Here is a 72,089-nt window from a genome sequence, read left to right on the forward strand (position 1 = left end):
TGCATATCGCCCCCTGCTGGGATGGGAGAAGAACTTCTAGTAAATAATGACTTAAATATTGATCTGTTTCTCACCCTATAGATTACTTTTATGGTGCCTACATTTGCTTTTTGGAGCATCAAAATTTTGGCACACAATCACTTGCATTGTACTGACCTACAGAGCTGAAATATTCTTCTAAAATCATACACATCTGGGATGGAATGAAAGTGAGTAAATGATGAGAGAATTTTCATTTTTGGGCGAACTACCCCTTTAAAGTGATAGCTCAGCCATCAATATATATTCTGTCATAATTTCCCTAAACTTATGTTGATCCAAACCAGTGTGACCCTTTGTATTCTGTGGAAAGCAACATATGTTAGAAAGAATGATAGGGACTGACAGTCTCGGTCACCATTCACTTTCAATATATATATATATATATATAAGTCAAATTTAACTTAAGCTAACAACCTTTTTGCACTTGAGTTTCTCCTGGACTGACGGATCCCCCAGCATGAGTTCTTTAATGCGCACAGTAATTAAAAATAAATCTTACCTTACACCTCCCAGCAGGTGCACTGAAGGTCAGATTATATTTATCAAACATATAATGTGGTTTTTAGATGTTTATAATGATTGATTATTATTGATAAGTTGAGCTTGCCAGCTATGCGTGCCACCATATTGATCAAACTGCAATGCAAGTTGGGAGTGCGCCATAGAAGCATAGAAGTTTCTAAAAACATAGCCCTTCCACTTTCTCAGCACTGGAAGTGGTTAGAATGAATGACGGATGGAATGGGAGAAGGTTCGTGTGGGCTGACTAGTTTGTATATTCTTTGTTTGACATTAGAAAACATGATTGCATATCTGCAGCAAAACAGTCAGCTCTGTCAATAACAGCTTTAAACTTTTATGTAGTTTGAATGTTTGTAGCATATAAGATATTGTGATGTTGAAAAGACTATATGACAAACAGCAACACAAATGCAGAACACACAGGTTTAATCGTACGCATCTGAGCCCAGTCTAGTGTAATCGTATCGGTTTGAACGATGTTCGAAAGGTTAACTTTTCAAGTATCGTCTTGCAGATAAGGAACACTTTAGCATTTTAAGCACTTCAAAATGGTGCGTTTTGCCATCAGACTGATGGTGGGTGGGGAGGTGTTCCCCTCAAGCATTCAGCTGCTTAAATAAGGGACATAAGGCATCTTGTAAAACACGTCTTCATTTCTGCCAAAATATGGGACATCCTGTCTAATACAGGACAATTGACAACCATGGGACTAAGGCTGCACGATTTGGACAAACAGTCATATTGCAATTATTTTTAGAAATATTGTGATCGTGATTTGAACTGTGATTATAGACAAAAAAAAGGAATGTTTTTTACAAGTTCAACTGCCAAAAAACTACTGGAGTTTTCACACTTGAGTCCTCTTAAAAACAACCAAACTGAGACTTTTTTTTTTTCAATTCACCCAAAAAACAGACAAATATATAAACAGTGAAACAAAGAAAAAACACTCTCAAATTGTACCCATCCACTGTGTACCTGTTTTTGTCAATTATGTGATAGGGTCTCAGCCCACTAATAATCATCATTAGGTTTTGAAACCTTGAATATTAGGGATGCTCCAATCAGGATTTTTGTAACGATGAGGGTCTGGCCATTAGGAGTTTAGCACCCAAATGCAGTACATTTATTAAGTTAAATGAAAACCAAAAACCATTTATCAAAATAAGAGTTCACACATAACACCATGTATTTTACAATTTTAACATACAATACCGATCTCCAGTTTTATTTTCATCTAATCGTCCTATTCTGATCATTTAACTTTTTATCAGCAGCTCTGTCAAAACTGGTTATATGTAAGCTTTCTGCTCAATGTCACTGTTAACTGAATTTCCCTGTTAGTCATACCATAGTTTTTGCTGTCAAAAATACTGTTGGTTGGTTGAACAATTACATAAACTTTCAACCTTCTGTCACTGAATTGGCTCAGTGTGATCAGTCTATATGAGCAGCACAACACCTCCCACAGATCAAAGTGAGATTTGCTGTTGATTTTTGGTTCGATAAGTAGCGGTAGTTTAGATATTGGGCTGTTTTAAAAGTGATGTCAGAATTGCTCAGTTTTGTGAAGAGGGTTCGATCTTTGATTCAGCTCAGTGGAGTTGTCTGCTGGGCTTCAGTGACTGTCTGTAATGTGTGAGGGAGGTTGTTGATCAGCATGGATACCAACAGCAGCAGTCCTCCCCTGGTGTACTGTCACTGCTGTCCTTAGCTGACACTTCATTTGTGTGTGTGTGTGTGTGTGTGTGTGTGTGTGTGTGTGTGTGTGTGTGTGTGTGTGTGTGTGTGTGTGTGTGTTAATTAGGGAAAGTGAGTTGAGGTTGGAGTCGGGGTCTCTTTTTGTGTCTGGAAGGGAGGGGGTGATCAGATTTACTGAGTGGTCCAGTTGAGCTTTTATTAAATGTGCCACCAAATGTACCCACTCGCCATTTCATTGCCATTCCAACTTTTAATAGAAAGTGTCTGATTCCAGATCTTAACTGGTTCAAAAATGTGGAACCATATTCACAGCAGGCACATATTTAGAGACTATTTAGAGAATTATATTTCTCTCTTCTTTTTTTCACCTCTATATCTCTTTCTCAGACAAACATTAACACACATTAATTAAGGATTACTTTTCTCTCTATTAAATTCCATTTTGAATCTCTGGCCCTATCTTTGTAATAACAATAGTATAAAACGTGTACAGACAAGCTGACACCTCCCTGAAGAACTGAATTGAGATATGCCTCTTTTGTGGTAATTGTTGGCCAATTAACCTACTTCTGTGTATTTTAGGGCCATTATATGTCAACTAGATATGCATCAATGTTATATTATCCTCATTTTTGGAATTAATTACTGTTTCTTTTAACTTTCAACAAATTTCTTCATCTACTCTGAAAAGTGAAGCGCTATAGGCCATGTCCACACTAATGACCCTAGTGTGTTACAATTTCTCATTGTAGGAAATTCCCTTACAAAAAAATCAGGAGTTCTGACAAACTTGCTGCAAACTTAAAAAGCTGTAATTTCCCACTCATTATTTTCACATGCAAATGAGCTTGTGATTCGCCACAAATGTTTGCCAAATGTTTTCAGCTCTTCACTGGTAGCAGTAACCCCATAGCCTACCTGATATTGACAATCAAGAGTTTGCAGCAAAGCTAATTTGCATATTAAAATAATGCGCAGCAAATTTGTCTGCATCATTGAGTCATTTCATGTTCTTGGGGCCATCTCCTGGTTGCCATATGTAACAGTCACCAATCACGTGTCTTTCTGACTAAATATGGATGATATTTACACCGATCATACACTATGCATCATACACTATTCACGGCATACACTCTGCGTGACTGCATCGTGCAGAGCGGATTACAGCTACTACATTATTTTTTACTTTTAAGCACTATGGAGAATGTCAGACATCATGAGGTCAGACAGCTCCAACATTATAAACAGCACTGATGTGTAAAGACTAGAAAGAATAATGTGTGCCATTACTGCAATGTTATAGATTCATATTAAAACTTTATAAGGGAAGCAGAAGTCTACTTTGGTATTATTATAACTTCAGCAGTTTAGTTCCTATGATGTGTTTAGGCAACTGTTCTCTTTAAAGTTGGTCTCTCAATGCTGCATCAGTAGTTGATTTTATGAGAACTCCTGCAAGAGTGACGATCTCTAAAGCATGTCTGGAATCACGCAAATAAAAAGGATATAAAATTAAAGCTAAATCCACTGTAGAAAAACTATCAACCAAGGGCAATGTCAAAAAAATATTTCACTGCATTGTGGCATATGAGTGGAGTGTTAGAGGTGTGTTAAAACATATCAAAGTGTTAAAACAGATCTCACCAAACAGTTTTTGACTTTGTCATAAATTATATATTATCTCAGCATATTACAAAGTTTAAAAGGTAAGGTGGGGAAGTAACATGCCTCCTTAAATTTAAAAATACAGTAATTGTCTTGAGAGCATTTATAATCTATTTTTTTTATATTTCATTTAAGATGATTTTCTTCAAGGACAGAAATGGCACCCCATGCAAAAATTACAAATATGAACCCTGCAATATACACTGTAATTGACAATATAATAATATTTTATTATTAAACTTTCAATATCATCAAGCCAGCTGATATGAGAAATGAAAGCATGGTCAAGTTTAATTGACATGTGACAGAACCTGTGGTTCCATTTTCTCTTCTCAAAAGGGGTTCACAGAAGTGACAGGCTTTATAAACACTCATAGAAACATGATATGGGATAACATCCTTCCTTATTCTTAGGAAACTGTATCCAATAGAGCAGACAACCTGAATACCATTATTCTCAAAATGTAATATTTGGAAACTTTGTTAGATTCCTTTAATGCTAGGTTAAAGGATTTTCACAACAAAATAGGTGCACTTACTTTATTGTGTTCTAAAATGAACACAATTAAGGCTAGCCTTATCTCATAAAATTTACGTGACAATGGCAACATTTTTGCAAACCAAAATTGTGTGCTTCATTACATGTTTGGCTGCAGTTTCCAGTAAAATGCCCAGTGAGGGGCCGCCAAAATCAAGTGAAATTATGTCATAAACAGACCAGTAAAACGTACCTCCCTAACTTACATTTTTTACCTAAACCTTACCAATAGTGTTCCAAAATTGTTTTTAAATTAGAGGAGAACAAAACAGACTTGGCTGAGCTCGAGGTCTCTGAGTCCAGGGTCCAACACTCTATCTATCAGGTGAGGTAATCGCAAGCTAATCATGTTGCAATAAGTATGTACATGTAGGTTGGTCTGTAATACAAGTGTTAAAACATGTTGTTTTTCATATGATGTGTTAGAGTAAAAGTTTTTTGATAGAATAGCATAGCAGGGTGTAAGTAATAAAAAAATAAAAAAGAGTTTGTAAAGTCATAAAAAGACAAGTAGTACCCATGATTTGTGTGAAAGTGAATAAAATGCACAGTTGTTGTAGCGCCTCTATTCTACACCCCTGCATTTCTCACAGTCATTTGTTGTTTATTTCACTTTTCTGTTTCATACACAATGAGATTTCTTGCCATTTACACCTTAGTCGAATTCGACAAGTGGTGATGTCATTCCACCCCCAACCACCACCCACAAACAGCCAATGTAATGTTTTAAACATTTCTAGTATTAATACAATGCTGTGGGCATGTGCAATACAGATACAGAGATATGAGATTTTTGTTAAACAGTACATTGATTTATTGCATTGTTGAGGAGAGCAACAAAGAAAATGAGCTACCCAGGTGAAAAAGACGTACAATTAAGTGTATTAAAAATGCATTACATTATATTTGTATCGTACTAAAAACATATTTAAGTACATTTTTAATACACTTAATTGTACGTTTTTTGGAGCTGGGGTGGAGGAGGGTTTCAGAGAAAACTCTCACAGTGCGCTGCTGTGAAACCGGCTTACTTGTAAACTGAGCTAATTTAAACATTGGTCAAAAAGAGCTGGCGCCATTCAGAGTTACATGCCTGAACTTAGTCATGTAGGTTTAAGATTAAGGTTAAGGCTGGAGTTTGGGCAACATTATTATCAACCTATCATTTTTTCTGACTTTATGGTAGTTAAAGGAATAGTTCACTCACTATTTCTCTCATCATTTACTGTGGAAGGCATTTTGAAGAATTTATTATGTGTTTTTGTCCTTATAATGTAAGTCAATAGGGTACAAAACGTTCAAACTCCAAGGTCATTAAGGTCATAAATATTAGGGTAGTTCAATCATAATATATCCATGTTTTTTTTTCAACACTGAAAGTATAAAATATATTTGAACATTTAATATATATTCTACATTATATTTTATATATAACTAACCCTAACCCCATAAAAATGTTGTCGTCTGAGTGGTGCCCCTATGCACTGCATACATTGCATACCCCGTTTTTGCACCACTGGTTCTAAAGGTGTTTTTTAATGTCACATCAATATGTTTGGTGAAGGTTTGAGCCTCTTACAGTGTATGGCGAGATATTATATCTTTAGATGTTTGTTCCCTCTTATCTTCATAGTCTTGTTGGGTTCTGTTGATTCAGCTGAGAAGTTAACCTGGTCCAAAGGCCCAGAGAGAGAGATGGGGGACGGGGAATATACAGGCTCTTTTCAGAGGCAAAGAGGTGACTGCTCATCCCTGTCTGAAGAGAATGCCTGCTGGTGGGCAAGTGAGCTGAAACTGAGAGGGTCAGGCGTGACAGAATACATTCAATGACTCCATTGTCTCACTCTCCTCAAGGTCTTGGCTCAACACTAGACTGACTTTAAACACAACAGGTGGGGGGACACAAACGCATACGATTTTAACAACACAGCCTCCCACTGACTGTCAAAAGCCCCAGAGGAAATATGTGTACTTCCTGTGAGGAGATTGTTCAAGACATAAAACAACAAACATCAGTCTGCATCACATTTAATTTTTAATGAGGATGAAAATAAAGATCATAAAGATGAAGATCCATAAAGATCCATATTCTGTTTTATTCTATTGTTATTTGCCATAACATTCTTATTGTGCAATTACAATTTTGTGGTTATATTTTTAGCATTGTTATTTTTTTAGTATTTAAATTGCTGCAAGCAGTTTCACATCATGTCCTAACCAGGCTAAGTGATAAATCTTATCATATTCTGCAGTACTGGGTGTAATATGATTACAAAGTAATTATTTACTTTTAATATAGTAACTTTTTAAGTCAAAAAGTAGTGTAACACATTACATTTTAAATTCTTGTAATTAGATTACAGTTATTGACTTTCAATTAAGGTCATTACATTTAAAGTACATTACTTGGGTTATACATATTTCGAAAATATATTTATGTATAATACATTTAAAATATGAATGCATAAGAACAGTAAATCTGTTTTTGTTTCTGTGACAACTGAATGCTGTGCAACAATGGACAATGAGGAGAGAAACTATTTTGAGTTCATTGAGTAGAAAAACAATTTATTTTATGGAAAATATTTTAGAACATATTAATGTGATTACTTAAAAGTAATTTGATAAAAAAAATTAAAGAAGTAATTATTAATTTGTAGTGGATTGCTTTTTTGAGTAACTTGCCCAACACTGTTTATCTGACTTTTTGTCAGCTGCGACAAGTGGTAGTACATTTTGTCACTATCTTGCTTTCTATTTTTTTATGTCATGCCTGGAAGACCCACCTACACTGTAAAATATAATTAGCTGACCTTAGATATTTTAATACAATTGGTTTGTGTGCTTTTATAAGTAAAACCTCTGATATATGCGAGATATTGCATATAAGGGAGGACCTTATACTGGTATGCCCGACCCTCAAAGGCAAACAAAGAAATGGTCTGTGACAAGGCAAAATCGAGACTTGAAAGTATGCGTCCTTCAGGTCTACTGCCAATCTTAATGTCAAACGCATGACAGAATGCATTTCTGCGTAAGTAGGGGCTCTGTTGCGTCCTTCTCTGGAAGGACTGCGATTTCTACATGCAGAACAATGGCTGCGATTGTCCGATGTATGGCTGTCATGACAATGACGGCCGTAGACACCGAGAGTGTGACCCAGAGAATGAGGAAACCGCTCTTTTTCTGAAAATGAGAGTGCCAATTCCCTCTGCGCAAGTGGCGAAATCAAAGAAAAAGGGAACAGGGACGAGGTCGGTCACCAAGCGTAGCTCCTGCATCAATCCCAGGGCAGGGTGGAGGGTTCCACTCCAGCCCAACGCTCGTGGCAGCCCGGGCAAGCATGGCCGTCAGCTCCATGCTGGCCTCTGACTGGCTGATCGCACCAAACGTGGGAGCCCGGCCGAGTCCTTAGCATCGGAAAGCAATCTTTTACAGTCTGACACTATGATCGGTACCTCATCTTTTTCTCGAGCCCCTAATGAGACATTAAGCTCGCCCTGGGGTGAGCCACCTGACCCATCCATGAACTCAACTGGTGGAAACGAGCACATTGAGGAATTGGAGGTTCATGGGGATTCACCTGGCGGAAATGCTCCCATTGAAGCCCCCAAATCACCCCCAGCGCTAGCCGGCGTAGCCAGGGGCGTTCTCTGCACTTATCTGTGCGAGAAGGGAGAACCTGCTGTAAAATGCGCTGTATATCCAACAGCCTAGCACTCGTAGAGGTGAAAGGAATGCCAGTGGATCAGCTTTCACACTGAACGAGTGAATGCAAGCCAGCTCCTTTTATGAGCTGGCTTGCATTCTCGTATGTCTGGGGGAGTGGCATGTAAATTCCACTCGCCAGTTTTCAATGGCCTTTTCTTAAAGGGGACCTATTATGCAAAATTAACTTTTACATGCTATTTGAACATAAATGTGTGTTGGCAGTGTGTGTACACAACCACCCTATAATGATAAAAATCCACCCAGTCCTTTTTTTAATCCCCATTAATCATAAACACTGTCTCAGAACAGGCCCTTCGCAGATTCTGTACAAAGTGACGTGACTTTGTACAGGCCCTGTCCACAACTGTTGACGGACACTGCTGGCGGACATGTTTGTTTGTGTGTGTTGTTTCGTTATAGCGCATAGCGAACATTGTAACAGTATTTGTGTGTGTGTGTTTGTTGCTTATCCATCGTTGCAAAACTGCTGAAAAAACTCTACAACAAATAAATACATTTATCAAATAAACATTCAGAAACTTCTTATTTCATTCTCAAAGTTGTTACTTCTGACAGAGTCTCTCCCTCATCAGTGTCTAAGGTTAAAAAATATAGGGCTGAACACCACTATATTCGCTGTCAGTCATATTGCTTATGATGTCTTGTTATCTGAAGCGGAGATGTCAAAACTCCGCCCTATTCTGGATACAGGGCGGGGAGCACAGGCTCATTTGCATTTAAAGACACGCACACAAAAACAGCTTGTTTTTTATTCCCACCCAAAAATTGGCATTTTCATCATGGTATAATAAATTATCTGTAGGGTATTTTGAGCTGAAACTTCACAGACACATTCTAAGGACACCATAGACTTAAATTACATCTTGAGAAAAGGGGCATAATACAGTAGGTATTGGGGCTCCCAAGTTCAACTCCTAGTGTCACTACATCGACACAACTCTGAGTGAGTGACAGATAGGGAACTTAATTATTTGACTTGTGATTCCAAAATGTGACATTTCAAGTACTGTTTAATTAGAACCACTTAAATGTTTTTATTAATGATAACATGATTAATGATAAATGAGTTTAGAGAGTAACAGTAATTTAATTTAAACTAGTAAGAATAATCCAAATTAAGCTTAAGTTGAGTAAACTATTTATTTATTTATTTTTACAATATGATATAACAATTATATTAACAGTGTACAAGGAAACCTCACTGGTCCAAAATCCTGATATACTATAATAACTATAATATTAATAATATAAGATATCTAATGGCTCATTTTCTGTCACTGAGGAAAGTTATGTACTATGTATAATGTATTATGTACTACATTTGCTCCTAAGAGGATTGTTTCAAGCTAGCTGAATATTTACACAAAATTGAACAGATATTTGAGCATATATATTTTCAGTCATTTCACATTGCTATGAGAGGAGACGTGTTTTTTAGTGACCCGGCATGTACAGTATATCTATCACAAATGGATTGACAAAATACCCAGATATTGTATATAGTGTATATAGATGCTGTATATTCTATTCTATAATTTTGTTATATTTTTATGTTAAATTTTTCATATATTTACATTAAGAAGCATCATTTTCTGTAAAGCTGCTTTGAAACAATGAGTATTGTAAAAAAGCTCTATACAAATAAAAATGATTTGACTTGATATATCAAAGCGATGATGCAACAAATCATAGAACGGGATTCAGTACATGCATGCTGAAATAGTTTGTGATGACGCTGTCAAACACATACAGAGCTACACATAAACTACACATTTGTTTTTTCTCAGGAACTTCTTGAGATTAAATAAATGTACAATTTACAGAATTTCAGCAGTACACCAAAATGGCAATAGCCTTATCATACTGTTCATGTGTTACACTTTTGTGTTACATGTGTTTATTATTTGATGAAGATTTAATGTGGAAGTAATGTCAATTTTAAATCAAGTCAGTCACTTAAACAACAACACAACCTTGAAGAACATACTGTAATATAGTAGCAGAGGTGGGTAGAGTAGCGAAAAACTCAAATAAAAGTAAAATTACTTCAAAATCATAATTACTCAAGTAGAAGTAAAATTACTAACATAAATAATGACTTGAGTAAGAGTAAGAAAGTATCCAATTAAAAGAGTACTTAGGTAATGAGTAACTCGTTACTTTCACAAATGACATAATAGACGTTCAATCCCCTTTATTCCATTACATAATACACATTGAATTATGATTATTATTAAAGGAAATTCTGTCATCATTCACCATCATGTTGTTCCAAACCTGTATGAATTTCTTTCTTCCATGCAACACAATAAGGAGATATTAGACAAAATGTTTGCCTGAGTCACTATTTACTTTCAGTGAATGTTTTTATATATATATATATAATTTTTTTTTTAAAGTGAATGGTGACCGAGACTGTCAGTCTCTAACATCTTTTGTGTTCCACATAATACAAAGCTTCACACTGTTTTGGAACAACATGAGGGTTGAGAAATGATGACAGAATATTAAATTATGGCTGAGCTATCACTTTAAAGAGAAAGTTTACCCAAAAATTAACATTTACTCACCCTCATGCCATCTCAGATGAGTATGACTACTTTTCATCTGCAGAACACAAATTAAGATTTTTAAAAGATTATTTTATCTCTGTAGGCCAAATATTTGATTCTCCAAAAAGCACATAAAGGCAGTATAAAAGTAATCAATAAGACTCCAGTGGTTACAGTGAGGAAAATAAGTATTTGAACACCCTGCTATTTTGCAAGTTCTCCCACTTAGAAATCATGGAGGGGTCTGAAATTGTCATCGGATGTGCATGTCCACTGTGAGAGACATAATCTAAAAAAAAATACAGAAATCACAATGTATGATTTTTTAACTATTTATTTGTATGATACAGCTGCAAATAAGTATTTGAACACCTGAGAAAATCACTGTTAATATTTGGTACAGTAGCCTTTGTTTGCAATTACAGAGGTCAAACATTTCCTGTAGTTTTTCACCAGGTTTGCACACACTGCAGGAGGGATTTTGGCCCACTCCTCCACACAGATCTTCTCTAGATCAGTCAGGTTTCTGGGCTGTCAGCTGAGAAACACGGAGTTTGAGCTCCCTCCAAAGATTCTCTATTGGGTTTAGGTCTGGAGACTGGCTAGGCCACACCAGAACATTGATATGCTTCTTACAGAGCCACTCCTTGGTTATCCTGGCTGTGTGCTTCGGGTCATTGTCATGTTGGAAGACCCAGCCTCGACCCATCTTCAATGCTCTAACTGATGGAAGGAGGTTGTTCCCCAAAATCTCGTAATACATGGCCCGGTCATCCTCTCCTTAATACAGTGCAGTTGCCCTGTCCCATGTGCAGAAAAACACCCCCAAAGCATGATGCTACCACCCCCTGCTTCACAGTAGGGATGGTGTTCTTGGGATGGTACTCATCATTCTTCTTTCTCCAAACACGGTTAGTGGAATTATGACCAAAAAGTTATATTTTGGTCTCATCTGACTCACATGACTTTCTCCCATGACTCCTCTGGATCATCCAAATGGTCATTGGCAAACTTAAGGCGGGCCTTGACATGTGCTGGTTTAAGCAGGGGAACCTTCCGTGCCATGCATGATTTCAAACCATGGCGTCTTAGTGTATTACCAACAGTAACCTTGGAAGCGGTGGTCCCAGCTCTTTTCAGGTCATTGACCAGCTCCTCCCGTGTAGTTCTGGGCTGATTTCTCACCTTTCTTAGGATCATTGAGACCCCACGAGGTGAGATCTTGCATGGAGCCCCAGTCCGAGGGAGATTGACAGTCATGTTTAGCTTCTTCCATTTTCTAATGATTGCTCCAACAGTGGACCTTTTTTCACCAAGCTGCTTGGCAATTTCCCGTAGCCCTTTCCAGCCTTGTGGAGGTGTACAATTTTGTCTCTAGTGTCTTTGGACAGCTCTTTGGTCTTGGCCATGTTAGTAGTTGGATTCTTACTGATTGTATGGGGTGGACAGGTGTCTTTATGCAACTAACGACCTCAAACAGGTGCATCTAATTTAGGATAATAAATGGAGTGGAGGTGGACATTTTAAAGGCAGACTAACAGGTCTTTGAGGGTCAGAATTCTAGCTGATAGACAGGTGTTCAAATACTTATTTGCAGCTGTATCATACAAATAAATAGTTAAAAAATCATATATTGTGATTTCTGGATTTTTTTTTTTAGATTATGTCTCTCACAGTGGACATGCACCTACGATGACAATTTCAGACCCCTCCATGATTTCCAAGTGAGAGAACTTGCAAAATAGCAGGGTGTTCAAATACTTATTTTCCTCACTGTATATCCATGTCTTCAGGAGTGATATGATAGGTGTTTGTGAGAAACAGATCAATATTTGTAATTATTTGCTAGACAGCAGGGGGCGATATGCAGAGAAGAATGTGAATCACCAAAAACACAAGAAGAATGTGAAAATGACCTGTTTCTCTAGTCAATGCAATGATGCAAAATGTGGAAAAAGTCAAGCTTGTGAATACTTTCCGGATGCACTGTGTGTATATATATATATATATATATATATATATATATATATATATATATATAAATCAGTCATTCATTTGCAAGCAGTTAACGTATTGCAACAAACAAAATAGCTTTTCAGTGGAAACGTGCATGTCACATACGGTTAGGATACAGGTACTGCCACATAACAGCATACAATCAGAGTCACATCTGCAAATTACCAAAAAAAATTATCAAATACTGCAAAGCCACCAGGCAGATTGCGCATCTATTCACAAGTATAGTATAAAGGAATCTTAATTTTTGAGCAACAAATTACACATGAAAATATTGAGATATGTTTGTCAGGGCACAGCATGAAAAATATAGTGGAACTGCATCTTATATCAATCATTTCTAAATTCACTGAACGACATGAATTCTTTATAAATATATGCATGAATTATAAAACCTCATCATACATCAAACCAAATAAATATGATTAATATAGAAGAACTTAAATCATTAACACTAATTTATCCTCCCCTCTGTATTTAACACCGATATTCAGCAATCCTCTCCTTTACCATCTCTTTCCCACCATTTCAACCAATCTCTAACCATTTCCTGTTTGGGTTATACGATTTAATTTTTGACATTTGGAAGACAGTCTCTGACAAACTATTGTGTGTTAGAAACATTTGTTTTAATATAAGGTCAAAAATGTCCACAATTATCAGGCTGATTTCCACCTATTCCACACCCTGGGTCAAAACAGAGACCATGAAGTGCTCACTCAAGGCCACGTGTGTGGGACATTTTGTTATAATACATTTCAATGACCCACAATGACTATTTGGGAGGCCACACAAATACTGTACAAATCGTACTGAAGAGTTAAACATACTAATAGAATAGGTCACCCATACATGAACATTCTGTCATTGTTTACTCACCCTAATATTTCTCCAAATCCATATGACTTCCTATATATAAAACACAAAAGGAAAAATCTTCCCATTGCCTTTTGTACAATATATTGTAAGTAAATTCATACTCTGGGCTGTCAAGCTCCAAAAAGTACAAACAAATCAATTGAAAACCGCAGTAAAAGTACCCAATTCAAAGAAAAGTCTTCTAAATCCAAATTATCACTTTGTATAATAAACAGGCTAAAATTGAAGTTGCTATTCAATCGTATTTTCCGATGACACCGCACAATTCAAATATGGCACAAGTTTCTAGTTGTGGCTAAAGAGTTTTTTGACATCCAACATGATGTCCAAAAAACTAATATATATGTTTGTTAGATTTACCCTGTAAAATAAACAGAAATGCATCATCGCTATCTGTGAAAAGGGTCCTTTGAATTTTAGAAAGGACTTTAATTTTGAAGTGTGGCACTGAATTAGAATATAGAAAGAGAAAATTAAATTAAATTAGTTTGGCATGCCGGTCGCGGCCACGCCCCCTCCACTCTCGTTCTTCCTAGAAGTGCATGACGAGCTGACGCAATTGCGGAAGGCACTTTTTTACTGCCCGAACCTGGTCTTTTGGCTCGTCTGCTCTCACTACCCTTGATGGGGGGATGGCCGAGGGTTATGCTGTGATACCCCAAGTGGACAAAGTGATCGCAGCACACCTGTGCCCGCTGAGCGCTACCACCTGGCGGACTCACCTGGCACTCCCTTCCCGAGCCTGTAGGACAACGTCTTCCCTGACGACAAAAACCCTACAGCGCTGCCGGCAGGCCACATCCACCCATCATGCCATGGCCCTCTCACAGGTCCATCAGGCTGTAGCTCTGAAAGAGTTACACGAGGGTAGTTCTGATCCCCCATAGGGCAGACGATGTCCACATTCATGGTCCAGGAGCGCTACCTATGGCTGAACCAGGTCAAGATGTGGGAGGCAGATGAGGCACAGTTCCTGAATGCCCTCATTTCCCAGGCTGGCCTCTTCGGTGACACCGTCGAGGAATTTGTCCAGCAGTTCTCTGTGGTGCAGAGCAACAGACAAAGGCCATACAGCACATCTAGCCCTGGCACGGCTCAGGAGTGCGCACCCCGTCTGTTCACCGAGGGCGTTCCCCTGTGGAAACCCCAGCTCGAACCTACTACTCGCCCATGGCTTAGAGCCCCCCGCAGGAGAGCAACACCCCTACTACTACTCCCTGAAGTGGAGTATCTTCTCTAAGTGGTGTTCTTCCCAGAGTGAAGACCCCCAGAGCTGCGCTGTCGGGTTAGTGCTTTCCTTGCTGCAAGAGAAGTTGGATGGGCAGCTGTCCCCACCCTCTCTCCAGGTTTATGTAGCTGCTATAGCAGCACACCACGACATGGTTCAAGGTAAGTCCCTCGGTAAGTACGACCTGATCATCAGGTTCCTGAGAGGTGCCAGGAGGCTGAACCCTCCACCTCTTTCCCTCAATTGACCTCTCCGTGGTTCTCTCAGGCCTACGGAGAGCCCCCTTCGAGCCCCTCGAGTCAGTTGAGTTAAAGGAAATCTCTCTGAAGACTGCCCTCCTGACCGTGTTCACTTCCATCAAGAGGGTAGGGACATGCAAGTGTTCTCTGTCAGCGAAGAGTGCCTAGAGTTCAGTCCGAAAGACTCTTACGTGATCCTGAGACCGCAATCGGCTATGTGCCCAAGGTTCCCAAAACCCCCTTCAGTGATCAAGTAGTGAGCCTACAAGCGCTGCCCCCGGAGGAGGCAGACCCAGCCTTATTGTTGCTGTGTCTGGTGCGTGCTTTGCAAATAGGTTTTTAAATAAATAAAACCTATTTGTATCGCACGCAGAGTTTTAGATGCTCTGAGCAGCTCTTTGTCTACTTTGGTGGACAGCGGAAAGGGAACACTGTCTCCAAACGGAGGCTTGCTCACTGGATTATGGTCGCCATAGCGTTGGCCTACCAGGTCCAGTCAGTGCCCGCCCCTTGCAGGTTCGAGTACACTCCACGAGGAGTGCGGCAACCTCGTGCGCACTGGCCAACGGCACCTCTCTAGCAGACATATGTAGGGCAGCGGGCACCAGATTGAGCCGGTCTCATCTTGTGTTCTTTCAGGTGCGAACAGTAAGTAAGTTTCATTACACGGAAAGCTAGCCGGGTGTACCGCTTGTGCATAGCGCCTTTCCCCTTCAAGAAGTTGAAGCCACATGCTCTTCTCTCCCATGCATGTTCACGACTTGTGAACCCTGGATGTTCTTCCTCCTAGCCCTCTGACTCTCGAATTCTTTGAATTTCAAATTCTCTCGAATTTGTGGTCAGACTTGTGCTACGTGCCCTGTACCAGGAGAAGTGCTCCACAGGTTTTTGGTTTCCTTTTTATCCTCCTGTGATGTATCTTCCGTGGCACGGTCTCCCCCTTCCTTGTGGTAGACCAGCGTCTCCCTTGGCAGAGCCCTCTCTGTCCCGGTGGCTGTGTTGTATAATCTCCCCTCCTACGAAGGGCAGGACTTCTAGTAAGAACACTACTGTTCTTTCAAACATTACTCAATTCTGCCAAGCAAAATAATCCCCAGACTGAGCTTCAAAGATTGAACACATAACCATTTTGATTTTTGCCTTTGTTTAAAAGTTACAGCATCACAAATGAAATGTGATCGGTGTAAAACCAGAAATGAGGCTATAACTAAGCAATGGTTTGTTGTATCGAAACTAAACTTGGTATGCTTCATGAGGACCATGAAATGTACTTGTAAATGTTGGTTGAAGTGCCACCTATGGATCAAGAAATAGAAATTATGTCTGTTTTTGCCTGTAATATTTGGACCGTATGTCCAAAAATCATAGGGTAGGTGTCTGCAGATTTTAACAATATCAGTTTGTTCCCATATCTGCCATACTGACACTCCACCATATTGATATTTATTTAAAAAATGATATATCTTTTTAATATATTGTATGATTTCAAAGAAAATTAGTATGCCTCATCGATATCATGTCCTGATGCTACTTCAGCAGTTTTCAGTGCCACATATAGTTCAAAAGATAACCTACACTTGCAACACATGCTGACTCTAACCTCAGGACATCTCTTTGCCACTAAATGGGCATGTCAACTGAGTGGCTCTGAGTGTTAAAGCACTGGTTTATAGTTTCATGGCCACTTTAATCAGTGTTAGAGATGATGTTATATTGTTCTGGAGGTATCTGTATTGTGTTTATTGAATAGTTGCAGAGCTTATCACAGATCATGCCATACATTTTGTTCTGCATCATCTTATCGTTGTTCTTCTGATTTATATATATATATATATATATATATATATATATATATATATATATATATATATATATATATATATAGTATTGATATGTATTGAAGGCATTGTCAGATTTAAAAGAAAATCGTAATGTGTCATCTACATCATGTCCTGAGGACATATTAGCAGTTTTGTGGAAGTGCCGCAATACCCAAAAATCATGGGGTTAGTGTCTGTGGATTCCTTGGGTCATGCAGATTTCTCAGATATCAGTTTTTCCCATATCTGACATACTGAAGCTCCACCATATTTAAATGTATAAAATATATATATATATATATATATATATATATATATATATATATATATATATATATATATATATATAGTTAGATTTCAGAGAAAATTGTTATGCCTCATTAACATCAACTCCTTATGTTACTTAAGCAGTTTGGAGTCAGTGCCACCTATAGTTCAAAAGATAACCTACATTTGAGTGCTGACTTTAACCTCTGGAAGTCTATTTGCCACATCCTAGGCACATCAACTGAGTGGCTCAATGTGTTAAAGCAATGGTTTATAGTTTTAAACCTTGCAGGTTTGAATCCCAAAGTAGTTCTGGAGACTTTTGAATATTGCTTAATGAATGGATGCTGGACTGTTGAAAAATCAAATTCTGAATTTGAGCTCTGTTGAAAAGTTGCATAAAAACAAAGGCAATCATTGACTGTTGTTCTTGGCTGTAAAAAAAAAATCTTAGCATGGTTTGTTCCTCTGAGTGGAGCAGTGGGTAGAGTCCTGAAATGTCAAATGGAAAGATCCTGGTTTGATCCTCTTCTAAGCAAGCCATACATTGGTAATGTGTATAGTTTAAAAGATGTTTGTATTTTCCTTACTGAATGGAGGCTGGCCTTTTCCCCAATCAAATGCTGATTAGCATCTTTGTTGAAAAGTTGCATGACTATAAGTTGATCAAGGTAAATGCCATGTTCGGCTTGGTGTGTCCCTTTGTTGTCTGACAGTGTTGTGATTCTAAAATTGCCATGTTTCTTTGACAACAGTGTTGTGGCTGTGTGGTGCATTGGATAGCACACTAAACTGTGGAACAGATATTTGTGGGTTCAAATCTATCCAAGGACAATGTGATCTATGCATGCTCTGTGAGATCTTTGGGTAGTGCTGTGCTTTGTCCTGTAATTGCTGCTTGCAGCTATATTATTAGGGGTTCAAACCCGAAGGACTGAAACCCTATTGTAATTGTAAGGATTTGTATTATTCTGCCTAATTTATTTTTGTGCTAATTTGCATAATTTGAAAAACCTACTTTTAGTATGTCCGATTCGCCGTATGTCCGATTCGCACACAAATTGGGGTGTGTCTACTATGAACCCTCCTGATAAAAAGAGATCTAAGGAATTTTGATTCGTTGAAGCTTTGTGAAAATATAAGCCAAGGAATTGGTCAGGCGCCGTCCATTTTGTATGTATTGACCAATATCTACCAAACGAAAAGGACAAATGTTACGAAACTTGATAAACATAGACAACAGGACACTCTGAGAATGCACGCAAAGTCACAAAAAAGTTTGCCTATAGGGGGCACTACAACAAAAAAAAAACAAATAACTCTGCAACCGTATGATCAATGATGATGAAAATTGGTATGCATCTTGTAGGGGCCAAAAGGCCAACATATCCTACAATATCAGTCTGACAAAAAAAAAACCAAAAAAAAACATGGCCGCCAGCATTCAATCAAATTTAATGGGCTAATAACATCAAATCTGAATGGTCAACCATTACGAAACTTTAGATATTTGTAGACAGTTGTAGAATGAGGCTGTGTACCAAGTTTTATGAAAATGGGCAACAAGGTGGCGCAATAACAAGGACATTTACGTTTTCACCAATAACTCCTCAACCTAGTTGAATAATCTCAAAGTTCTTTTTTTCTCCAATTCCTTGCACCAAGACCAATAAAATGTATATCTTCGTTTTCTGGCATTAAAAAACAAAAATCGCTATTCTAATTTTAAAAAAAAATTTACTTTTCGAACTCCTCCAAGGCCCATTCTCACAAAAATGTGTGTGTGTCTACTATAAACCCTCTTGAAAAAAGATATCAAAGGAATTTTTATTTGTCGAAGCTTTGCGAAGATATAAGCCAACGAATTGATCAGGCGTCATCCATTTTGTGTGTATTAACCAATATCTACCAAACAAAAAGGCCAAATGTTATGAAACTTGATACACATGTACAACTGCATACAAAATCGCTACAACTAAAAAATGCTCATAACTCTGCAACTGTATTATCAATGAAGTTGAAAATGTGTGTATGCTTCTTGAAGGGATCAAATGCTTACATATTCTACAATATGACTCAGACAAATAAAAAAACATAGCCACCAGCAGCCAATCATATTTCAGCAAAATGGCTGTATAAATGTAAATTATTGTATATTATCCAATGTTACCTGCTATTGTGAACTACATCTAGGACTCCCTAGGTCAATAATTATCAAAGAAAAGTTGAACTTTAGTTATTTATGGCTTGCATGTATCATGTGGGTTTGACCAAGTGTATCCAAAAGCCTATAATTCCTAAAATAAATATTCAATTTCTAAAACCTTTTTGGAGATTGAGTGTGTGGCAGGGCGGAGGGCGGGGCCAGGTCGTGATTATACACACATGGTTCCTTATCAGGCTAATCAAGCCTCCAAGAGGGATAAAGGCCGACTGCGGAGGATTGTGCGGGAGAGATAGATCGTTTACGGACATGTTCGTCATATGTGTGTTTGTGTCATTTGTTTAAGTTTATAATTAAACTATTATTTATATTGTCAAGCCGGTTCTCGCCTCCTTTCCATTGAACGTTACAGAGTGCTTTGTGGCTTTATAAAGTAAACATTTTAAAATCGTTAAAAAGTTTTAAAAAATGATCACCATAGCAATTATCCTGTTTCAGGATCACTGAACACATCGTTGAAATATCAGTCATATTTAACACCTGTTTGCAAATTCAGCAACTTACAAAGTACATATGCATATATACATTAATTTTTTCCATAATTTGAAAGTTCTTAAAAGGCTTGAACCCTGTTAATTGCTATGTTTCTCATTAGTTTTGTAAAAATAGAAGTCAGCGGGACCTGTACTAGCTTGAGACAACATATACCGATTGCAGGAACAAAATCGAGTGACCTGCCCTCTTAAGTCAGTCCATATAGCTTTCTCAAAATGCAAGTTCTCCATGACCTTTCTCATGTCCCCACACAGCTGGCTTAAACTTACCAGACCAAACCTCCTCTTCCCTACTTTGTTTTATTTTCCTATCCTGTCTCGAATGTCAGATCTCTGAACACCAGCCCCACCAGTTTGGACACTCAGTATATCAAGTGGGCAGAGACTCAGCCAGTAATGGTCACGTTGTATAGTGCACTGTGTGTACTCACTTATATTTTTATGTGACCGACAGGGGCTGGCAATGGGAAAAGTTCAATTTGATCATGGGAGGACAACCAATTTCCTTTTCTTCCCAAATGTCAGACATTGGTGAGTGCTATTAATATATATTATGGGGAGGACAGTTATTGCAGTGGCTCTCAACTGGTGGGTCATGAAAAAAATAGGTTGCAAGTTTATTCTAATAAGGTTGCAAACAGCAGGAAAAAACAATACCAGATGCAAATGGTTAAAATCAACATACCATATAAATAGGTATATTAAGGATCGCAAAATAAATAAAGTGTAATTAGCTTTTTAAAGGGAGGAAAAAATGCTCCCTAAGCATTTTTTCCTCCCTTTAAAAAGCTAATTACACTTTATTTATTTTGCGGTATAGAATGCTTGCAGGTCCCCGACCCTCTTGATGGAGGCGAGCGCGATCAGCAGGGCAGTCTTTAGCGAGAGGCCCTGAGTCCAATTGATTGTAGCGGCTCAAAGGGGGGTCTCTGAAGGACCAAGAGGACCACTGAGAGATCCCAGGAGGGGAACAGGCTTGGCCGGGAAGGATTTAACATCCGAGTGTCTCTTAGGAACCTAATGATTAAGTCGTGCTTACCCAAAGACTTGCCATCTACTGCGTCGTGGTGGGCCGCGATAGCAGCGACATACACCTTCAAGGTGGACGGGGACAGCCTCTCCTGCAGGAATAAGAGTACTGACCTTACTGCACACCTCTGTGGGTCTTCAGCCCCGGAAGAGCACCAATTCACGAACAAGCACCACTTCAGGGTGTAAAGTTGCCTGGTAGAGGGGGTTCTGGCCTGGTTGATTGATTCTACGACGGTAGGTGGTAGACCAGCTAGATCTTCCGCTTCCCATCCAGGGGCCAGTCGTGGAGGTTCCAGAGGTCAGGGTGCGGATGCCAGAGCATGCCCCGTCCCTGAGAAAGAAGGTCTTTCCTCAGAGGAATTCACCAGGGAGGGGCTGTCGTGAGGAGAATGAGGTCCGAGAACCAGGCCCGGGTGGGCCAGTAGGGAGCCACTAGGGTGACTTGCTCCTCGTCCTCCCTGACCTTGCACGCTCACTGGGGGAAATGCGTACTTGCGCAGCCCTGAGGGCCAGCTGTGTGCCAGTGCGTCTGCCCCGAGGGGAGCCTCTGTTCGGGCATACCAGAGCGGGCAGTGGGAGGTCTCTCGGGAGGCAAACAGGTCTACCTGGGCCTTGCCGAATCGTTCCCAAATCAGCTGGACCAACTGGGGGTGAAGCCTCTATTCTCCACTGGGCAAGCATTGTTGTGACAACACGTACGCTACCACATTGAGGTTGCCGGGGATGTGAGTGGCTAGCTGCAACTTGAGTCACTGCTGGCTCCAAAGGAGGAGACGACGGGCGAGTCGTGACATGTGGTGGGAGTGTATGCCGCCTTGGAGATTTATGTACGCTAACGCAGTGGTGCTGTCTGACCTGACTAGGACATGTTTGTCTCGAACTAACGGGAGAAACTTCCGCAGGGCAAAGAAAACAACTCTAGGCAATTGATGTGCCCCTTTCCAACGGCTGCGTGCCTGTTGCACACAGCGGCCCAACCCAATCTGGAGGCGTCGGTTGTGACCAGGAACGCAGAAAGCAGAGGTCTGTCCAGGGTTTGAATGTGTGGCGGCAGGCGGGGGTGACCATCACACGGTGCGTGCCGCAGCGCCATGCTCTTCTCTGGACTCGAGTCTAAAGCCAGTGCTGAAGCGGTCTCATATGCATCAACCCCAGTGGCATGACCGCTGCGGAGGATGCCATATGCCCCAGGAGCCTCAGGAAAAGTTTTAAAGGACCGCTGTGCCCGGCCTGAAGGTGGTGAGGCATTCCAGCACTGACTGCACACGCTCACAATGTGGGGAGGATATAGGTTTCCAGTCCAGCCCCACGCTGGCGGCAGCCCGGGCAAGCATACCGGACATCTGCGTGTCAGCCTCAGCCTGGGCGTGCTGGCCCGAAAGCGGCAGCCCAGGGAAGTCATCCGCATCAGACGCTGCGCTCTCTGATGCAGCGGCTAGCTCATCCACCTCGAGCTCCAGAGGATAGGCAGGCTGGCTGTGAGGCGAGACGCTGTTGCCTCGAGCACGGACGGGAGTCAACGAGCATGCCGGGGGCGGGTGGTCCGAGGGGGCGTACCCGGCGGAGCTGCACCCGCTGCCATCCCCAGATCGCTTCCATCGCCAGCTGCATCTTTCTCAATCCCGTGGGAAGGAGCAATGCAGGGGGTGGCTGGAGTGGCATGCTTTCTGTTGAAAGTGAGCTGCGACCACAACATTGCCATGGTCATGCTCTCACAGTGAGAACATGAACCATCCACAAACGCTGCCTCAGTGTAATCGCAGCCCAGACACACGAGACAACGCCAGGAACTACACAGGGGTGGAAAGGCATCTTTAAAAAGACATGTCCAGAAAAGGACGTTCAATGCCACTGTGCAAAGCTCTTTTAGAGGAAAATCCTCTTTTATAGAGAAAATTACTCTTTTAAATAAACTCTTTTTTTTGCGCTGTTGAAGCGCCCTGGGGAAAACTGCACTGCCATGTAGAGAAGGAGAGAAGCCGTTGAAGTGCGCCGTAGATCCAACAGCAGGCAAAGCTCAGAGGAACAGGAACAGGTGTGTGACTCGCAGCTGACTGCATACACGACCATCGGCTCTGAAGAAAATTTCTGAATGAACTCGACGTATTTCCCCAATTTTATACCCGTATGTCCGGGGGCGGGGTATGCAAATACTGTCTGCCTACTTCTCATTGGCCTTTTTTCATAGAGTCATATTCGGCACTCAAGAGAGACCCCTAGTGTCGTTTTTCGACACAACGTCGACGTGAACGACAGACAGGGAACTGCTGCTCACTGAATGTTTACATTTTTGGCACCATTCGGAGTAAATTCTAGAGACTGTTGTGTGTGAAAATCCCAGGGTTTCAGCAGTTACAGAAATACTCAAAACAGCTCGTCTGGCATGAACAATCATGCTACGGTCTATGTGGTTGATGTGAACATTAACTGAAGCTCCTGATCCATATTTGCATTATTTTATGCATTGCACTGCTGCCACACGATTGGCTGATTAGATCATCGCATGAATTTGTAGGTGTACAGGTGTTCATACTAAAGGGCGCAGTGAGTGTATTTACAGTGTGTGTGTAAATTTAAATATATATATATATATATATATATATATATATATATATATATATATATATATATATATATATATATATATATATTCCGATTCAAATGCATTGCAATATAATTTCGATTTTCTGATTCAAATGCATTGCATTATTGTGTCAGATGAGTAAAACATTGATTAGATTACAAAAAGTGGCTTTAAGAAATATATATATTGTTTGTTTCATTTACATTTCATTGAACCAATAGTCCACACCAATCTGTCCTGTTCTCACAGGATGTGTTCTTGGGTGTTTGGTCTGCTCTATTTTTAATTGTTGGTCTATGAACATATGCGTCAGACTGACACTTTTGGAACATATCATTGGTTTACTGCATCACAAACGCCTTGTTTTTAGGACGCTGTTTGAAGTCAAAAGTAGTTTTAACATTTGAAAATTGCATTTAAAAATCCCTATATTCTGTTTTGCTTCATCCAGCTGTCAAGAATGCATCCTTTGTGACAGGCTCTCATTCTGTGGCTGCGCTACTTGTGAGCTTTATACTAGCGCGCTGACTGCCCCCTGCTGATGCAACTCATAAAAGCACAAAGTTACTTCGAGTTTGAAGTAAGAATTATCTGGGTTATGGTAGGAAAACGCATAATTTTATTGCAGAATGTACATATAGGTCAGGGAACATGATTAAATGCATAATTGTTTTATGTGTTATTTTATATATAATTAATCACACTAAATCAACATGTTAAAACAACCCTAGTTTGAACCATTGAATTACAGCTTGTCTAATTTGCCTTTGCACAACTGAATGGATGGTAAGACAGAGATAAGTGAAAACTGTGTGAGATGGAGAAGAGGCAGTGGCACTCAGATGGGAGGTGTGTTATGTGGAGTGGGTGTATGCTGGGGTGGCCTTAACAGTCCCATATTGTGGACATACAGACATGAGATGTGTTTTCAACCGGGAGGGGGGGGTTTGGGGGGGGGTTCTTGTTTCACATCATGTTATTCTACTTCAGTATTAGGGCATTTGTCTAATGTTACAACTCTTTGGTTCAGAGTCTGAAACTGTGATTTTCATATCCACTGCTTCAGGTAGGACCCTTCTAGTTAACTTATGTATATATTTATTTGTTTTACATGTGAGTTGGTATGTAAGTTAAAAGAATAATGTGCTACAAGCTCATTCTGTTTAATGAGCATGTTTGATCAAGTAGCCAAGAGAGTTTAGATAAACTAATATCGTAGAATTATAGAACTTATTGAATCCGCAGCACAGTGAAATTCTTTATTAGTAGCCATTTCTACAATCATGTACAATACAATTTTTATTTGCCAGTGTATGTTAAGGCAACCATCACTATTATTATTTTCTTGTACTTATGATTAGGAGTTTCAAATGCAACTCTCAACTGTAGGTTTTAAAGTTTTGTGCAAAACTCTTCCCACCATTTGTGGTGTGTACATGAATGATCTCTCAAATTGTACAGCTTATTGGCCAGAGCTGTGCTGTTACTTTCTAAGACATCAGACTTACACTTTTTGTATGGTGGACAGATTGAATGAGGGACCCGTGTCATATCTAGGGACCAAAATATCATGGGGGGGGCTCTTTTGACTTGGGCCAGTTAGCAACACCCTAGCAACCACTTAACAATACTCTGTATTTTTGCTTAGTGGATTTCAACAGAAAAGGTGGAAGTGTTTGTGTTTTTATCTGAACATGACATTAACTCTGTTATGGGAATTGTAACATCGAAAAATATTAACTCATGCACAAAGGCAGCCGGACTAGACAGCATACCAGATACATTTTTATCAGATGATTATTGCCCCAACCATAACATATATTGTGAATCTATTACTTGAAAAAGAAAAAGTACCATCTAAAATTAAGGCCACGTCCACACTAATATATTTTCATTTGAAAACTGATCTTTTTCTCTGTGTTGGCCTTCCGTCCACACTGAGACTCCATTTTTCACAATGAAAACTGAGATTTTCGAAAACACTCTCCCAAGTGAGTAAATATGAAAATTGTTTTCAAGTTGTAATGTGGACAGGGAAAACGGAGATGTCTGAAAAGTTTTTATTTTGTATTTGTTGTCATGTGACGCAGTCATGTTATCCATTTAACCCAAAACAATCAAGATAACGGCCCTCGTTGTACTGGCTTTGTTGTGCCTGCTACCCATTTTGATAGCATTGTTAAAGATTAATGTTACTTTGTACAACCTTGACACTGCATTCCTTCAAAGGTGACAGAACACAAGACCGTACATGAACTGGAATATTTGGTATGCGCAGTAAGGGGATTTAAGAGTTTTCATACGATTCAGTGTGGATGGTAAACCTTTGGAAAGCATTCGAAAATGGCAGTGAGGACGGAGAGCATTTCGAAAACATAAAACACAATTTTTAAATGGATCTGGATTAATGTGGACATAATAATATAATAAATATAATAAAAATAATTATATTATACAGAAAGGGAATAGACATGATCTAGGGAAATATTCTCCTCGGGAAATGTACTGGGTCCTCTTTTGTTTTTGTTATATGCAGTTGAAGTCAGAAATTTACAAGTTTGCATACTTCGTTTTTCACAACTCCTGACATTTAATCATAGAAAACATTCCCTGTCTTAGGTCAGCGAGGATCATCACTTTATTTTAAGTGAATGTGAAATGTCAGAATAATAAAGAGAAAATTATTTATTTTAGCAATTATATATTTCAGCTTTTATGTCTTTCGTCACATTCCCAGTGTGTCAGGAGTTTACATACACTTTGTTAGTATTTGGTAGCATTGCCTTTAAATTGTTTAACTTGGGTCAAACATTTTGGGTAACCTTCCACAAGCTTCTCACAATTAGGAGTTGGAATTTTGGCTGATTCCTCTAAACAGACAGAACTGGTGTAACTGATTCGGGTTTGGAAGCCTCCTTGCTCGCACACGCTTTTTCAGTTCTACCCACAAATTGTCTATCAGACTGAGGTCAGGGCTTTGTGATGGCCACTCCAATACCTTGATTTTGATGTCCTTAAGCCATTTTGCCTTTGCTTTGGAGGTATGCTTGGGGTCATTGTCCATTTGGAAGACCCATTTGCGTCTGAGATTTAACTTCATTGCTGATGTCTTGAGATGTTGCTTCAATATATCCACATAAATTTCCTTCCTCATGATGCCATCTATTTTCTGAAGTGCACCAGTCCCTCCTGCAGCAAACCTTTCAGGTTATGTCCATATAGGACTTGTTTTACTGTGGATATAGATACTTGTCTACCTGTTTCCTCTAGCATCTTCACAAGGTCTTTTGCTGTTATTCTGGGATTGATTTGCACTTTTCACACCACATTACATTCATCTCTAGGAGACAGAATGCATCTCCTTCCTGAGTGGTACGATTTCTGAGTGGTCCCATGGTGTTTATACTTGCATACTATTGTTTACAGATGAACGTGGAACCCACAGGCATTTGGAAATTGCTCCCAAGGATGAACCAGACTTGTGGAGGTCCACAATTTGTTTCTGAGGTTATGTTGGTTTCTTTTTATTTTCCCATGATTCTAAGCAAAGAGACACTGAGTTTGAAGGTAGACCTTAAAATACATCCACAGGTACACATCCAATTCAGTACACCTCCTATCAAAATCTTATTGTCTAATTGTCTAAAGGCTTGACATAATTCTATTGAATTTTCCAAGCTGCTTAAAGGCACCGTTGACAATGTAAGTAAACTTCTGAAACATTGGAATTGTGATATTGTTAATTAAAAATTAAACAATCTGTGTGTAAACAATTTTTGGAAAAATGACTTATGTCATGCACAAAGTAGATGTCCTATATGCCTATAGTTGTCCTATAGATGTCCTATAGTTGCCAAAACTATAGTTTGCTAATTACAAATCTGTGGAGTGATCAGCATAATGTACGTAAACTTCTGTCTTCAACAGTATAAATTATATTTAAGTTGTTTGAGATTGTAACTTGTTTTTATATGCTGATGATTCTGCACTATAGGTTCCAGATAAGGATGCTTGTAAGGTTCAGAAGTTAGGTGAGGAACTAAATAAGGTAAGAGTTTAACTCTCAGAAAATAAACTTTTACTACATTTAGGAAAAATATTTTGGCTCTAAATATAAATTACATATGGCTGCTGAGCTGGCTCTCAATGTTGTTGACTTTGTAATTTCTAATAGAACTTTAATTATATTGGTTGTGTCTTTATAACAGCTTAAGTGAAGTATGGCCATAACAGTGTTAGGCAGGGTTAATGCCAGGAACAAATTCCTTTCTATAAATGTTGGATTTCTGGCTAGGAAATGTTTAAGATTACTTGCATCACGTTTAGTGCAATATCATTTTGATTATGCCTACAGTAATTATTGACAGTTTGATCTGTCTCAGATATGGGAAGTTACAAGCATCTCAAAATAATTTGATCTAAGGTGCATTTCCCAAAAGCATTGATAGCCATATTGTCGCAAGTTCCATCATTACCAACATAATTCAACAATTTGTTGTTTCTCAAAACCATATTTCCAACAAACATTCGCAAACAGTATCGCAAAGTGATTGTTGGAACTACAGCTCTCCAACTGTTGTTTAAAACAGTTCCTTGTTAGTTTGCTGTGTGGACATTATTTAACTTCACTGAGGCTTCTATAATTTTTATTACATATATCTTTCATTCTGTAAAGACTTTGATCACATTTACATGCATTTAAGAAAACAACTTATTGGGGGCCTGGGTAGCTTAGCGAGTGTTGACACTGACTACCAACCCTGGTGTCGCGAGTTCGAATCCAGGGTGTGCTGAGTGACTCAAGCCAGGTCTCCAAAACAGCCAAATTGGCCCGGTTGCTAGGGAGAGTAGAGTCACATGGGGTAACCTCTTTGTGGTCCTGATTAGTGGTTCTTGCTCTCAGTAGGGCACGTGGTGATGTGTGCATGGATCGCAGAGGGTAGCATGAGCCTCCACATGCTGTGAGTCTCTGTGGTGTCATGCACAGCGAGCCACATGATAAAATGCATGGATTGACTGTCTCAGAAGTGGAGGTAACTGAGACTTGTCCTCCTCCACCCGGATTGAGGTGAGTTACCGACCCACCACAAGGACCTACAAAGTAGTGGAAAAACAGTGTGCAGACACTTCAGGGATTAAAGGCTGTTAAGAGAAAGAGCTTTAACACATGTTTTAACATTTCAATAACGATGCTCAGTACTATCAACCACAGATTCATTTTAGGGATTCAGCAACACACTTATGTGGATAAAATCAATTTCAAAGAGCCTAATTGGTTGCCAGTAGAATATAGAGCAGTTCACCTTAAACTTAATATGGTACATACAATAATCATCAAGAGTCCAATCTGTTTTAGTCATTTTAGTTCTTTTAGAGTTAGAGAATAAATAGTTACAATCCCAGGCAGATATGGCAGTTTAAAACCATTTATGGCCAAATGTCTTTTGAATTCACAGGAACACATGAATGAAATATATCACCAATGCATATTATAGGTGTATAACAAATAATATAAAATATTATAATATATATATATATATATATATATATATATATATATATATATATATACTGTATATATATATCGTGTGTGTGTGTGTGTGTGTGTTTTTAGATAACATTTCTTAATGATGAAATTGACGTTTTAAATGATTGTGTACTCAGTGTAATTATATGTGTTACTATATTGTATTGTAAGCACCTCTCACCAAAAATCTTGCTTTTTTGTGAATTAAAGCGTGACTATAGAGTGAAATAGTCTGGTTTTGGATGTGAAAATCCCATTCATATTTTATCATAGGGGAATTGAATTTTAATGATATCTTATAAACCTTTAAATACAGACCTACCATGAGCTCAGAGGTTGTTAATTTATGGTATGTGCTTTTGTTGATGCCATCAGTCACTTTATTTTAAACATATTTTTTTAAGTAAAACTTGTGGTAAAGAACTACACTACTCACTCCAGCAGAGAAAGATCCACTAATCAGAGAATCCTGGTAAACAAACTGCAGCAAAAGAGCACTAGGTATTAGCCATACCACTTCCTCTGCCTATGCACACACACATATGCACACTCGTGCGTGCGCACACACACACACAAACACACATTCGCACGCAGGTTGTGTCATATCTTGTTAAATTTTTTTAGAAATAACATTAACATTGATTTAGCTCAAATAAACGCAATGTTTTAGTGTACTACAGGATGACTAATATTTGTCAGGCGGCAAATTGAATCTATTTAATGAAAACGCAAACACGGCAACAGTAGCTAAATTGCTGCGTTGGGCTTATGTTTGTGCTCAGCTAAACAAAATGTCCGACAGATGTCTGTGTCATTCCATCTGCTGTTAATCGAAACAGCCATTTGCCTTAAAAGCCCAGTCAACAGAAATATATAAACTGTGTCTCTGCCGTCCCAGCAGGAGAGGAGAGATGATAATTGTTTTTTTAGTGGCCACAGTTGTGCTGATGAGGTGGATTTTAGAAGGCACCTCTCAGAAGTGAGAGAAGAGTAGACTAAATGAATCATTAACTAGATCATTAACTGAAGACTTTTAGTGGCCAGTCTTACCCTCTGCCAGATGGTGGTGCTCACCATACAATTCTGTTTTCAGTTCCTGTTAGAAAGTTGTGTTCCTCGAGCGAGTAGCAAGCACGTGGGTGAATCTCACTAAAAAACATGTAGGGGGTCACATTTTTAACCCCAAAATCAAAAGGGAAAAAAGAAGTAATGGTAACACTTTACAATAAGGTTCCATTTGTTAGCATAAGTTAACAACATTAATTGATATGAACTATAAATGAACAATACTTTTACAGTATTTAAATATTGGCTAATGTTATTTTCAACATATAGTAATACATTTTTTTTTAAATCAAAAGTTGTATACTTTAACATTAGTAATGCACTATGAATTAACATAAACTAAAAATTAACTATTGTATTTTTATTAACAACGATAAATAAATGCTGTAAAAAATATATTGTTTATTGTTAATTCATGATACCTAATTCATTAAATAATGTTAACGAATTGAACCTTATTGTAAAGTGTCACAGAAGTCATTATACTACTTTTCAAACATATATGATGTTTTTTAATTGTGACATTTTCATTATTATTTTCAAACTCTCACTACCATAATGCACATGCAAACATTTTGCTTTTGAGTTTATTTTTAATTCCTATTATTCTTAATGGTGATTCTCATTGCTGTAATAGATAATATTGTAATATATATATATATATATATATATATATATATATATATATATATATATATATATATATACACTTTTTACAGGAAATAATTACTGTTATAAAATGATTTTAATATTTTATTTTAATTATGTAATTTATTAATTATTTAAATGGTTATAAATTAAAGGCAGTACAAAAAATAGTACCAAGATGTATAAATACTTTACAATATTAATAATATATAATAATTTATATATATATATATATATATATATATATATATATATATATATAATATATTATTATTAACTATCATGTTAAATTCATATTTAATCATTTATTATATTTAAAATATAATTATGCAGTGGCTAGAAAAAGTATGTGAACCACAACCCTGGGACAATGACGTCAACAAAAGCTAATTAGAGTCAGGAGTTGGCAAACCTGGCATCCAGATAATTCAACAAGATTGGAGGTGTGGGTTACAGCTACTTTTACTTATTTAATACTAAAATGTTTTGAGTTTGTTATTCACAAGAATCATCAGCTGATGTGGATCATGCCTAGCTGAAACGAGATCTCAAAAGACATTTGATCAAGAATTGTTGCTTTGCATAAAGCTGGAAAGGGTTACGAATTTATCTCGAAAAGCTTAGATATTAATCTGTCCACAGATCGACAAATTGTCTATAAATGGAGATTATTTAGTACTGTGGCTACTCTTCCTAGAAGTGGCCATCCAGCCAAGATGACTCAAAGGACACACTGCTGAATGCTCAATGAGGTAAAAAAAACCCTACAGTGACAGCTTAAGTCCTGAAGGAATCATTAGAACTGGTTAACATCTCTGTTCATGAGTCCTTCCATGGCAGGACACCACGAAGGAAGCCGCTGCTTTCCAACAAAAACATTTCTGCACACCTGATATTTGCCAAAGACCAGCTTGACACTTCACAACACTACTGGTAAAATTATTTGTGGACTGATTAAACTAAGGTTGAATTATTTAGGACGAACATACAGCACTACACATGGCGTAAAAAGGGCACTGCAAAGTGACCTCAAGAGAGCTGTTCACACCAGACATCTTAAGTGTATGTCTGAGCTGAATCAGTTTTGTATGGAAGAATGGTCCAAAATTCCTTCTGAACATGTTGCAGGTTTAATCTGAAGCTACCGGAAACACTTGGTTGAGGTTATTGCTGCCAAAAGAAGATTGACAATTTATTAAATCCAAGGGTTCACTTACTTTTTCAACAGCACTGTGAATGTTTAATGGGATGTGTTCGGTAAAGACATGAAATATTATAAATGTTTGTGTGTTGTTAGCTCAAGCACGATGTGTTTGTCTATTCATTGTAACTTTGATTGTATGACCAATTGATTTTACTGCAGAAAAAAAACAGCTAATTCCAAAGAGTTAACATACTTTTTCTTCCCACTCTATAATAACTTATAATAATTTAAATAAATATTAATAATATATTACATTAAGATTTTCTCTGCATGCCGATTGGGCCAGTAGCTTATAACTGTACTTGAACCCACCACAAAAAAATTATACATTTTATTTGAGCAATTATTTAAGGAATATATATATTTTGTATTTCATACAAAGGTGTAACTACAGTCTTCAAAGACAAAGAACAACTGGCTCTAACAAGGACAGAAAGAGATGTGGAAGACCAGATGTTCAACTAAACAAGAGGATAAGAACATCAGAGTCTCTAGTTTGAGAAATAGACACCTCACATGTCCTCCGCTGACAGCTTCATTGAATTCTACCTGCTCAATATTGCTAACAAGATATAGTGACATCTTAGCATTGGCCCAAAACTCTCTCACACTGGGCCCAGGCTAGCGGGCTGTCTTTACTTAAGCAAAAAAAAAAAAAGATTTTTGGATTAAATATGACCCTGACATGACGTTTGATATGTTGTGAGATTCACCCAAGACGTCATGTACTACAAGTCGCTTTGGATATATTTATTACAGGGAGGAAGTGGTCAAAGCCATAGGGAGAATGCTCATAGCTTACAGCTTGCTGGGATTGAACCAGTAACCTGCTGTTACCAGTCCAAAGCATTAGTTTGGAAAATTACTGGTGGTACAAAGAACTTGGTAAATACATCCATGTTAGTTTGTAGTTTGTTCTAATTTAATTTGTATGGTCATAGCGATTTATTTGGAGCAGTGTCGGTCAGCGTGGCCTGATTTACTTTATTTATGGTGGTCAGTCATCTTTGGAGTGCAGGGTTTTGGCGAGCTGCGGACAATGACGCTTTCTGCCTGTCAGTCATTTTGCATGTTCTCATAGTATTGTAGTTGCAGTGAATCATTGGAGCATGATGCCAATTTTATGCCATGTTGCTCATAACAGTTGCCAGTTGAGGGCGCTATTTTGCTGCTGTTTTTTTTTTAAAACAATTTCTGCTCATGTTGGTCTCAATAAAGCTCATTAGGTATATTTAGACAGTGGGATTTTGGGGGAAAAGGGGGCATGGCTAATCCAATGGCTCAGTTTGACAGATTGTGGAAATTCCAGAACGGCTAATACCGCTTACAGCACCTTTAACCTCACTATATCATTTCTGACTTTCTGACATTCTGACTGTGTTTTGCAGTGTATATTCCTTATTGAATTACCATCATGACAACAGTCATACCATACTGTCTGTAAGAACATGTAGACCTAAAGTATCCATGACTGATCAAATATACTGCATTTCCACAAAAATAATTAAAGAAGTGAATTTTTGCAGCTTATGTCAATAATAAGTATTTTACCATTTAGACAAATTTTATCTGGGTATTTCTATTAATTCTGAGACTCAATATTGTCTTCTCATGTTACCAAAGCAAATCCAGATAAAGAGCATAGGAACACATGCACAACTTTTCAAGAAGTCTCGTCCAGCACATTTAGCTTCTATGTTCCCTGTACAGTGAAATTTACAGGCGCATACTCTTACACTCATTAAAATGAAAACAAAACAGGGCTAAATCAAGCGGTGACATGAGCAGAACTGCTTTATTGCAGACGGCCTGAGGAGGAGAAATGCAGGGCTGATATTTCATGATCCTCTTACCCTTGGCACCCTGATGCTGGTCTCCTCTCAAAATGAGCTGCACATCTGCAACTGATATGGCTGTTGTTTTTACAAAAGAATGCTGCTTTTTAATAGAAGCTCTCGTCAGTGAAACCAAAGCTCTATAATGTGGGCCTGTGCTTTAACACAACCACTGTAAGGGTCAGAAATGTTTGTATGGTCACTAAACATGCCAAACCCTCCTTTGTAGTGGATTTGGGATCTTTAAGGGGATAGTTGCAATAGATACAATGCAAGCGAATGGGTTCCAAAATTGTGAAGCTCCAAAAGCACATAAAGGCAGCATAAACGTAACCCATATAACTCCAGTGACATGATATGTGTGGATGAGAAACAGATCAATATTTAAGTCAATTTTTACAATCAATCTTCACTTGCACAATCTTCTTATTTTGTTTTTGCCTATTTGCATTCTTGTGCATGTACTGGGCAGGGAGGATATTTATAGTAAAAAATGACTTAAATACTGAACTTTTTCTCACCCACACCTATCATATCACTTCTGAAGATATAGATTAAACAACTAGAGTCTTGTGTACTATTTATATTCTGCTTTGATGTGCTTTTTGGAGCTTCAAAGTTTTGGTACCCATTCAATTGAATATTTTTTAGCTCTGTAGGTCCTCACGACCTACAGAGCTAAAAAATATTCTTCTAAAAATCTTTGTTTTGTTCAGGAGAAGAAAGTAATACACAAATTGGATGGCATGACAGTGGGTATATGATGAGAAAACTTACATTTTTGGGTGAACTATCCGTTTAAATATTGCAACTGTGCCCTCTTCACCAAACTAAATAAATTAGGAAGAACAAGTTTTATCATTACAGAGTTTTTGGACATTGATAACAACATCCAAATTGATATATTTTTCTCATTCTATTCCAGCAGCAGCAAGCTCATTTTTAACAACAAACAGGTTTGATTTTCTCACAGGCAGTTTCCACAGCCTAGACCTCTGTTGACCTGTTTATTTAGGTGTGTGCTGATTAGAAATTCTCATGCTGAGCTCCTTTTTTGGTCAGTGTGCAGGAAAATAACAGCTCTGCATGTCTGTGATTACTCTGCATTTTCTCTCTCTCTATTTCTGCCTTTTTTATTTCCTACCTCACTTAATGGCGTAGAAACAAAGCATGCACTTACATGCTGCCTTCATTTGCACAGGTAGTAAAAACAAGTTGTTTTTCGCCCAGGTGCGTACAGTATGTCCAGATAACAGGGTACCGAGCAATGAATTGCCATAACATTTCCATGACTTTCCAGTTGTTGGTGATTACCATCCATAGCCACTTGTCCTGTGCAGGGTTATGGGTAGTGCTGGAGCCTATCACAATTGGCAGGGAAACACACCAGATAGGTGGCCAGTCCATCACAGGACAACACACACAGACATACACATTCGCACTCTCACCTATGGGGATTTAGAGTCTCCAGTTCACTTAACCCGCATGTTTTTTAGACTGTGGGGGAAACCAGAGCAAACCTGCACAAGCGGGAGAACATGCAAACTCCACACAGAAAGGCCCAGTTGAGCCGGGACTCAAACCGGGGAGCTTATTGCTGTGAGGCGACAGTGCTACCCACTGTCAAATACAAATCCTTGCAATTAACATATTTAAATGGTCATGCTTATTAGTGTTTAAATGTCTAAATAATACAGTTCAGTTGAACTATTTAGCTATCTAAACCCCTGAGTCCCTGCCTCCCTTTCGAATTTACGACATTGTGTCTTATAGGAAACAGTTATAATAACATGATAAATAAATTCATATTTATTTGGTCAAAATGATTACTGCTAAAACCACCATAACTCAATATGTCAGACAACATATATTTCATCTTTGAAAGAAACATCTGTTCTATGTCCTGACAGAAGGTTCATTTCTATAATCTTCTATAGGACTGGTGTCCCTGCTTATTGTCAACACTGTCAGATATTAATAATAATAATAACAATGTAAAAATTAAATCATGAAATATCAATAAAAAGTCAGCCTTCATCCTAAAGGTCCTTTTACCATTTCATTGTATTTTCTCCCAAAACACTAAATAGCAACAAACATTACCACAGCACATTCCTAAATATCTGTTTGTCACTATACACAGCAAACCTTTCCTGATCCATGAGGTCATCCCATGCAGTGTCTAAAGGTTGATTTTGATTTAAATTGATCTAACGTTTAATAATTTTTTAATGTAGCAAAAAGGAATCCCTTAAATTATTAAATATATTTTGAGTCAAATTACTTATTTCATATATTGCTATTTGTTCAGGGCATTTAAATTAAAAGTTTTCCAATAACTGTTTAATAAGTGAAAGGGTTAGGCATGGCTCCATGTGACATTTCAAACAATATATACACACACTAGTGGCCAAATGTTTGGAATAATGCTCTTATGTAAAGAAATTGGTACTTTAATTCACCAAAGTGGCATTCAACTGATCAGAATGTATAGTCGGGACATTAATAACGTGAACAATTGTTATTACTAATTAGAAAAAACTATTCAGAACTTCTTGAACTACTTCAAAGAGTTCTCATCAAAAAATCCTCCACTGCAGCAATGACAGCTTTGCAGATCCTTGACATTCTAGCTGTCAGTTTGTCCAGATACTCAGATGACATTTCACCCCACACTTCCTGTTGCACTTGTCATAGATGTGACTGTCTTGTCGGGCACTTCTCACACACCTTACAGTCTAGCTGATCCCACAAAAGATCAATGGGATTAAGATCCATAACACTCTTTTCCTGTTATCTGTTGTCCAATGTCTGTGTTTCTCTGCCCACTCTAACATTTTCTTTTCATTTTTCTCTTTCAAAAGTGGCTTTTTATTTCAATTCTTCCCATAAGGCTGCACCCCTGAGTCTTCTCTTTACTGTTGTACATGAAACCGGTGTTGAGCGGGTAGTATTCAATGAAGCTGTCAGCTGAGGACATGTGAGGCGTCTATTTCTCAAACTAGAGACTCTGATGTTCTTATCCTCTTGTTTAGTTGAACATCTGGTCTTCCACATCTCTTTCTGTCCTTGTTAGAGACAGTTGTCCTTTGTCTTTGAAGACTGTAGTTACACCTTTGTATGAAATCTTCAGTTTTTTGGCAACTTCAAGCATTGTAAAGCCTTCATTCCTCAAAACAATGATTGACTGACGAGTGTAAAAGGAGTTATGGGACAGGAGGAGGCGAGAACCGGCTTGAAAATATAAATTATATTTAATTAAGAACTTAAACCAAAAGACACAAACACACACACGTCGGACAGCTAACCGTAAACGTTCTCTCTCTGTCGCACCACCATCCACAGTCGGCCTTTATCACTCTCGGGGGTGATTTTCTAGTACCAAATTATCAATTTATCATGATAACTCAAGGATAAGGTGTTGGAGTGATGCTGCTGTCTAGATTTGATCAAAAATGACTTTATTCTAAAAGTGATGGTGCTGTTTTTACATCAGTAATGTCCTGACTATACTTTGTGATCAGTTGAATGCCACTTTGGTGAATTTGAAGTACCAATTTCCTTCCGAACAGCAAAATCTGTACATTATTCCAAACTTTTGACCACCAGAAAATATATATATATTTATAAACAACCTTCCACTGTTATTTCATTTAACAAATATTATAATGCTCCACCAATATCCATATATCCTATATGTCTCCTATAATTATTTTGCCTGTACACTAAAATTGTCTGTATGATAGTGGTGACAATTCATTATATGGACTGAAAATCTGTTTGAAAACATCCTGTAGTCTCCATTCATTTATAAAGTGAGGACTAGATTTATCAATATTTAAAATAAATATTTGACATAACAGTAAACATTTTGTATCTGATGGTATTGACACAATGTGTTACAGTCATGGTGTTATTAATTTCCATGCCCTTCCCAGACTTGTAAATTACAATGTAACATTTTCTTGAATTTCTACACTGCAAAACAAAATATATATAAAAAATCACATGCTGAGTGATTTATCTTATTTTCCACTAAAAATATATCAACATCCTTAAACAATAAAAAAATAATCATTATTGAGATGCAGAATGACTTAAGATATTAAGTCTTAATTTCAGATAAATTCAACCAAATTTAGTTTAGTTATTAGGGTTTATGTTTAAAACAAGAAAAAAATAAATGTTTTCCCTTTGAATCAACTTTGTTTTTCTTACCCCATTGCCAATTGTTTATATATATATATATATATATATATATATATATATATATATATATATAAGCATAAACGTTACTATGATATTTATACTTAATTACCTTGCTTTCAGAATGGTTAGCTATTTTTACTAGAAAAAACAATGTAAAATTCTCAGTAAGAAAATTCTTTTTTGCAGTACAGGTTTTTCATGACCATGAGAATCCTGAGATAAACACAGTAAAGTTTTACATTTGCCACTCGTTAACTAAAGAAGAATTTATATAGGAAATTCAGTTGGTCAGATTAGTGTTATTTCAAAGGGGTATTTTGAATTCTTAGTACCATCAAACATCTGTTTTTGATGGCTTCTTGTTTAATAGAAATATCATGAACAGTGAGGAACGTTTTAATGTGCAGAGCTTATTGAGAGAGCGTAGCATGAGCTCTTTCATGGCTGGTGTTTATGGCCTGTGGTTGCGTTAATGATGTCTCTTCCTCTAGAAGACTATGGCTGACGATTTTTGTTGCACTCTTTTATAGGTGTCAGTGAGGCCTTTAGCCCAAGGCAGGTGTAGGTCACAACAGACACACCCTGTGGATAACGGACCCCTACTTGCAGACACATAATCAAAAAACTGGGGACAAAATATGGAAAATAAAACATCAGGAATAAGCGAATATCTCCATGTCAACTGCAGCATGTCTGGACGCCACAGTTTCATCTTCAACTTCATCCCTGTGGTGTATGGATGCAACTTTGTTATTGGGATCATTGGCAACAGCTTGGTGGTGGCGGTCATATACCGCTACATGAAGTTGAAGGCAATAGCGAACGTATTTGTGCTCAATCTAGCTGTGTCAGATCTCACCTTCCTTATAACGCTTCCAATGTGGGCCACTTTCACAGCAATGGGCTACCATTGGCCTTTTGGTGCCTTCCTATGCAAAGCAAGTGCTGGTTTGGTCATCTTCAACCTCTATACCAGTATATTCTTCCTCACCGCTCTTAGCATTGACCGATATCTTGCTATCGTACACCCGGTGCGTTTCAGACGCCAACGCACCCTACTCTATGCTCACCTCACTTGTGTACTCATTTGGGTGTTCGCTTTGCTTCTAAGTTTGCCCACGGCACTAAGCAGGGATGTGTACAACATTGGAAACTCTAAAGTGTGTGCTGTTTGGCATGGCAGTAAGCGGATCCACTTGATAGTTACACTTAGCATACTAAAGAGTGTGCTAGGCTTCCTTGTGCCTTTCCTCGTGATCATAACGTGCTATTGCCTCATCGGTCAGGCCCTGCTAGGATCTCGAGGTCTGTTGAGGAAAAACATTCGCTCTCGGGAAGAAGAGACACTACGTATGCTAGCTGCTGCAGTGCTAGCTTTCTTTGTTTGCTGGGCACCTCACCAGGCTTTCCACTTCATGGAGCTTCTAGCCATGCTCGGTGTGGTGGAAAACTGCCAAATACTGGATGTTATTGACACAGCCATGCCATTTACCATCTGCATCTCCTACTTGAACAGTTGTGTCAACCCCATTCTCTATGGCTTTGTTGGACACAACTTCCGCAAGAACCTGCTGAGCTTGCTGGGTTGTGCATCTGTTCCAACCAGTGGTCACCTTAGCACTAGCTTAAAGAATGTGCATTCCCATTGTACCCCTGGACTCCTCAAACCAACAAGGACCACATCTACTGTTAAGACGTAGCTGAAATGCTTTATCTCTATGATGGGTTTTGTTTTCACAGTTTTGAAAAGTAATACAAGATATTTTTTACCTTTAGGTCCTTCATGGGGCATTCGCACATAGAGCAATTTTATCTCTGGAGGACATTGAGAGGCTGTGTTGTTGGTCATAATGGGTGTTACTACTGTTAGATGTCATAACGTTTTTGATAGCTTTTGAAAATCTGATCACAAATGCTGGTAAAAATAAAATGTCACTCTAACTTGACCAGTTTTAATTGTCAGGATTCTAAGAGGTCCACCTACCACCAAAACGCCCACTGCTGGGGGATGACTAGAGATTGATAAAATGTTGGATAAGTTACCCAAAAAAAAAGTAATTCAACACAAATTACTAATTACTTCTGCAAATTTTTAATCATACTACTTTACTCATTACTTAATATAAAAAGTAATCACATTACTAATTACTTTACTTTTGTTACTTTGTAAAGCACTTTTCACAGAAGTTTTGAATTCAAAAACATTTCTATAGTCTAATATCTATACACATAAAAACAAACAGACGTGCCTACTGTTTTCAATGTATTCTGCATAAATATTTATTTAAAAATATCTGTGATCCAAGAAGTGAAAGAAATTAATTTTATTGAAAGTCTGTAGCTTTAATCTGATTACAAGTATTTAAAACAGTTGATAAACACTCAAAAATCAACTTTGCCGAAACATATTATTTTGGGATGTCCCAATACTGATACCACTCTCATGGACTTGTACTAGTGCTCGTATAAATACCACCAGACATACGAATGTCATTACCTGAACATACAACGCACTAATTAAAATCACGTTATGTCCTAGTGTGGTTATTAAACTGCAAAAGCTGTGATTTAATTAGATAAATATATAGTTTGCATGTGCTGTGCTCTTCAAATGTAACTGCTTGTGAATGTGTGGATCCGGTGTTGTGCAGACATAAAAACACAAAGTGCTCATAACTTATAGCTTGTTGGCACATACACGGAAAACAACATCATGAGCATCGCATGCTCTGTTTGTAGCAGAATGTATTTCACTTTGTAGCACGAGGCACATACAGACTATGTATTAATTTAATTTAATAGAAGCCTTTGCGTTTTAATAATCACTTTGAGTCACGTAGCAACCTGCTTTTCCGGATTGAGAAGCTACCATCATAACAACACAGAAACACTTCAAAATAAAAGTTCAGCCAAAATAAAAGCTCAATTTAAATGGGAAAAAATATGACAGAAATATATCACTGCTGTATAGTTATGTAATACTCACTGTAATACCACTATTACTACTAATAATAATAATAATAAATCAATAGTAATTGTATTATATTTAAGCAATATCTCACCTCTGTGATGCTCTGTATTTGTATTGTGATGTAAGGTTTTGAACAAAGGCACTTTATTTGATAAATTATACAATATTATGTTGATAATTCATTGTTGTATATTCATTTGATAACATTTTTAATAAATTAGTTTATTTTGATGATAAAACTGAAATAAACTTTTTATATGTATTTTCAGAAAAAAAAAACAGTGAAAAAAAAAACTGCAAGTACCAAAACGAAAGTATCGTTACTCGTTATCAAAACAAATTACAAATAAATATGGTATTGGGACATATAATATTATATAATCATATAATAATATTGTATATGTATGTAAAAACACAGAACTTAATTTAACTTCATTTACAGAACTTCAAAAAAAACTTTATTAACACAGAACCTCCAGCCTAAAGAAATTAAAAAATGGTTTAGTGGCCAGTTGGGCTTGAGGTTTGTTTTTCACTCTGGATACAGAATGTCCTGGATACAAATCCAATGATCAAATCTCTAACAATGGTCAGAATAAAAGATAGTCTCGTCACAAACTTGCCATTGATTGATCGCAGTATGTGGAAACCCACTTAAACAATTTGTCCATCCAAAAATGAAAAAAATATTTAATGATACTATTAGATCCTTTTAAGTCATTAACTGCCATTTTGTTGAAAAGATGGACCAGGATATTCATTAAAACATCTCTTTGTGATGTTAATGTGATCATTTGTGATAATTTTGGAATGCACATGGGTTTGGAGTGGCATACACTGTTACAGAAAAAAAACAAAAAAAGAGATCAATTATCTCCTGCTTCCCCAGAAAAGTGGAAATAATAAACAATACAAACATAACTATGTATAATATACAGTATCATAAGAACATCTTGACTACATACACTGAATAAATGAGGAATCATTTATTTCAATTCAGCATTTATTTTGTTTCTTATTCAATCAACATTATGCTATTTATAATATCATCTCAGAACAGTTTCATGCATATTTCAGCGGTCTCCTAAGTGGGCTGGGAACTTGACCACACATCTAATCATGTTTCCAGATCAAATCCCATAACAGGGCCTCAAACAGGGCTGGACTGGGAAGAGAATCGGCCCTGGATTTTACTTGGCAACTGGCCCAAAACGCAGCACCATTCTGTGGCCTTTTCTGCTTATCGCGGCCCATTCGGCACATTTCGCGGACGACCCACCAGCCCGCTCGGTTCTCCCAATGGCCAGTCCGCCCCGATTGGCCCCAAAGAGCGTCGGCCCACCGGGAAAATGCCCGGTATGCCAGATTACCAGTCCAGCCCTGGCCTCAAATATTATTGTGCAACAAGACAGACACATTCTTTTGCAAAAATAACAGTAATGGCTATTGAGGCGTTGACCTACAGATTAGTCAGAATTGGGCAGAAGATAATATTACATATATCTTATTTTTCATTTTGAATACATTTACATTTCTTTTGTACTGCAACTGAATTTCTGTAAGTTTTGTTTTCAGGCCTAAATTAGCCTATTTAAGCCTTTTTTATCCATGTACAGCTCATGCAAATAACATGTAAATATTTCATTTCAACAAAATAGCTGTAAATACATGATGGTCTTGTTTGTATTTGGGTCTAAATTAGCTTTTTAACTTGTGGCCTTTGGTCAAAGCTTTCTTTACTTTGTGAAGATATAGTGATCAACCTTTTCACAGGTTAATCATTTAAAGAGTTGTATTTGAAGCTCTAGATCAAAATCACATCTTAGAATATGTTGTACAGTACGTGTGACAGGTGAATTATAAATTAAGCATGTGGGAGCATTTTGGAGGATGTTTGGGATTGGGTGGCCGCTGGGAGCCAAGCATTATAAAGCGAGATCTGTATGAGGAGCTTGATCAGTTTGCAACATGAAGGTCCTTTTGCTCTTGGGATTGGTGGCCGTCGCTCTCTGTGAGCCGACCAGATTTGTGGGGTAAAATCTTGAACCTGTTTCTCTCTGTCAGAAATATTACAGAAATAGAAGAGCTAACCTGTAAGATGGTAAAGAATATCTCTGCTCACGTTTTTCCAGAGAGAAAGTCCTCCGTTTAAATCCTGCACTTGACGAACACGTTTCAGTCATCAAGGAACTGGGCCGCAAGGTCAAGGTAAAATTAGAACTGACACAAACACTGAAGATAGATGTATTTTATTATCTTATTCCAGTTCCACTACGGAAATCCGACAATTAAAAATAGCCAGACAATCAGCAAGACCAGCACTGCAACAGTATTAGAATATTACTTTATCTATCTAACATATGTAGCAACAATATAACATATCATCCTCTATATTTCTCAAGCTCTGCGTTTTTTAGCTGTTCCTTGTTCTTATGAGCACTGTTTTGGTTTTCTTGCTTTAAATTGGGACTTTAAGAGTGTTATGATCACTATATGAATAGAAATCTAAACTGAAGTCCTCCAAGGCCATATAGTATATCAGAAAACAATTAAGTGCTTTCTACATTTAATCATTTTGTTAAAGCGTGAACTTGAAAATATTAAGTGAATTCTACGTTTGTACTCACTTCAAACATGTTGAAAGTAATGCTCTAGCTTATAAGTAAATATTATTGATGATTGTTTGTTATCTTTACAATGCATCACAATGTACCAATCATAATGTAGAAAACCTTGTCAGATTTATTTGCTAATTTGAGTAAATTTCACCGGTAAATGAAATAAGTACATTTTACTTAACCTTTCAAAACTGGTGTTCCCAGCATGCACTGGGCTTGAACAATTAATGAGCTTGGTTTCATTGTTTGCAAGCTGATTTACACAATATTTTTTTCTCCCAATTTGGAATTCCCAATTCCCAATGCACTCTGTGTCCTCGCGGTGGCAATCCCGGTGCCAGAGGACGAATCTCAGTTGCTTTCACGTCTGAGATCATCAACCCGCGCATTTTATCAGGTGGCTTGTTGAGCACGTTACCGCGGAGACATAGCACGTGTGGAGGCTCATGCTATTCTCTGCGGCATCCACGCACAACTCACCGAAAGCGAGAACCACATTATAGTGACCATGACGAAGTTACCCCGTGTGACTCTACAAAATGTTTACAATACTGTGGCGAGCAGGGCGTGGCTGTAGCCGTTAGCATCATGTTACTTGTCCTGCTCGACCCACTCTGAGGTGGATTCGAACCGGGGTCTCCGGCATGGGAGGAGGGCACGCTAACGAGGAGGCTAAAGTCTACAGCCTACATCATTTTTATTGTTGATTTCGTTGTTTTGTTTAGTAACTTCTTATTGAAGTCTGTGAAGTGTTTGAAATTTGAAATACTCTGTTTCAAGTCAAATTTACTCACTCTTTGTAAAGTAAACTTCAGAGTTTCTAATTGTTTGTAGCCTTTACTTGAAAACATGGCCTGTTAAATTTAATAGCAATTTCTTTATGTAAATAGTTTTCCAGGTTTTTATTTTATTTCAAACTTGTTTACTTCAAACATTTTTCAGTGCATTTTTTATTTTTACTACATTGGATAACTAACCATTCTAAGTCACAAGATGGCGCCAAATAACACATTTGTGAGGCTTGCTTGGCAACATCTTAGAATTAGAACATATTTGTTCATAATGGCAATGCCAAAAATACAAATGATGTCATTATTTACAAAAAGGAGATAATTGAAGAGCTTTTCACTGCTTTTTACCTTATAACGGAAGTTAATAGTGGCTCAGCGCTTTCCATCACTTTTATTATAAGGCAAAAAGCTGTGATCATTTCTTACAAATTCTCCTTTTGTGTTTCATGCAAGAGAGACGGTCATACAGGTTTGAAACAACATGACAATGATAATTGTAGGATTTTAGTTAGATACTGACAGGACTTTAGCAGACACATGTTTCTACTACACCCACAATTTCAATAAGTGTACGTTACTCCCTCTGCAGGTGGATTTCTGGAGGCCCGACAGCGCTGAGGTTGTGACCGTTGGCAAGAAAGTTGACATTCATGTTCCTGCTGCCCAGCTTGACATGGTCTTCACCATTTTACAGCAGAGTGGCATGGAGGTTGAGTAAGTCTGTGACATATGCTTCAAACTGTGTTAGACTTCATGGCCTAGTGGTCAGTGCACATGTTCAGACTTATTGAGCTGTGGTGCTCATGCGGGCGACACAAGTTTGAATCTGGATCATGAGATATCCACATCCGGCTTCCCCATATCCTACTCTTGATAAAAGTGGCAAAGCAACAAAAAAAGTGCATGCATGTTTATTTAAGAATATGATGCTTTCTGTAAAGAATTATTTATATGTCAGCTGTGTGGTTTCAATGAGGTGGACAAAAAACAGAAATCCAGTAGCAAATTCCAGTTGCAGGACATTTTAAAGTAGGAATTTCCAGGCCTGGAAAATTATATAAATTGAAGTAAACTGTAAATGTATAATAATACAAATTTTAAAATAAAAAAAGCCATATAAATCTAAATTCTTCTACATATGCTCAGCTCTATACATTTTATCGGCTAGAAATTGCTCTTTGTAAGTCCGATTTCTATAAATACATTTTTAAATCCCTATCCAGTAATCACAAAGTCATGGTAATTCATTGGCCAAAATGTTTGGGATCCCTGTTACTTTGATTTATATTATGGTTCTGGATGTTTACTTAATTCATATACCATTTATATTAGATCCTACTCCAATATACATCAGAGAATAGCATGGTGTTACTATGGAATTTGTCCGAAAAGCCATGGTATTACCATTGTGCATGTCCAAAAATAGTTTGCAAACCCTCGCAATAAATTGTTTTACTAAAGAAACGTATTTTAACCATGATATTCATAGTGAAAACATGGTGATAATACAGGAAATGAAAACTATGGCAATAATCATTTTCAGGTTAGTATGATTTTACTATACAAATACTGTAGTTTAACTATGGTTATACTATATATGTGTACTGGAGTAATCATAGTTTTTGGTGGAAATTATGGTTTTAATACAGTATACTGTATCCATACGTAGGCTATTGTTGTACTATAGATGGTTAAATTGTGGTTACAATGGTTTTAAACCATAATAAGCACAAAATTATAATTTGTATTAATATAGTTTTAGATTTCATGTTATTACTGTGGAATATCGTTATTTCACTATGACTATCAAGGTTAGAATTACTTAGGTTATGGTTACTGTAGTAATACTGTCGTAAATATATTGCAACAGCACGCAAAACTATTTCTGAAAAAAAAAAATGATAATAAAAAAATAAATATTTTCCAGCCTTGTCCTCTAAGGGGCAAGAAGGGGTACAGGATGTAAGCAGCTATGGTGTACAATTTTGAAATGAGTGTTTGTCTATGCAGGGTCTTGATTGATGACCTTCAGACTGCTGTAGAGGCTCAGATGAACCACAAGAGGGCGACAAAGGCCCATGAATACACTAAGTACAACAACTGGGCCACGGTATTAAATATGCACTCATAATTCCCCTTGAACATTTCCTTCCATTTCAGGTCAGGGTTGTAATTATAGTTTAGAAATTTAATTCAGTGTTTATTTAGATTTTATTTCAATTTGTCCGTTCAATTCAATTACGTTTTTACTCTATGGTTCATTATTTTAAGTATATTATTTTGGTTTTAACTATGGCTTTCAAGGTTTTACAATGTATTATGTATGCATCAAAACATCTTTTGTGTATTTTATTGAGTTTTGGAGTCATGAAAATTTGTTTTAGTTTAGCTTTTCCAATTTTTCTTTTTATTTAAGTTTTTTTAAAAAATCATTTAGTTGTCTTCTGCACTGTGAACACTGGTTTTATTTATTTATTTATTTATAAACATATCTTTATTACGAGGATTAACCCCTTGAGATGAAGCATCTCGTTTTCGAGGGGGTCCTCCAGTACATCAAAGCAAAAAAAGAACCAAAACAGCAGAGCAAATATCACGGTCAAAAACCGCACAACAAAACACAACAACACACACACACCAGCTCACAATGCTCAACCCCACCCTACCCAACACGATCCCTATAGATAACATGATAGAGAAATAACCACATGACTAGCATTGCACAAGGTCAAGGACTAAGAGTAATACAAAAAGAAAAAAAAAGAAAAAATAAATTGAGAATAAAAATAACAATAATAATAAATAAATGAATAAAAATTAAGACATAAAAATTAGAATTAATAAACACATGACCATTGAAGCCCATGGTCAAACAAACAAAACTAGAAACAATGACAAATATTCGAAGATTTTCCTCGAGAGCCCTTCGAAACGCTGTAAGTGAAGTTAAAGAACGGATAAAAGAGGAAGATTGTTCCAATCATATGGAGCCTTAAAACAAAATGCATACTTGCCTACTTGTTTTTTAACTCTAGGAACAACAAAAAAATCTGATCATTGTATCGCGAGGCTGTATAGCTAATTATAAAGCACCAAGTGTTGCTTGAGATAAACTGGATAATTCAAGTAAAAACTTTTAAAAATAAACTGTAACCAGTGAGACTGTCTCCTGGCCGAAGGGGCCAACCAGGACAACTGTCTGTATAACACACAGTGGTGTGTCCTGAAGGGACAACGGAGAACAAAACGGCAAAGACTGTTGTAGACAACATCAATGGAATGCAAATAAGAAGCAGGAGAGTTCTGATAAATAATGTCGGCATAGTCCAAAATAGGCAGAAGCAGCTGTAAGACTATTCTTTTCCTGACCGGAAAATTAAAACATTTAACAGATTGATAAAGTATTTTAAGACGAGAGTTAAGTTTGTTTGTCAATGCTTGTACATGAGTTTTGAAAGATAAATCAGTTTCCAACCAAACACCAAGATATTTAAAGGTCTCAGTTGACTCTAAAGGAGAGGAATCAAGAAAACAAAGATTAAGGTTGTTTTCACCTATATCCAAGGTTTTTCTATGGAATAATAAAGAGTAGGACTTTGATTTATTAAGGAGAAGTTTATTTGCCAATAGCCACTGCTGTATAGAATTAAAGTCATACTGTAAAGCGAGGTTTATCCCGGAGATAGTGGGTTTACTACAGTAAATGACTGTATCATCGGCATAAAGATGAATATTACAGTCTGTACAACATAAGGGCATGTCATTAATAAAAATAGAAAATAATAATGGTCCCAAAGAAGAACCTTGAGGGATGCCTTTTACTATACCTGTATACTCTGACTGACAACCCCTGTAGGACACCCCTGACTGACGATGATGAAAATAGCTATTAAACCAGAGTAAAGATGATCTCATGAGACCAATAGCATGCAATTTATCTAATAGAATATAGTGATCAACTAAATCAAAGGCTTTGGAGAGATCTAAGAAAATGGCACCGGTACACAGATTGTCATCAAAACTAGAAAATATATCATTAGAGAGTTTTAAGAGAGCAGTGGTAGTGGAAAAGTGTTTTCTGAAACCTGATTGGCATTGAGTAAGTAAATTATTATCAGATAAATAACCAGATAATTGATTAAAAATTATTTTCTCAAAAACTTTAACCACACTATTAATTATTGATATTGGCCTATAATTGTTCAGAATTTGTGAGTCTCCACCTTTGTGCAAAGGAATAACTTTAGTACATTTCCAAGCAAGAGGCACTTCACATGTATCAAATGACATATTAAAAAGCACAGCCAATGGTGGTGCTAGTACATGCGAGGCAAGTTTAATAAACTTACCCTCAAGACCATCAGGGCCAGGACTACTGCTATTGGAAAGCTTATTAATGGTTCAGGATTGTAATTTGTGTTCTACTCCTGTTTGTTACCTTTAGATCAACGACTGGGTTATTTCCATTACCTCTGCCAATCCTGATCTGCTCAGCAGGCAGGTGATCGGAAACAGTTACGAGGGACGCCCCATGCACCTGGTGAAGGTAACGTCCTGCATACATTCATCAAATTCACATTTACTATTTTCACAAGCACTTTTATCCAATGTAGTGAATGTCCAATATAATCTGCTGATATTTGGCCATGCTGAGAATATTAGCATCAGCCCACAACCATGCCTGCTTGACAAAAGCGATAACTCTGCCAAGAAAAATGACCTTGTATTGTCTTAAATTCAAGCTTCTTCAAACACAACACCCTTTGTCTAGATTCCAGCTCTGCACACGCAGATTCTATCAACCAACTTCATGAAATACATGCTGAGATGCTTTGTACAATTTAAAGCTTTAGTCTGTTTAGATCAAAAGGTTTTTTTGGATCATGAGATTGAACTTTTGACTGATGATGTTATATGTTCTCATAAATACTGAAACATTGTTAAAACATAATAATTCTACCTATCTCTGCTGGTTGATTTTGACAATAAAGATTGGAAAGAATACAGGCTCTAATAAACCAGCCATCTTCATGGACTGTGGCTTCCATGCCAGAGAGTGGATCAGTCCTGCTTTCTGCCAGTGGTTCATAAATGAGGTACAGGATCTTTTTTTTTTTTTTCCTTTCGCTTATCGCGAGATCATTAAATCTAAACTCGGTTTGATTCTCAGGCTGTTTCCACCTACGGAAGTGATGCTGAGATGACCAACCTTCTGGATAATATGGACTTCTTCGTTCTGCCCGTCTTCAACGTTGATGGCTATGAATACAGCTGGACCAATGTACGTTTATTACATTTATGTCACCAAAATATAGTGTATTACTCTAGCAGGATTTGATGTATGGTGGGATCTGTTAGTCGGAGACCACTGAGGTCACATTTTCCCCATTCTGATGGTTGATGTGAACATTAACTGAAGCTCCTGACCCGTATCTGCATAATTTTATGCATTGCACTGCTGCCTCGTGATTGGCTGATTAGATAATCGCATGAATAAGTAGGTGTACAGGTGTTCTTAATAAACTGGTCAGTGATTAAGTGTATTACAGAGCAGAGTTTGTGTATTACAAAGTTCAAATGTATAAAAATATGATTTGAAATGTCTTGTTTTGGTCCTACAGGACAGGATGTGGAGGAAGACTAGATCCAAGAACAGTGGCTCCAACTGTGTGGGTACTGACCCCAACAGGAACTTTGATGCTGGATGGTGCAGTAAGTACATGCATTCTATTTAAGCATTCATACTGAAATCTCTTTTAGGATATAGGACTCTTGGGTACCTTTTTTATTATAACAGTAACCTATAATGCATAATACCTTGCCATACCTTGAACTATAGTTGATGTTTGCCTTTCATTTTCAAGCCGTTGGAGCTTCCAGTAACCCCTGTAGTGAAACCTACTGTGGAAGCCAGCCAGAGTCTGAGATTGAGTCCAAGAATTTGGCCAATTTCATCCGCACCAACAAGTCCATCATCAAGGCCTACATTACCATCCATTCATATTCCCAACTGCTGCTTTTCCCATATTCCTACAAATATGACCTGACTGCTGACCACTCAGTGTTGGTGCGTGCACACACACACACACACACATTGAAGCATACTGCCTCATGTTATGTATGAGTCAGTAATAGAAGGTTTTGGTTAGAAGATTTCATTATACGTTTTTTTTATTCATTGGGAGGCTTTGGTATAAGAGTAATTGACATTTTGTAAAGTTGCTGTGTGATATGTTATTCTGCATCTATAACTATTCTAAACAGCATTTTAAAATGTCTTTATAATAATTATGCAAGCAGTTTTATGACCTCATATTAAAATGGTGATTAAAACATTAAATGGTGACCAGTTGCAAGATTTAATATGTATACTTTCCTTTATACATTCATTTAAATTGTTTAAGGGTCAGTTAAAGAAATAGTTCTCATCATTTAATCACCCTCATGCCATCCCAGATGTGTATGACTTTCTTTTGTCCCCTGAACGCAAACGAAGAGTTTTAGAAGAATATTTCAGCTTTGTAGGTCCATACAATGCAAGTGAATGGTGGCCAGAACTTTGAAGGTCAGAAAAGGACATAAAGGCAGCAAAAAAGTAATCCATTAGACTCCAGTGGTTAAATCTATGTATTCAGAAGCTATATGATTTGTGTCTTTCCCACACAGGTGAGGAACAGATCATTTTTTAGTATAAATCTCCCTTTTCACTTTCAGAATGTGGATTCGAATATTGATCTGGTTCTCACCTAAAGCCATTGCATTGCTTCAGAAGCCATAAATTTAACCACTGGATTTGTATGGATTACTTTTATGATGCCTTTGTGATTTTTCATAGCTTCAAATTTCTGGTCACCATTCACTTGCATTGATTGAACCTACAGAGCTGAAATATTCTTCTAAAAATCTTTGTTTGTGTTCAGCAGAAGAAAGAAATTCACACATCTGGGATGGCGTGAGGGTGAGTAAATGATGAGAGAATTTTCATTTTTGGGTGAACTTCCTCTTTAAATCTGTCAAGGATTATTGGCACAACTCTTATGTGTACTTCTGTGAGTCTTTGACTTTTCTGACTGACCTGTGCTAGTAACTTGTGTCTGTTTTTGGTAGTTGAGCGTAGGTCAAGGAGCTATTTCAGCCCTGCGTACCCTGTATGGAACCGAATATGACGTTGGACCTGGAGCTTCTACTATCTGTGAGTATAAATAATCCAAGATTCTCTATTCCACAACCTACTGAACCGCATTGCTTTCTACTGCCTACGTAGGCCAACATGATCACACAGGAAATCCGTGTGTTAGTTCTGGATGTTTTTCCACCCAAATGACCCGATGCACCAAATTCCAAACAAAAATGTTCATGCCTGAAAATCATCTGTGCTGTGCCTTTAAAGCCACATTTCATTTATCCTCAGCTAGCAAGTTCAGGTTAAGATAAGAACTATATTAATGTGCCATATTTCCTGGAATATCAGTGGCGTTTATTACATCATCCAAAAGGTCCTGTGATTTATAGTCCAAAGTGATTTATTAACATAATTTATACTAGATTATATAACTGTATATAACTAGACATAATTGATTATATAACTAGATTATACAAATTGATATGGTGGTCAAACACGCTGCACACTAAAACACAATTAGTGCACAGAAAACATTGTTGCAAATATCAGAAATATCTAAGATTGACAGCCATTAAAGTTAACAAATGAATAGAATACAACAAGCTGTTTATTTGTATACAGCACACAGTTACATTATAAACATTACATTATACATTGTAGTTAAACAGATGTGGCTTATTTGCTGCATTTTTTTTTTTTTTTTTCATAAAACATAAACAGAATATGAAAAACTGTTGCACATGATTACTTAAAGCAGATGCTTCCGATTAAAATGAGCCCAAATAAATTTGTCATACAATGTGTAGATCTTGAGGTTATCTTCACGTAACTTGACATGCAGAGCAGCTGAAGGGCAGTCAGGCAGCTTTGGGTCTCTGTGCTGTTGTGCATGCACACATCTGTAGTTCCTGCTTAAGCCACTTGGGGGCAGTTCAGACAATCAAAAAACATGGACTGATGTTTGCAGACAAATCAATCAACCACTTGTTAAAAGGAATCTTAAAGGGTAACTAAACCCCTGCTCAGAGTCTGACTCCACCCACTAGCAATATTTGAAAAATGCTGGAAAAGTGGGCAGACACCAGCGAGGATAGAGGGGACGAAACGAGGGCTGGGCCGAGCGGGGGGGCGTGCACCTGAGACCCGTAGTGACGGATTAATTGACAGCTGCTGTCAGACTCTAAAATGGAGAGTGACTGGAGTGGTAATTTTCTCCAGGAGTATTACTATTATGTTATTATTATTCCTCAGACGGTCGCAAGACGACATGAATCTGATGAGTTTTATTGAGTTGATGTCAATAGCGCGCGCTCTGTAGGCATATTCATATTTTGCCGCTATGTGAAAAAATCCAGCAAATGCGCCGGCACATTTGTCTACCCCAGAGGATTAACTTTAGCCTAACCATAAATTGTGATTCAAATATATATGATCACTCACCTCAAGACGCCGCTGCGGTGGTGGAGTCCATGCAGGAGGAGCAGCGTTTGACACTGCGTCGCTTTTCAGCGCGAGCTGTTTGGAGAAGCCCATTTCCACCTCCATTGCGTTGGCGAAGCAATCCCACGTAAAATGCAGTTTGCACACTCCTCCAGCTCTAGGCGGGAACTCGCGGTCTTCCAGGCCAAGGACATGCAACCACTGGCGCCTAATTTCCAAGTCTGCTGGAAAGCTATACAATCCAGCAGTGCTGTTGCAACCAGCAACACTACACCTACATACCATCCTGACCACTGTACTAAATACAGATAATCTACGCTAACTTGAAGCTATCCTAACTGATGCAATACTATGCTACTAACTAACTATGCTTCTAACAATACTACACTAACAAATATGCTAATTTACTACCTAGACTACACTAAATAATCTAAATAACTATATAAATGCTATGCTAAATAGATGCTAAAATACTCTATCCTGATCGTTTTCAATACTCGCAATTCCAACTCCTGACTCGCTACAGTGGTTTTGACGAAACAAGATGGTTTTTATACTGCCATGGGCGTGGTAGCTCGTACCAAGGGCGTGGTGAGCTGGAACCTGCTTATGTCAGCTGTCACCGGTTACGTCACGAAGTACCGCAAACAGCCAATAGGAAAATTCAACTGCAGTAGCCACCGTTCAACCTGAAGAGGGCAGCACTCAGATGTTTTTACACCATATATTGTAGAATTAAAACACTTTATACACAAATGTCAAAAAAATTACTTGAATCAATGACCAGTACTAATAAAGCCCCATTCTTACAGATCATTAACTAAAAAAAGTTGGTTTAGGGTTTAGTTACACTTTAACTGAAATACAAACTCATAAGTGACTGATTTGGAGCGCTCTTCATTAGAAGCCACTCTACACAAACACCACGCACATAAAGCACATGAGAGATACAACTCACTTTTGAGTTTAGTCCAATGGAGTCCAAAAGACATTAGCATGTTGCTAAACTAACAAAGTGATAGATAGTTTAATATGCATTAAAAATGCACCGTACACACAAATATTGGGTAAAATAGAATTGATAAAAATAAGATTGAACTATGTTATTTTCCAGTATTTATAAATGTACTCAGCATTTCTCTCAACTTTGAGCCCAGCAAAATTTAATCTGGGATTGGCTTCATTGTGATGTATGCATGCAATGTTACCTCAGAATTTGGATCATCGGGTTTATCACAATATTACGGAGTCCATGCAAGTTGGAGTAACTGCCATTCAAACAATTTTTCAATTCGATTGTTATGCTCATAATATAAAAGCAAAATGAAAGTATTTTCACTGTTGTCTCATATTCAGATAATTTTCACATGCAAATGAGCTTTTCAGTAAACTTGTGGCAAATCGTCCGTTGTTGCCAAAGGTTGGGCGGAGGTTCACCACTAAGAGCTGCAAACTTCTGGCAAACATTTGCGGTGAATCAAATACTAATTTGCATGTGAGAAAAACGAGTGGAATAATTGCTGCAAATTTGCGGCAAGTTTGAGGCTAGATAAAAAACATTTGTAAAGGAAATGATGCACACTACACTGTGCACTTGCACTATAAACTATACGCTCTAGTGCATACAGTACATTTTCAAAGTGTAGTATTAATCCCAAATGGAACACTAATGTTTATTTTACAACATGGCAGCATTTGCCGTTTTTCAGCTGACAGAAGTGATGTTTCACATGATATGTTGCCACTAGCTTTAGCGTGTTAGCCAACATTCAACACTATCTCAAATAATGTACATTCACACAGCAAGGGGTGACGATAAAGCTTTCAACTTACGTAAGGTGCAGTTTTCACAGAAGTTTACTAGTTGCCACATTCAAATTCAGTAACCTCGCCTCATCCTTATTTCATTATTATTTTCAAATTTCCGATCTAGAGTGACATTCCACTTGGGGGCGCTATATGTACATGAACCACAGCTTGAGACACATTGTCCTAGAAAACTTTGTTGTTTGCTCAATGTTTCCCTAAAGCTGACCCTTCTCATTACAGACCCTGCTGCTGGTGGCTCTGATGACTGGGCGTATGACCTAGGTGTGAAGTACTCATACACCTTTGAGCTGCGTGACACCGGTCACTACGGTTTCCTGCTGCCTGAATCCGAGATCAAGCCCACCTGTGAGGAGACCATGCTGGCTGTCAAATACATCACTAGCCATGTGCTCAATAACCTGTACTGAGGAAATAATCTGATAGAAAGCTCTCCGAGTGTGTGTTTCTCAGGAATGTGCATTTTATGACATCAATTTACTGCACATCTCTAAATGTCTTGATCAGTAAAGAAATAAAACAAATAATTTGTTGAATGATATCTTATACCAGATACCACATGATGTAGATATCCACTTGATTGAAGCAGCTAAATGCTTTTTAAAACCAGCATATCTTTGTAAATTTTATAGGTCGCCAATTTATTACATTGATTTAATACAATTAATTATAGAGAAATAGCATGTAAATAAAATTACACAAATAACACAAATCTGACCTGTACATAAATACCGTAATAACGCCTTTTAACTACCATCGGACAAATCCAAGCTTAAAGTGCCACTTAAATGTGAGTCTGCGGTCAAGCTGGCCGCAGATATCTGAAATGTAAGGTTGCAGGGGAAGTCTCATTCATTTTCATGAGAAAAGTGCAACCTGGTTTGTTAGGGTTAGGTATAGGGGTAGGGTAAGTGTTGGGTTAAGGTTAGGGTTGGGTTAGTTAGGGGTTACGGTTAGGTAACGACCAGGCAGGAAGCACTTTACTGTTGATCATTAATGATTCGTCCAATCAGGTCTGGCTTTCTTCATGAATATCAATGAGTCTTTCTCTGCAATCTTTTGATTATGCCATGCCAAACAACACTTAATGATATAAGGCAGCAAAGAATGAGTAAGGAGCTGTTCACACAGTACACGTTCTTGCATTCAAAAACAGCTTGCTGAAACGCAAATTAATGGAATACGATTGTAAATTTGCTGTGGACTGTAGGCCAGTGATAGGCTTATGTTTAATGAAATGGAAATAAATGAAGTAATATATAGACTTGTAGGCCTATTCTATGATCTGCATGGTATAGACCCAGAGTCTGCAGCAGTTTCTTTCTACCGACCGAGAACAAACCTAACATGATTGTGTCTAGAAGGCAGCCATCGTGCTGAGGGAAGTCTCATGACCAAGTGATGCTATTGTTTATCCAGAACTCGAATGGGTTTGCTAATGGGATTTTAGATTTTCTTCTGCGGAACACAAACTAAGATATTTTGATGAGATATGCGGTGCTTTGGTTAATACAATGTATGTCAATTGGATTCAAAACTCATATTCAAGCTCCAAAAAGGACTACTTGTAAGGATTACTTTTATGCGACAATTGAGTGGTTTAATCCATGCCTGCCAAAGTGATGCGATACGTTTTTGGTGAGAAACAGACCACAATTTAAGTCATATTTCACTGTAAATCTTGACATCCAACCCAAATGAAACACACTTCAGAATATAAGATGGAGATGTTTTAATGCTGTAAGCAGTTGCCAGGTCATCAATCCTGGTATCATTATACATCAATAAGACATTGCACTTTTATTTCAAAGTGTTTACCATAAACCTTTTGGTTATTGCAGTACATTTTTAAAGAATCCCCAAAGAAATCAGATCATGACTCATTTTATCTTATATCTGCATTTTCAAAATTGCCCAACTGGGCATGAAAACAATGAACCTGACAACACTATGTCTAGTTTGTGTACAGCACTCTGTGCATACGCCAAGAACTTGGAATTGTGTGAACGAGCTTCTCGCATGAACTACATGGGACACTGTGGATGTCAAGATTTATAGACCCCGTTTCCACCTGGTATTACGATGCATCTCAGGTGATCCAATCACATGTGGTCAGGTGAGAAACATGGCTGTTTACACCTGGTCACTTAGATGCATCACTCAAATGCAGAATTATCCATTATTTTAGTGGATTACCTGAATTAAAGGAGCTTCCGGTGTTCATGCTTGTCATCTGTGTTGATATCAGCCACACTGAAGAAGACCCGTGAAGCTGTCCTAATTGTGCATGTATCTGCTTTTTAAAATGTTCAGATCGGACAGTTATTTTCTTTTAAAGCTGCTCATAACCGAACTTAAAACTCTTGTTTTTGTGCAGTGGTTGATTGACAGGTGAGGGGTTGCGCTTCACTGCTGCCAGGACAAATACAGGAAGGATTAGCATTTACACCTCAAATGCTTGGTCAAATGATGTGGTCAAATGCTTTTTTGACATCATTTGTAATTAGGTTTTTGTGATCCAATCACAAAACGTTTTAGACCACGGTTACACCTGTATTTAGGGCTGATCACATGTGATCTGATCACCCAAAATGCATCCTAATACCAGGTGAAAATGGAGTCATAGTGAGCGAGGACAGACCACAGTAAGATGCAGAAATCCTTTAACAGTGGAGAGTCGGGTTGATGTGCCTTTATAGAGGCTATCTACTAATACAGAGTGTCAGACCATCTCTCACCTGTTTTGAACAAGGATCTCTACAGTATGCATTATTACAAGATAAGTTGTGCAAGCTATTGTACAAATTTGATGCCAGAGTTCATTAAAGTTCCACAAGGTAATGATCTGAGAGATATTGTTAATGGTTTCAGGGACAAACAGATCTTCCCCCAGTGTGCCGGAGAAATTTATGGAACCCATGGCCTATCATGGCAGGTGACGCTTCTTCCCCTCTTTTGTCATGGGTACAAACACCATTTCCATAGGGACAAGGCTTGAATCAACTCAACTGAAGGGGCTTTTGGTAGACTACAAGCTCGATGTCATTGTTTGCTGAAAAGGAACAATCACAGAACCAACATCATCAACTTTTTGCTGCTTGTTGCACACTGCACAACATATGTGAGAGCAGAGCCACATCTAATGGAAAACAATTATTTGAGATAATAATAACAGAAAAGGGGAAATGACGTGTCCATGGGGATATAGTGTCCAAAAGAAAGGAGGAATCTGGCATCCTCATGGTGAAAGAGGGCTTAGTGAAGGTAGGGAAGTGCCCATAGTATGGTTCAGGACGGGGGTGGGGTCAGGCAGTTGCACAAGCTCCCCTCCTTGATCCAGGTACGAGTGGTGGCGGATTCTGTGGCTTCCCAGGGGCCGTGGCGTGTGAGGGGAAGGGTGACCCGGCATCCTAGCCTGTCAGCCGCGACACGTGCTGTCATCCCTGGCCACACATCTAACGAGATGGGAGGTGCTATGTTTTTATGGCTGCTGTGATGATGCTCCATTCACTTCTGGTGCACTTCATCATCTGCTACCTAATTGAGGCTTATTAAATTGTGCCCCTCCTCTCTCCTGCCCACTCCCCTTGTGATCCTGGCTGAAGGACATCCCTCAAAGGTGGGGCGATGATGACGAGAGGGAGGGGCAGGTCATTGCTCCACTGATGGGTTTGAGTGACCATTTATTTGGGGTAAAATTGTGTCTGCATAGGTGGATAGGTGTGCGTTACAGCTATACTCATCACTTGACTCATCATAACCTGATCATGTTTTATCTGTATGTGGTCTCTCTTCCATATCCATGAGGAGCTTGTAACACTCGTTCCAGTTCCAATTCTCTCTGGTGCCGTTTCTCCTCTTTCAGCATAAATAAATAATAAATGGATGACTTGCACTGCTTGAAGTCCCCTCTTCACTGAGTTCCACTATAGACCCATAAATGCTTGTACTGGAGCTGTCATTCATACTGCTGTGGCTGTCATCATTCTCTAATGAAAGACAATGGGCACAAACGTTGGGGAAAAAACGTGATATAAAATGCATTTTTTTATGCTTCCTTATGATTATTTTCCTTAAATATCTGTCTATTTTTTTGTAAATTGTAAAAGTGTTGTATTTAATGCCTGCGTTCTCTTGTACAGTAGTTCAGTCTTGGAAAGAGTTAGCATGTGAATGTGGGTATGACATTTTGATAGGTTATTGGTCTTGGCAAACTAGATCTGTTACACCGCTGCTGCAGAAGAGCAAGTACAGAGACATGCTACTGCTAGAAAAACACATACATACTGAGTTGGCATGTGGGTATACTGCTGCTGCTGCTGCTGCACAATGGGACAAAACGCAAGACATGCTACATCGAGCATGTGTTACATGCTGCTGCACAAATAGACATAAACAATCCCCCAACAAAGCAGGGAAGCTGCAAAAATGTATAACAAACACCCCCCAACCAAACAGAACTGTCGCCAAGGCTTATGTACTGCTGCTGCTCCGAAGACTCATGTGCACCAAGTGTATGATAGCTAGGTGTGCCTTGGCCACAGGCCAAATTACGCAAATCCAATTAAATAAATTTCAATGTGTGCCTCGACCTGCTTAGCTAAATAGCTTAAATGCTAGTAACCTAACTACATAATCTGTTCCTGAGTAAAGAAAACAAAGAGATTATTTAACTAGTGACTTAAACTAGCTATGTGTGGATTTATTTAATCTAATGACCTAAAATAGCGATGTGTGCCAAGGCTTACCTTATTAAGATGTGCTTCTATGTGTCATGGCCAAAGCAGACCTTATCTTGCACGCTGAGAGTAAAAAGCCCCAGCACAACCTGAGCCAACATCATTTGAATCATATGAATTAATGCATTTATCTGGCCTAAAGGAGTTATGAAAATGAATTAAGACTATTCACACAGCACAAAACTGTGCAGTCATGAATTAAAACAAGAGATTGAAGAGAAATCGAAATCAAGTATAAAGACACTAGCACAAATGTTTTCTGCTAGATCATATCAAATATTTCTCCTGAATTAGACCTGACTTAAAATGACTGACACAAATGGTGGCTGAAAAATCATGATTTGAGAGAGCTGGAGTAAAATATTAAAACATGCTTTCTGCTATCAAGAATTAGAACGATTGGTACAGTCAAAACAACCTGGAGCTGAACATGCTCAAAAGAGTGGAGATGATTGTGGACTTTAGGAGGAACACCCCAACATTGACCCCCCTCACCATTCTAAACATCACTGTGGCAGCAGTGGAGACATTCTGGTTCCTGGGCACTACCATCTCACAGGATCTGAAGTGGGAGACTCACATTGACTCTATTGTGAAAAAGGCCCAGCAGACGTTGTACGTCCTTTGCCAGTTGAGGAAGTTCAACCTGCCACAGACGCTGCTGATTCAGTTCTACTCAGCAGTCATTGAGTCTGCCCTCTGCACTTCAGTAACTGTCTGGTTTGGTGGATATATGAAATCGGATATCAGAAGACTACAAAGGACGGTTCAGACTGCTGAGAGGATTATTGGATGCCCCCTGACCTCCCTTCAAGAACTATACACTTCCAGAGTGAGGAAAAGGCTGAAAAAAATCACTCTGGACCCCACTCACCCAGCCCACTACCTTTTTGAACTGTTGCCTTCTGGCCGGCGCTACAGAGCACTGAGCACCAGAACCGTCAGGCACAGGAACAGTTTTTTCCCTCAGGCTATCCATCTCATGAACAATATAAAGCAATAATTATGTGCTATACATAGCTTAATCTGTTTATATTTATAACATATCAAACCTCTTCTGCCATTACATTGCCTTGCACTATCTGTATATAACAAATTTGTATTTGTACATACATACACAACTATATATATATATATAAAATGTATTTTTTCTTATTGTGTATTTTTATATATACTTATATTTTCTATTCGCTTTTTATTGTATTCTATTTTTTTATTATTTCTGTCTTGTTATACACTGGTGTGACGTCTTGTGCCCAAGGAGTCAAGAGGAGACGCAGGAGTAGGAACTTTAAATCCTTTAATCATATAAACAGGAGTGGAACACACGCTGGAGTGGAAACAAACACTAAATCCTAACATTAACATTCAAACATTACCGTTCAAGGACTGATAACTACTAAACCAAACTAGCGGGTATATATATATACACTTGGAAACTTAATGAGGGAATGGCATACATGTGGGGATAACAAGTGATTAGGGCAGTGGATACTGGGAAATGTAGTGCAGGAGAAAGCTTCAAAATAAGAGTCCTTGAAGACCGTGGAGACAAACTGTGACAACTGGAAACTTCTGTCACCAAGACAAATTCCTTGTATGTGTAAGCATACTTGCCAATAAAGCTCATTCTGATTTTGATTCTGATTTTGTAAATTCATGTGGTACTACAATTACAACAGATATTTGTTTATTTTTTTATGGATTTTTTTTTTCATGGATTTGACATATGTACTGTAAGTACAGTGTCTTTAAGAGACCAGGTGTATGTTTCATGAATTCACAGTATGCCCAACTCTTCAGACACTACTACACCACTGCTAACAGATAACAAGTCAAAGAAGCTATCAGCTTGCGCAACATAGAGCTGCATGGCTGAACACTGTCCTTTTCTACATAATGCGGCAGCACGTTTCAGCTTATCGCCGCCCATTCAGCCCTGTTCCGTGGCCAGACCACCGGGAACCATCCATACAAAATCATACATGCTCTCCTCAAAATCCCAACAACACAACGAAAGAATGAATGGACATTTGCTGCAACAACAGCTGTGTTTACTTGACAATGGAAGTAATGCCCATATTTTTCGCTAAGCATCACTGTAAGTAGGAAAAAGGAGCATAGAATATTTTCAGATTAAAAAAATGCTCATTGCAGCCCATTACCTGCATCAAAAGTCTTTCTTTTTTCTTTATTCATCCTGTCTTTGATGTAAAAACATCAAAGGCTTTTTAAACACATCGTCTAGACACAAAACGTGCATTTGATAACCTTCTGGTTATTTTTCTTCTCGAAAGAGTCTTGTTTTCTGAGGTCTTGAATTTTCCTGCCAGTTTTGTAAGTTGTTGTTGTCTTTTGTTCCTGTCTTTGAGAACTGTAAATTTCAGCCAGTGGTCATCCCTTTATGAAGAGGCTTTGAGTCTTACAGATGCAACATCACCTGTTGTTTCAAAGTGTTGACTTATTCTCTTAACAGCTGATAGAGAAATAGGGATGGTCTGCATTAGGTATGGCAGATCACCAACAAATGACTAATCTTTTAAGAAAAAAAAAACATCCCAGAAAATATATTTTGAAAATTGTATACGTGTTATTTTAATCATTATCATGAATTTACCTTTGCATTGTGAATTTCACGGTTCCCAGCTTTTCCCCCAAATAGTTCACTGCAGCTAAAAATAATGAGCAAATGGAGGCACAGAAGTGAACCAGGAGTGCATTTGTTCAATTCTTTGTTCTAATTTCCTGTCATTTGTTGTGGAGACAATTAAAAGCTTAATGTTTTGCCATTTTGGCCTTGGCACATTTTCTTTTGCCAAGGAGTGTATACACAAATATATTTTAGTAAATGAGGTGTTTTTTATTATTATTATTTGACTGCATGCTGATTTTATGAGTTTATGGAAGACTCTCAAACACATGATAATGTCTAAATGGATAAACTTGATGAGACTTTTTGTTACTTAGGTTTAATTAATTGTTTATTAATATTAACATACTGTATGTACAGTACAGTAATACTGGTTGTTTGTTTATAGTTTCAAATGTAAGGTAAATGTTGCTCAATTTAAATATCAAATGGGTACTGGGAAATTCCAAACCCACTTCCTTATTTCAGAAGTCCACCACACACCTCTGCTGCTGTATATGTATTTTGCATTTTCTTATGCAGATGCACAAAGTGAAATCTTTCTTTTATTTAACAGTTACTCTTGTTTTGTGACACTGCAACAGCACTGAGGTTATTTTCTTTTTACAATATTTCACATAGCTCAAAGAGCATTTGTGTCAGGGCAGAGGGCGGGGCCGGGTCGTGATTCCATACACCTAATCAGGCTAATCAAGCCTCAGAGAGGGATAAGGGCTGACCGAAGATGGCAGTGCGAGAGAGAGAGAGATTTATGGACAGCTTTCCGATACCTGTGTGTGTCTTTTTGGTTCAGTTTATTATAAAAATATTATTTATATTGTCAAGCCGGTTCTCGCCTCCTCCTTTCCCTTTAACCCCCTTTACAGCATTATTATAGGAAAGAATCATGTGAATATATGTATGTATATGTGAGTGTGTGTGTGTGTGTGTGTGTGTGAACATTGCTAAGCTAATTATAAATTCTAATAATAATAATACAAAATGTACATATAATTATTATTAAATTATATATATATATATATATATATATATATATATATATTATTTTATTATTATAATTTGACACCTTCATAAGATGAATTTTGGATGTTATAATTGTTTAAATGGTTTCCTGATGTTTAAAAAATATTGATCTTTAATCTTAAAAGTATTGCCCCTCTGGTTTGATTTAGTGTTCATTAAGTTTGACATTGTATTTTAAGAAAAGTTACAGTTTTATATCATATAGTTTACTTTTGTAGTTTTTATTTTAAAAAAGTTATTTTAGCCTCTTATAGCTCTCAATCTTAAACAAAATATACTTTCAACTTGCATTGGGCTCCTTTAAAAACATGTGACTATGATCTAAAAAGTGGATGTACATTTAAAACAGCTTTAAAATTACAATGAAAAACTGCTGAAAAACTACACTTTCTTCCAGCAGCCTTTATAGTCTCCTACATGCCTTCGGAAAAACTGTAGCCTAGATCTCATATGAAATGTTTTATTTGATCTTCTTTTTGCAGCACTTTCATAAAAGAGTAGTTGTGTTCACATTCTTTGCAATCTCAGACACTGAAATTGTCTCTTTCAGATAGAGGTGTTATATTTGAATCAACTGAACCGCCTTGAATACAGGTAATCTACATTCTTACATTTTACATTACTATTTACAACCAATCAGTGATGATTTGTTGTGAGGATTTAAAGGAGATGAATACTTGTTAAATCAGACGTTTGGATTATAGATTTGTAATCATTTTAGATCACGTTGTAATTATTTGTTTACACGAACACATTAAAGAGTATTGATCAGTGGCATGAAAAGCCAAATTAAGTCCATGCTCGATCAATGCAACAAAATATATGCATACATGTACAGTATAGTCAGATGTGGAAAAAGTACACATGTCTATGTACAGAGATGTGTTCTATCTTTATTATTATTAATAATAATATTTTATCAATAAACAGCACTCATGGATTGTGAAGCAGATTGCTTTTATTAACACATTAGTGGTTAAGAAGTGTGACATTACAAGTGAGTATTAATATGCATCACCAGCTAAACAAGCAAATATTCAACAACAAAGGTAATATGCTTAAAGTAAAATAGGAGTTTTGCAAGACTATGAAGCAATTATAAAATGTTACAAACTGAGCAGTGACGATAATGGTAAAGGAACTCTCTGGAAATATGAGAGAAACATAAGAAATGTCTGTTTGGTGTCACAGCAGTAATTCATATTCATTTGGTTAGTACAGATCAAGACTGTTGCTCGGAGTACATGTGATTGTGCTAGCAGAACATGTGATTTTTGCCATTCATACCTATTTTGTAAGAATGTTTGTGCTCTTCTATCTATAGACAACAGGCAAAGGCTCACCACTCATTGGCCCATTACAACATTAGCACACATGTCCACCAGGGGACGTGCAAATGTTACACAACGAGTAGTTTTCAATGGGTTATAAGCACTGATGCCTTTTTGTTGAACTTTTGCAAAATAAAGCAAGCCTGCAGAGCTAGAGTTGGGTAATTTTATATATAATATAAAACATATATAATTAAAACAAAGTTCAATTAAATATACTGTATACTGCATATTTAATTAAAAAAAAATACTTTTATATTTTTGATGATTTGTAAAACATTAGGAGGATAAAATGATGTATTAAATTCTGTTTGATGCGACAGAAAGAAGCCTGTTTTAAGAAAGAAGTTACATGATTCAACCCTAAAATTACAATATATATAAAAATAGCACTTGGAAGCAATACTTCAGGGATTTTTTTTTTCTTGTTTTGTTTCCCCAGCTTTTATGATAAGTGAAGTATAGTATCTTCTAGTTGGATAGAACCACTTATCCAAGTCTGTTGTTCATTTGATCACATGGTCATCGGTCTCATTATTTGAAATAACCTAATAATGTTTCCAGGGACCTCTGGCCCCATCTTGCATCTTATTGGTCAGCATGCCCAATTCCCACCCCTTGCCCAACAATTTAAATTAGGTTAAAGGTGAACTCAGTATTTTTTCATGTAGTGCTGGACTTAGCAGCATCCATGCAGAATCATGCAAAAGCACTGGTTTATCATGAGGAACTAATTTACTTGGACTAGTACAGTAAATCTCTCAATCTCACACACATTGGGTCTGTTCTTAAACTTAGTGAGCTGCGTTGCTGCATCCTGCCTACACAGGCAGCTGTCTTCTATGGCAGCATCCTTACTGACATGATGCCTCATAAGAGAGTGATTTGGAATGTTCTACATAGGCGCCAGCTCCGCACATCAATCAAATAGTGCTCACACGCACACGAGAGACTCCACGTGCAACTGATTTCAATACATGTGACGCAGGAGGAATATAGCGATCCTGAGCATAAATATGCATCATACAAACACATTTTGGGTAAAATTGTCAGTTTACTTTGATATTAAACACAATTTAAAAGATACTTTTCAGAACTGATTGGAATATAAGTGTATATATAATCCAAATCGCTCTCTCTTCAATCGCCATCTTGAATTAATTTTTTCCGCTGAGCTCATCATGGTGCATTCTGGGATCACCTACCCGGGGAAGGGTACATACGATGCCTCATCATATAACTAATATTGGCCTAATTCTAAGGTAGCATCATAATTCGGATACCTACCTTTTGGAACAGCCTTTGTTTTGGGAGCATGACTATGATGTCTTAAAATGCTGCCGATGGAAGCTCATAAGTTTGAGGAACAGACCCAATAACTGGAGTCACCTTACATTTTTAAATTTTGCTGCCAGAAAAGATGCAAACACACACACACACACACACACACACACACACACACACACACACATGGATACATGCACTTTTGCCTGCAACATCCAACATTTTAACCAGCAGTATGCAGCATACACACTTAGGGCACCTACACACTAGAGTATGTCCGAGAACACTGTGAATCCATTGATTTTAATGGGGATTGAGGAAAAATGCAAGTATTAGTGAAAGTGATGCTGTTATATGTCCAGTGGTTCTTTTGGAAAATCCAATTCACCCAGAGCTGGGCAACTGGTTGTCAACTGGTTGTCTCAAGGGGGAGTCGTACAGGACAGGGTGGGGTGTGTTGATCCCCCTTGATCATGTTTCATTCTCATTCGGGGAGGTGTCAGAAGTTTATGGGGGTGCATAAGGAAAATCTAGAGGGCCAATGAAACCCTCCAGCACCCCCATCAGACCCGGCCAGAAATTCACTGTATTCCTACTTGATTTTAAACTTATCCAGCTGTTTCCACACACTTAAAATGCATCTTACACTTTCCTATTTGAAAAATGTCCTATCAGAGTTTTCTCTAGTGTGTAGGCACACTTATACAGACATATACACATACACACGTAGACAATCTTTTTTTCTCTAATCGCTGTCTCTATCGTGGTCTTTTTCCAACAACACCAGCTCCGAGTCATCTCCCATCTCCAGCAGTGCCTGCATCTCAGGGCTGTCCTCTGTCTCCTCGTCCTCCTCCACCATCTCGCCACCTTCCATCTCCATCTCCTCATCTTCTCCTCCTTTCATTCCATTGTCCACCTCCTCTGTGTCCCCACCTACCTCCACCATCTCGGTTCCCTGGATCTCCACTTCCCCCTCACGGATCTTCTTCACGTGGAAGGTGAATGGCGGCACCTTGTAGACAGCCGTTTTGGAGCAGGCATAAATGGTGTGGTCAGGTGTGAAGGACTTCATCACCTTCTTCTGCGAGGACTTGAGCTTCTCCTTCCGCTCAGGGTTCACAGACATGCGAGTGCTGAGTTTGCCCATCTTTTTTTCTATGTTGTGACGGGTTTTCTCCAGGTTCTCTCGGGTCTTTTGTTTGGTTTTCTCCAGGTTCTCTCGGGTCTTCTGTTTGGTTTTCTCCAAGTTCTCTTTGGTCTTCATGCGAGTTTTTTCCAAGTTGTCTTTGGTCTTCTGTTTGGTCTTCTCTAAGTTATCCTTTGTCTTTTGCTTGGTTTTCTCCATCTTTTCCTTGGAGAAAGCAGTTTTTATGTTTTGGACACGTTGCAGACTGCTGCGTTTGATACGCTCTGCCCGCGTTTCCTCAATGGTCTCCTCAATTTCGACCTCCTCTTCATCAGAAGACAGGTCCAGATGTCCTTTTTCTTTGTCCTCTCCTCCTTCTTCTGCAGCTACTTTAAGTTCTAATTCCCCTTCTCCCTCTACTGGTTCTGAAATCTTCATAGACTTGGCTATATTCACTTTTGAAGGTACTTTTACATCATCCTGTTGAAAGATAGCAAAATAAACACAGTGATGAAGGCATGAAAACATACACATTCCTCAAAGCAATTTAAATGAACTTTATTTCACTATCAAGGCCTATAAATGCACTGTCATAACTGAGTGGTTAACTAAAATGGTTATTTTTTTTTAGAAATATCAGAATTCATTGTCCAATGAATAACTTAAAGTGACATGGCCTTGAGCCCAAAGCTAGTCATGTAAAAACTCACATACAAAAAATAATTCTGGCAAACTAGCTGCAAACATGCCACAAATTTCCCACTCATTATTTCACATCCAAATGAGATTGTGATTCTTCGTAATTGTTTGCCAGAAGTTTGCAGCTCTTTAGCGGTAGTGGTGAACCTGCAGTAAACCTTTGGCAACAATGGACAATTTGCCGCAAGTTTGCCATGAACTCTGGAGTATTGTAAGGGCTGTCAAATATTTTACTGTTGGCATCGTTATATTCCAACATATATTTGTATTTGTTAACATTTGAGAAAAAACAACAACCTCCACACTTTTTAATTCCCACCTTTCTACAACTTTGCAAATACCACAAATAAATGAAGTTATTAATAAAGTCAAGGATCACTATTATTATTGCATACAGTTAGCATTTTTTAATTTGAACAAACCTAACCCAAAGTGTTCAACTATGGGGCATAACTAATCCGACACCATTTTGCATCTCAACAAACTTAACAACCACCCAGAACACCCTAGTAACTGCATTACAATGTGCTAAAAACTACCCAGAACAAATTAGCAACCACATAGTAGTGCACTAGCAAGCACCCAGAAAACCCTGGCAATGGCATAACAATGCGTATCAAATGCATAGCAATGTTAAAAACCCAGAACACATTAGCAACCACACAGCAATGTTAAAAACCACCCAGAACACCTTAGCAACTGCATAGCAACACCCTGTCAACCACCCAGAAAGTCTTAGCAACTTCATAGCAAGACCTTGGAAACAACCCAGAACACCTTAGAGACCATACAGCAACAAATTGGCAACTAAACAGGACACATTAGCAACCATATAGCAATGTCATGGCAACCATCATGCAGGTGAGTTCTGCATAGAAAAGAACCACCAGATTATCTTCAAAAATGTAAATAAATAATCTACTTTTCCACTGTTGTATCTCTCCCCTCAGGGCAGAGAGAACTTAACAAGCTTAACTTGCCAAAAGTATGTAACAGTCCCGTAAAGCAGCAGGGGCAGCCAAAAACAATCAATGTCCAGTCTTTATTTATCCTGTTTAATGGCTCTATTGTTCAGCATCCGTGCAAAGAATGATGGTGACCTTCCACGCATAGACAAATACCCACCCACCCACCCACTCACAACAAGATATATAGGAGAATGTATTTAATTAGGCTCACACATATGATTTGATTATGTTTCTGGGTCACTAATACCCCTTTATTTGGCAACTGTGGTGTAAGTGTTTTTTCTAGGGTCATTTAACAGCAGGTGCCATTTGTGTTTAGATTTACATAAACAATGAATAGCTCATGTCTTTAAACTTTCACTGTGTACTTTAGGCATTTTTCTAAATACATCAACAAATAACCAGTAACTTTCTTTCATTTTTAAAAGTTTTTGACCTGTTCCCACCCCTGGGTGTCCAATGTCCTCTTGCTATCTAAGAAAAACACTCTTTATGAATGACCCTATAAATTATATAAAATGTCAAATCGGCCCATGCTATATAATGCATATGCATAAATAGCATAAAATTGCAATAGAAAAATGATAAATGAATTCAAACGAGAGGTTGTCACATGGAGAACCCACAAGCGCACACCACCATATTAGAACATACATGACCCTCAGCTAGAACTGTTCAGATGTTTTTGTTTTCTTTCTTTTGTTGTCCTTTCTTCTATTCTTTCATCATCCTTCCCTTTCGACCTGACTCCCACCCACCCTCCTGCCCGACCCTAATTCCCAGCATTCCAACCAGTGAAGCCCCTCGCTCCCGAGCGCAATGTGTTCCTACTGCACAGCACAATGCACAGGCTTGTTTGAAAAGGAGACATTTTTTCCATCGGTGTGATACAGTCATCCCGGTATGCTCCGGTAAAGACTCTGCCAACATTCCCAAACCAACAAACAAACATAAAGATGTCTTTGTTTGTTGTCTGATTTATCCTCACGTCTGCAGCAAGCAGGAACAAATAGTCTAATTTGGGAGAACAACAAACAAGCAATCAAAAAGTCAGTATGAATAAAGGGTCTTTGCTGCTGCGAGGTGTATCATTTAGATGCAATTCAGATGTTTCAAATAGCCAAAAACACACCAAAACTGACACATCATCCTGAACACAATGCCTTTATTCATTACTTGTTCATAATCTTACACATTGTGATGTATTTCACAGATATTCATGTTTCTGTTATTTCATGAGGGTGACGTAAGACTGATTTATCTAAACTCAAGGCTTTAGTTTATGTCATTATAAAGAGTAAAGGTGGTGAAGACCATGGAAAGATTTGCCCAAATAATATCAAAACTGGGATCCATTGTGCGTCACCCTTGTTTCAGAGTAATTCATGAATGCATTATAGAAACAGGGCATCATAAATGCAGTCCATCTTTGGTTGTCTAGGTGTATTTAGAAATCTTTTGAGAATGTTACACTTGGTTTTCCTCAAAGAACGTGCTGTACATTCTTTTAGGCAAGACTGTATCAGTGTTCAGAAGTTAATTAAAAGTAGCAAAGATACTAACTTAAGCTAGATTTTCCAGTAATCTGGAACAGAACAGTGGAGTCAAGGAAGTTATCGAACACACTCACTAAAATCCGACGGAAAGTTTACATGAGAACCTTTCCTGCACATGCAATTAAACAACTTGCAACCTAATCTCATAGAATGAACGTTACTATAACAAAATTTTTGAAAATTGAGTTTTATGTGCCGCTTTCTATGTTTTTACAGCAGTTTCCAAGTGAAATGAACACTAGAGGTGCTACAACAACTGTGTGTTCTATTCACTTTCACACAAATCATGACTACAATGGATGATTATGACTGTATACATGCTTATTTTTCACTCTGTTAATCACACACTGCTGTTATGATATCTAACACACTTACTCTCAGGCATCATTTGAAAAACAATACATTTTAATGCTTGTATTACAGGCCAACCTACATTTACACACATATTCAAATGTAAATAGATTGGAGACCGAGGCTCGAGCCCAGCCAAGGATGTTCGGAGTGAGAGTGTGTGTGTGTGCCATAGAAAAGAAAAAAAAAAGGTGCCATAGAAGCGACACAAAATGACATGGTTACTACAGTAAATGTGCTTTTCGTGTTGAATTTGGTTTTAAAACACTATCGGTTAGGATAAGGCATTAGTAAAGGGTTAGGATGTCTGTTTTGTTCACCTCTCATTCATCTTTTAGAACACCATTGGTTAGGTTTAGGTGAAAGTTTTAGGTTAAAGACTCTGCCAACATTCCCAAACCAACAAACAAACATAAAGATGTCTTTGTTTGTTGTCTGATTTATCCTCACGTCTGCAGCAAGCAGGAACAAATAGTCTAATTTGGGAGAACAACAAACAAGCAATCAAAAAGTCAGTATGAATAAAGGGTCTTTGCTGCTGCGAGGTGTATCATTTAGATGCAATTCAGATGTTTCAGATAGCCAAAAACACACCAAAACTGACACAAAACAAACACTATCGGTTAGGATAAGGCATTGGTAAAGGGTTAGGATGTCTGTTTTGTTCACCTCTCATTCATCTTTTAGAACACCATTGGTTAGGTTTAGGTGAAATTTTTAGGTTATGGAGATATGTTTTAGTCATTAAAACCCTCATCTAATATTCACCTTAAAGGGATAGTTCACCCAAAAATGGATATTCTCTCATCATTTACTAACCCTAATGTCATCCCAGATATGCATGACTTTCTTTTTTCAGCTGAACACATTTGAAGAAAAATAGAAGAATATTTCAGCTCAGTAGGTCCTTAAAATGCAAGTGGATTGTGATTAGGCATTTGAATCTCCAAAAAGAATAGAGAGTCAGCATAATGTTCCATACGACTCCACTGGCTGTACGTCTTCAAAAGCTAAATAATCGATTTTGCTGTGAAAAAGATCAATATTTAAGTACTTTTTAAATATAAAGCATTGCTTCCGGTCAGCAGCCATGAGCACTCACGAGATGGTGGAGTTCACACGGTCTTGTGTGACGTATTCGCATTGGCATAGTATGGACATAATCTCATGTTTTTCTCTCGGTTGAGGCATCAAGGATGAGAACACAAACACCCCATTGTGAGTAAACAAACAGATAAAACCAACAAAGCTTTTGTACAGCATTCCTCCTACTCAGTTGTAAACATGAGCATGCCAATGCGATTATGTCACACGTGCTGACCGCTACTGACCGGAAGCGATGATTTATGGTTAAAAAGTACTTAAATATTGATCTTTTTAACAGCAAAAGCAATCATTTCACTTTAGAAGAGAGTCGTATGGATGACGTCTGTCTGTTCTTTTTGAAGATTCAAAAGGTCTAATCTCCATCCACTTGCATTTTAAGTAACTACTGAGCTAAGACATTTTTCTTCATACATGTTCTGATGAAGACAGAAAGCCACACACACATGGGATGGCATGAGG

The 72,089-nt window shown here is 37.9% G+C and overlaps 3 protein-coding genes across 3 annotated transcripts in view; 2 read left to right on the forward strand and 1 right to left on the reverse strand.

Annotated features, from left to right (window-relative positions):
- Positions 1-27,527: 27,527 nt before the first annotated feature.
- On the forward strand, positions 27,528-39,794 carry LOC127634474 (type-1 angiotensin II receptor A-like). Its single transcript, XM_052114061.1, has 2 exons — positions 27,528-27,583; positions 38,554-39,794. Exon 2 carries the CDS (start codon positions 38,662-38,664, stop codon positions 39,721-39,723), a length of 1,062 nt encoding a protein of 353 aa, XP_051970021.1. The 5' UTR covers positions 27,528-27,583; positions 38,554-38,661; the 3' UTR covers positions 39,724-39,794.
- Positions 39,795-42,889: 3,095 nt separating this feature from the next.
- Positions 42,890-55,334, forward strand: LOC127634473 (carboxypeptidase B-like). The gene is made up of 11 exons (XM_052114060.1): positions 42,890-43,027; positions 43,127-43,202; positions 44,993-45,117; positions 46,414-46,513; positions 48,848-48,949; positions 49,395-49,499; positions 49,574-49,684; positions 50,025-50,115; positions 50,268-50,470; positions 51,511-51,595; positions 55,016-55,334. The coding sequence occupies exons 1-11, from the start codon at positions 42,963-42,965 to the stop codon at positions 55,201-55,203; spliced, it is 1,251 nt and encodes a 416-aa protein (XP_051970020.1). The 5' UTR covers positions 42,890-42,962; the 3' UTR covers positions 55,204-55,334.
- Positions 55,335-64,128: 8,794 nt separating this feature from the next.
- The window catches only part of LOC127634472 (caveolae-associated protein 1-like), a 34,219-nt gene continuing 26,258 nt past the window's right edge, over positions 64,129-72,089 (reverse strand). Inside the window, exon 2 of the mRNA XM_052114059.1 lies at positions 64,129-67,429. Coding sequence (XP_051970019.1) covers positions 66,566-67,429 — 864 coding nt within the window. The 3' untranslated portion in view covers positions 64,129-66,565. The remainder of the gene's footprint in view (positions 67,430-72,089) is intronic.

Source organism: Xyrauchen texanus, chromosome 41, assembly GCF_025860055.1.
Source record: "Xyrauchen texanus isolate HMW12.3.18 chromosome 41, RBS_HiC_50CHRs, whole genome shotgun sequence".
In the NCBI taxonomy this organism is placed as follows: domain Eukaryota; kingdom Metazoa; phylum Chordata; class Actinopteri; order Cypriniformes; family Catostomidae; genus Xyrauchen; species Xyrauchen texanus.

What these genes read in the sequence shown, in the direction of transcription:
- LOC127634473 (XM_052114060.1), top strand. Translation starts at nt 42,963, where the DNA reads ATGAAGGTCCTTTTGCTCTTGGGATTGGTGGCCGTCGCTCTCTGTGAG. An exon ending in AACTGGGCCGCAAGGTCAAG is followed by an intron (nt 43,203 to 44,992) that starts GTAAAATTAGAA and finishes CTCCCTCTGCAG; the next exon opens with GTGGATTTCTGGAGGCCCGA. An exon ending in ACCTGGAGCTTCTACTATCT is followed by an intron (nt 51,596 to 55,015) that starts GTGAGTATAAAT and finishes TTCTCATTACAG; the next exon opens with ACCCTGCTGCTGGTGGCTCT.
- LOC127634474 (XM_052114061.1), top strand. Translation starts at nt 38,662, where the DNA reads ATGGAAAATAAAACATCAGGAATAAGCGAATATCTCCATGTCAACTGC.